Here is a 71,558-nt window from a genome sequence, read left to right on the forward strand (position 1 = left end):
ACAGAAGTTTCAGAAATCAGCCAAATAGTTGTCAATATTCCAGTTTTATAAATCACACTTGGGCCTGGAGAGTCTAAGCGAGTTAGCCAAATTCACATACTGAAATACTAGCAGCGCTGGAATTTGAGCCCCGACTTCCTCATCTCTCATTCGTTATGCTGCCTGTTAACTGCCAACGGCTACTGAAATTTCTCTGGGACTCTGTGATGAAGATTATTGAGTCCAGGGTTCTGCTCTCGTGATCGGGCCATTTAAGATTTACAGAGGCATTTCCCATGGGGTAAGGTCAGAATCTCATCTGGGGAGGACGATACACGTGTGGCTTCAGAAGGCTGGTTTAATGACATAGCAGACTTCTATTTCGAGGGATGTGCGTTCTGGAAATGTAGTTTTGCACAGTTGAACAAAAGTGTCCTTGTTACAATAAAGTTAACGAAAGTCTCCTCATCAGGAAAATACGTTGAAGAGATACTCTTGGGGAAAACACCAGAAAATCCAGCTCGATAGATGGGGTGCGAAGATTGTGAAGCTTTAGCCAAAAGAGTACTGTCCTTTGAGAGACTTATCTACCTGGAACGGTCTCGTGTTTATACTGCACCAAACATCCCCAGGCCATTACTCCAAGTATCTCAATAGATTTCAAACTGACACTGGTGAGCACTGGAAAATAATTGAAAAGAACCCCCGTCACCTTGAGATGACTTCAAAATTACTCTCCCTGGCAGAAAAGGTAGCCAGTGCTTCAGCTTTGCGAAGCTCCAACAGTCTGTTAAAGCCAGCGTTCATCCTCTCCGCGAACATTGGGTGACAGCCAGCCACTTTCCAGACCCCGCGTAACACGGAACCTCCTCCAGATGCCCGTGATGCGTAGATGTCAGTCCCTTGAAGGGTATGAAGGATTCAGACATTCGATGAGATGGTGGCTGGACTCCAGTCTTTGCCACTGTGTATATACCACCCCAGCTGCCAGCTGCGTTCGAAATGCTGGAATCTACAAATAATGGTCTGTAATGGTTCTCCCTGCAACTGTCCTTCCTCCCTGCTTGGTACCCCCATCTCAGCCGTGAGATTCCCATCATGCTCCTGTGCTCTGAATTACTGTGTGAGACACGGTTCTCTGCCTTGACCCTGAGGATGTCTCTGATCTTTGGTCACTCAACACTCACTTGATGGGTCCTGGCTCTGTGCTAAGGCCCGTGGGGGCCACTGGGGATAGAGGCGGGTCAGGCTGAACCCTGCGGTACTGGAGACCACAGTTCAGAGGTAGAGTGTGACCCTCAGGCAGGGTAGCAGCTCACGCATGGCTTTCTGGAAGAGGTGACTGCAGAGAAGGTTGATGTGAGAATGGCGACCACGTTTCTTTCCTTCCCTGACTTTCATTGTCCTCAACCATGCAAAAGGGAGACCAGACTCGACGATTCTTAAGTTTCTTTGCCATCCAAGCAGCAAAAATTTAAAGATAGCAATCATACGATGTAAGACATACAGAAGATTTAAGATTCACGTTCGTTTTCATCACTAACACAAATCTTTCGATTTTAAAATTCCTATTCATGCCCTAAATCTGGTTCAGTTAGATGCTTATTTTTTTTTTTAATGTTTATTTTTGAGAGAGAGAGAGAGAGAGAGAGAGAGAGAGCCGGGGAGGGACAGAGAGAGAGGGAGACACAGAACTCAAGCAGGCTCCAGGCTCGGAGCTGTCAGCACAGAGCCCGACGCGGGGCTCGAACTCACCAACCTCGAGATCCTGACCTGAGCCGAAGTTGGACACTTAACCGACTGAGCCACTCAGGCACCCGTAGGTGCTTATTATATTACAAGTGAAAACACCTGGCCACCCTCCCTGGCTCTGTGTCCTTCTGGGAAAGGACGCTAATCGGCGTCCAGAGCTGGTCTCACAGGATAAATCTCTATCTCCTAGCTCCACTTCCCAGGGCCCTGTGGGGACAGGTGTTGCTAGTAGAGGGTGACAATCGGCAATACTCGTGTTCTCGTCCTCCTCGGAAACTTCTTCCGGGCACGTCACCAGGAAGTCCATCCTGACCACCATTCCAGATTCTGGGGCTCCAGGCCACCCCAGCCAGGGGGAGGGAGGCCCTGGACCTTCAGATTCCTGCCAGGCCCCAGAGATCTCACTTTCTTCCCAGAAGAGTAAAAGTTGGCCCAAGGACGTGACACATTGTTTCTCCTTGTTGCGGGCTGAGTCGTTCCAAGGGAGAATGTGTACTTCCCTTTGAAGTTGGAATTTATTACTTTTTAATGAGGAACGATCGGAGAACTGGGAATCCATAGGCTCTGAAAATGTAACGCCTTAACCCTGGGTCTCTCCAACAAGCTTATGAGCTCCTGGCAGTAAGAAGACCATGCTCCGTGCCGGTCTCGGAGAAGATGTGATCGGAGCATGTTTAAATTGAGCAACCCAATCTCTGGAGTGGAATTTACATTTCCTTGAAAGTTGTCTACTCGATCTACCCCACAGATGGCGTAGACCAAGGTGGGGAGGGGGGATGGCGGGAAGGCGCCAGCTGGGATCCCCCTCGAGGAAAGGATTCCTCGGGTGCGACTGTTAGCAGCCGGCAGCTTGTAACAACCCCAGGTCCTTCTCAGGGTGGCCCAGCTGAGGACCGAGCAAGATGGCGGTGTACAGGGCCTGGCCTCTGATGGCAACCATCGCCAAGGATGGACTGCCCGACCCTGCTCCCCCCCATTTCCTTCCACAGGTATTTCACCCCAGTAGGTTCATACTTAGCTTCTGCTTTGGGCAGCCCCAACTGGCGCGGCGATACCACACGTAAGGGGTCCAAGAAAACAGGTGTCAAGATGGGGTTTGGAGATCGGATTAGGTACCACCCAGCTGCATTGACGACTCCATACCAGTTGGTAGGTGGAACACAGATAGCTTCTAGTACAAAGTGGTGGCTGGCAGCTAAAAGTTTCGCCGGCGGGAGCTCTCCGAGAGTGTGTGTGGTCAAGGACTATGGCCTGGCCGGAGCGCCGATCCAGGCGTTTGGAAAGCGGGGGTGATCAGTGAACCGGAGGAGGAGATTGCACTCGAATGCAGAGGACAGTGAGAAGGTGAGGACAGTTGCCGGGCAATTAGAAACAGTGCGAAGACCAGAGGGCCTCTGGGGGAGCCTGCGTCTGGGTTAGTGAAAGAACACGAGCTGCCGAAGCTTTAGACTCAGGATTTCATACAAAGTAGAGGGCTGCAAAGACGATTCGATGTGCAGCTGAGGCAGGTTTATGGTACTGAAGTCAAGGCACTGGCTGGGAAAACCTGGGCCACTGATACATCTGGGTGGGTCCCCCCCAGCCAAGATTTTGGCTCCCCAGAATCCTGATGCCTCAAAGTCTGAAGAAGTGTCCTTCCCCTCCCTGGGGGCGCCTGGGTGGCTCAGTCGGCTCAGGTCATGACCGCACCGTTCATGAGTTCGAGCCCCACATTCAATTCTGTACTGACAGCTCAGAGCCTGGAGCCTGCTTCAGATTCTGTCTGTCTGTCTGTCTGTCTCTCTCTCTGCCCCTCCCTCACTTGCACTCTGTCTCTCTCTCTCAAAAATAAATTTAAAAAAAAAAGCAAGACAGGGGCGCCTGGGTGGCTCCGCCGGTTAAGCATTGTGCTTTTGATTTTGGCTCAGGTCATGATCTCATGGTTTGTGGGTTTGAGCCCCACGTGGGGCTCTGCCCTGACAGCATAGAGCCTGCTTGGGATCCTCTACACCCCCCTTCTCTGGCCCTCCCCTGCTCACACTCTCACTATCGCTCTCAAGATAAACAAATAAACATTAAAAGTAAACAAATAGGAGAGCCTGACTTCGGCTCACGTCATGATCTCCTGGTTTATGAGTTCGAGCCCCGTGTCAGGCTCTGTGCTGACAGCTTGGAGCTCAGGGCCCGGAGCCTGGAGCCTGGCTCGGGGTCTGTGTCTCCTTCTTTCTCCGCGCCACCCCGTCAGCGTTCTGTCTCTGTCTCTCAAAAATGAATAAATATTTAAATAAATAAATAAATAAAAAGAAGTAGCCCTTCTCCTTTGGGGGGAGACACCTGGAGACAACACAGCCTCCTTCAGACACTTTTCTTTTGGAATTACCAAGTCAGTAAGTTATCCGTAGCGACTGCTTGACCCAGCTACAAGCACGTACTTTAATGATTTCCTAGACATTTCAAGGACCTCTGGTCACATAGTAGGATTGACAAGGATAGCCAGAAACCCAAAATGTCATTGTGGTTCCATGTGGGACCTGATAAGGGAACACTGGGACTGTAGCCCAAAATAGCTATACTAACGGGCCAGCATGTATTAGGGAACCAGTCAGCACTTAAGGTCCCAAAGTTTAAAGATTCTTTTTAAAAAAAAAATATATTTTTTTTAATGTTTATATATTTTTGAGAGGCAGAGAGAGACAGAATGTGAGTGGAGGAGGGGCAGAAAGAGAGGGAGACACAGAATCCGAAGCAGGCTCCAGGCTCCGAGCTGTCAGCATAGAGCCCGACACAGGGCTCGAACTCACAAACCGCGAGATCATGACCTGAGCCAACGTCGGACACTTAAAGGACTGAGCCACCCAGGCGCCCCTAAAGATTCTTAATCAAGGGGACTAGACCATAAAACTAGATAAGGGAGAGTCTATTGACTTGGGGAATATTCTCCTTGGGTATAAGCCTTACTACCTGCGGTAGGCAGAATAGTCACCTTCCCCCGAAGATATCCAAGTCCTAATCCCTAGAACCTCTGAATACATCAGTTTACCTGAAACTAAGGTTGCTGATGGAATTAATATTTAATTAGATAGTTCCTTAAATGAATAAAAGGAAGGCGAAAGAAGCTCAGAGGAAGAGACGAGACAATGAAAGCAGAGCCGGGGGAAGGATGTGCTACCAGAGGAGGAAGGAGGCTACAAGCTAAGGAATGCAGGAGGCCTCTGAAAGCTGGAAATGGCAAGAATGGATTCTCCCCCAGAGCTTCCAGAAAAGAAAGCTGCCCTGTTGATGCCTTCATTTTGGCTGAGTTCTATGTGTTTGATTAACCTATAGAACTATAGCATAATGGGGCACCTGGCTGGCTCAGTTGGAAGAACCTGAGACTCTTGATCTCAGGGTCGAGAGTTTGAGCCCCATGTTGGGTGTAGAGATTTCTGGAAAAAAAAAAAAAAAGCAGTTTGTGCTGATTCACCAGCTTGTCCAGAGTTACGTTAATGGTACTGCTTTCTCTTTTTTTGGAAAGTTGTTTATTTTTTAAAATTAATTATTTAATTTTTAATAGTTTTAAATTGTTTCTTGAGCCAATTGTCACAGTTCATACTTTTTTCCAAAAGGCCTTCCATTTAATTTAGGTTCTGAAATTCATTGGTATAAAGCTCAAAATTATTTTTATTGCTTTTAAATCCCTGGTCCCTCGGTGGTTATATCCCATTGTCATTCCTAATATTGTACATTCATTTTCTTCTTCCTTTGTTCTTGCTGGATAATTTGTGAATTTTATATCTTTTAAATGAATCAATATTAATTGACCTTTATTCGGTTCCCCCTTCTTATTGTATCTTTTTGTATGGATTTTTTTTTCTCATTACTTGTTTAATTATTGATTTCTAATGTTGAGCTCAGAGAATGGGGACTCTGTGATATTTATTGCTTGAAGTTTTTTTTTAATGTTTATTATTTTTTTTTTTTGTTATTTTTTTAACTATTTTTTATTTTTTAAAATTTACATCTAAATTAGCATATAGTGTAACAAAGATTTCAGGAGTAGATTCCTTAAGTCCCTTACCCATTTAGCCCATCCCCCCTCCCACAACCCCTCCAGTAACTCCCAGTTTGTTCTCCATATTTAACAGTCTCTTCTGTTTTGTCCCCCTCCCTGTTTTTATATTATTTTTGTTTCCCTTCCCTTATGCTCATCTGTTTTGTCTCTTAAAGTCCCCATATGAGTGAAGTTATATGATTATTGTCTTTCTCTGACTAATTTCACTTAGCATAATACCCTCCAGTTCCATCCACATAGTTGCAAATGGCAAGATTTCATTCTTTTTGATTGCCGAGTAATACTCCACTGCATATATAGACCACATCCTCTTTATCCATTCGTCCATCAATGGACATTTGGGCTCTTTCCATACTTTGGCTATTGTGGATCGTGCTGCTATAAACACGGGGGTGCATGTGTCCCTTCGAAACAGCACACCTGTATTCCGTGGATAAATGCCCAGTAGTGCAATTGCTGGGTCGTAGGGTAGTTCTACTTATAGTTTTTTGAGGAACCTCCAAACTGTTTTCCAGAGTGACTGCACCAGCTTGCATTCCCAATGGAACTGCTTTCTTTTATAACGTGTCTCTCTCCAGAGAGCTGGGCCATCTGGACACCCACAAAGCATCGCCTTTATCCTTTATGTTGATAACATGCAATCAGGAACGGTGAGCTAGCAGAGGCTCGTCTTGGTAAGATGCCTGTAATTAAAGGGTGGGAGATAAACCTTATGAAGATTCAACAGCCCACCCCTTCGCCAAAGTTTTTTAAAGATCCGACGGTCAGGGACACCATCGTCAAAGTAAACTACACATGGCCTGATCATACGTCTGTTACTTAGGAGAAAGCACAATGTCTCTCAGGCCTCCAGGTAGAGGTAAGGTGTTGGCAGCTCATCACAGATGAATGAAGAAGGGCTGGGAGGTTCTCGCAGGCACGGTCTGGGCTAAGGATCTGTGAGGTTAAGGTCAGAAATAATATTGCTGGGGAGCCTCAGGCTGATGGCCCAAGCTCCTTTCTTTGGTGGCACTCCCTGTATCTCCACCTATTTCTCCGCCTGGGCTGAGGTCTCGGAGCCTGGGATCCTAGACCAGGAACCCTGAAGGGATGTCAGAGGAGCAGCCTCACCGCTGTAGCAGCTGCATCTTGGGAAGGGGAGCCCAGGGGGCCATTCTCCCGAGCTGCTTCCTCACCTGCTGGAGTCCTAGTTGGCTCCCACGCTTGCATCCGTCTTAGAATCTTAATTTTAGCACCTAAAAGATGCAACATTGCTCAGGCCATCTGTCCTTGGAAAAAGCACGTGTGGACTACTTTACAGTTTACATAGCGTGTAAAATAACAGGAAATTCGTTACCATCCCAATAACCCTTTGTCCCCATTTCACACACAGAGGCAGCAGAGGCGCAACAAGCGAAGGGACTTGCCACGCAAGAAACGGGCGTGTGAACCGAGACCTTCTCGTTCCAAACCCCGCTGACTTTTCAGTACATCTACATGCCCACGCTCTAAAAGCTTCAACAACAGCCTGGATGAAGGTTCTCTTTGGGGAAGGAAGGAAATTCAGGTGTGCTGAAGTTGCTGTCCAAACCCGGTTGAACCGTGATTCAGTTCAGGGAAAGCCTCAAGATGGTACACTCAGCTCGTCTCCAGTCCCAGGCCTCTGGGAGCCGCAGAAAACATTCTTTGCAGTGTTTCGGGGATGGGGGAGGGCGAGTCCCAGCCCTCCCCCCGCCCGATTCAGTATTTAGGTCTCTGTGCCGAGATGCATCGGCATTTCCCTGTGGCAGCGTGGGATTCCTGGATGGCATCCTTCAATTACTTTAATCTCTTGGAGGCTCGCTGCTCATTTGTAAGACTTGCTACCTTCCTTGCAAGCTTTATCAGTGGGTTAAATAGGAAATGTTGATCCTTATTTTCTCCTTCCCTTCATTTTTTTCTGGCCAAGCCTTTATTTGCAAGTCTGGTCTCCTGCAGTGACAACATATAGAGAGAGACTCAACATGCACAGAAATCATATAGACCCAATGGGGGTTATCTCTGGGCTCAGCAAGGGACTCTATCTCCAGAGCTGAGTTACCTGGCCCTTGTGTGCTGTTGCGACACTGGGCGATTGTCTGACTTGGATGAATGGGAACACCTAAAAGGCACAGATGATGAATAAGAACATTTTGGTTTAGACATTTGATGTATTGGCATATCGTGCATAATTACTGCCAATTACCATCTGACACCCATCACAGATCAGTTACTGAGCTAGTCAGTGAAGAGAACAGGCTGGGTCAAGGATGAAGGCCACCGCGGACAGGATCTAAGATCACAGTGAGAAAAGTCAAGTGAATAACAAAACCCCTGAAGTTCATACAGGGCCACCCACCTACAAAGCTCTTGCACACCTCGGTCCTCCAGTTCAAAGCCTATTACCTACTCTCTCGGTGACTCTAGCAATGCCTTTGATTTCTCCGGACCTTGGATGCCTTATCAAAGCTGCTTTGTTGGAGACCCTGAGTGGCTCAGTCGGGTAAGCGACCGACTTCGGCTCAGGTCATGATCTCCCGGCTCACGGGTTCGAGCCCTGCATCGGGCTGTGTGCAGAGCCTGGAGCCTGCTTCGGATTCTGTGTCTCCCTCTCTCTGCCCCTCCCCCACTCACGCTGTCTCCGTGTGTCGCAAAAATGAATAAATGTTAAAAAAAATTTTTTTGTTAAGTTGCTTTTTCAAGGCTTTATCAATAGTTGGACTTGTTCAGTAGTCTTCAAACATGTCTAGCAACAGAAACTTCATCTTCCTGCCCTGAAGTCTACATCAGAACTACACAGCGGAGACGCCAGCTTTGGTCACGGTAGGGGAGGCGTCTCCGTGGGTCCCCGTCACCTCTTCTTGATAGCTTTGAGAAGGCTTGATAATCCTCAAACCCAGCAGCAACTCCTCAGTCAAAAGAACCCCACCCTGGTACGCCCTTGGTTGATGACGGAAATAGTCATCATCCCGGCCAAGCACAAGACGTTCCCTTGACATGCCTCAGTCAGTTTAATCTTTACAACATCCTCGGTCCTTATAAAAAAAGTTAAGTGATTTTCCCGGTCGCGGCTATTAGAGGGTAAATGTTCAGGGCCCTGGACGTTACTTCCCAACCCCTGCCCTCACTCCCAGTGGCCCAGGCCTCCTTGCCCTGCCCCGGGTTCAGATTAAGTAGCAGAGGGATGAAGCAGCAATGCCCAAGGAGACTAAGAAATAAAAGATTTCTGCTGGCAAAGCCTTGAGACATGAAGGGGGGTGGGAGCTTGCTGATCCTGGGTTCCCACCGAGGGAGAGGTTCCTAGAGAGGCTGGGAGTGTGCGTGCCAACACCCCCCGCCCCCCGGCAGCCACACATGCGAAGGTTTGACAGGATACAATTCAAACAGGCATCCATTAGGCAGCGGGCCCATTTCTGCTCAATCACAGGCAGTGAAAGAACAAAGAAATGGGATCAGACTATCAGTGCCCTAGCAAAAGCCACCGGTGGGCTTCCAAACTTGCAAAGTCTAGGGGGCGCCTGGGTGACTCCGTCGGTTAAGCGTCCGACTTCGGCTCAGGTCATGAGCTCACTGTTCGTGAGTTCGAGCCCCCGCGTCGGACTCTGTGCTGACAGCTCAGAGCCTGGAGCCTGCTTCCGATCCTGTGTCTCCCTCCCTCTCTGCCCCTCCCCCACTCACGCTCTGTCTCTCAATACTGAATAAAAGTTGAAAAAAAATTTAAAAACAAAAACTTGCGAAGGCTGTTTTCTAAGGGGCACCTGCTAGAAACCTGAGGTCGGAGGGCAACTGAGCAGCGTGCAGTGTCCCCGCGCAAGTTCAACATCGATTCACAGTCGTTCACTGAGCACCTCCCGCGTGCCAGGCGCAGGGCCGGGGGCGGCTGGGGATGCGGAAGTGACGTTGCAGGACGATAAACACCTTGGGAATTTAGAAGGTTGGTCCCATCGGCTAGAAAGCGTCCGCTTCAGCCACCTCACCCCCACCCCCCCATGCCACCCACCCCAGTCTTCGCCAGGACCTTGAGGAGTTCTATCCACAGCTTGGCCTCAGGGGCGCTCACTTGGGCAGGTATCTAGAAAGTTCTCACACACAGTTCCCTCTGCTTAGTGCTACCGGTTTGTCTTCCGTCATTACCCGAAGCCACTTCTTTCTGGATTCTGATTCGGCTGCTTCCAGGACCCCTCCCGACAGACTTGGGCAAACCTGGGTTTCCACGAATCCGTGTTTACCCCGCTACTCCATTCTGCCCACTGCCTTCGTCTGTTTGCCTTTCTCTCCTGTTTCCCTAACCTGCACCGACGTGACAGAGAAAGCAGTCACTTGACGTTTTGGGGTCGAATGGACCCCCTGGACTGGAGGAACTTCTAGCAAATGGGGTGCGGCATAGATGGGATTCCCTGTAGGGCCCACCTACTTTGACACCTTGTGGATCCGCCTTGGGGAAGGGCTGCTGGGTAGACATTAGTTTCTGGCAGTCGGGTGGGTGGTCTCCTTGAAGGTTTCCAATGGGGTTTGCAGCAGATAGGCCTTTTCCTAGGGAACTGTCTGGAAGCCTGGGTGATCTGAGTGCGGGAAAGCTTGGCTCCTTCAAAACTACCATACACTTGGCCTGGAAGCCGCTGGGATCTAACATCCTAGAGAGCATGACGAGCTTCAGGACGGAACAGACAGAGTCAGCACCTGACTCGATCCCTTACAGGTGGTTTAACCCCAGGCAAGTTATGCACCTTTCTGGGCTTATTTCCTAATCTGTGATGGGAACATAATTCACACCTCCGAAGGCGGCAGTGACGATGAATTCAGTGAGATATCCCCTCTAAATTGGCCAGCATAGGCCCAAACACGACGGAAGCTGGCTCTCGCTTTGTACCAACAGTCGCAGTGGCTCGCCCTACAAGAGCGAACCCCCAAGAGGACGCCAGGGGTTCCGGGCCGGTGCGCAGTGCCCACAAAACCACAGATGGCAGAGAATCATCATTTGCAGGACCCCGGAATTTTAGTTAAATACGCACAATTTTATTGATTGAAGAGATTAGGACAAAAACATTAAACCAAATACAGGACAAAGCACCAGAGGCCATAGATTCCCAGCATGCATGCCACCAACCTTTCCTCCTACAGGGGACTTAAAAAATAGGGGACGGGGAAGAAAAACAGGTCCTTCTTGACACAGCACCATCTTCAGAATGTGAAAAACAAAAACAAAAACAAAAAAAAAAACGAAAAAAAAAAACAACCCAAACAAACAAAAACGTCTCTCCTTTGTTATCTTCCGTTATCAAAATAGAATCATGGCCGCCTTGTCTCCTGACTATGAACGGTTAAGCCGCCCTCCTGGGAACGTGAAGGCTGAGCCCCTGCTGAACAGGCATAAAGCATCCAAGGTCTGCACATACATGCTACATACTATAATGAAGCACAGATTCAAGTAACATTTACATACTACAGTCCACGTGTTACCTACCCAAAAACATGACCATTTCACAAAAACGTATACAGGCGGTAAAATCCAAACAACTGAGGTACTGGAAACACAAATATTTATGCCAAAAGTGTTCTGTATCATACAGCAATAGAAAAGCCGTAATAAAAAACAGTTGCCACTCGAAATCAAACAAAGCTATCTAGAAAAGCCAAACAAAAGGTTATTTCAGGGACAGAGATACTCAAACGAGAAAAAAAAATATATATATAAATGTTAACTACAGCATGTAACGTCATCCCAAGTCAACCCGTAATTGAAGTACTCGCTTAATACATCACAATGTGACATTTTCCTTAATAAATAGAAGAGTTCTTGAAAACACAAAGGTGCGTATTGGGACAGAGAGCTGTTTGTATTTATAACATCCTAGCTTTCAGCTGATGTTTCTTCCCGCTTGTCTCTACCGAGGGTTTTTGTCCAAACCAGAGGGCCTTCCGAGCCAAAAGGATCGTTCTTCCTAAAGGAAACAAAATAGCTGCCCTGGATTTCATCACGTGCGACAACCTGCTCTGCGTCACTGGTCATCCAATAAAACAGAGACAAGAGGTTTCGTTGAGACCAGAGTGTTGCGAAAAGCTTCGGACTCTCAATATGCCCCTCCCGCTAACCTGGCCCCGGTGCCATCGTCCCAGCAGAGAGGACCATCTATAAGGCAGCCCTCCTTGTTCAAAGGAAAGAAATTCGGGAGTGGATTTCTCTTTCTTCCTTCCCTTCCCTTCCTTTCCTTTCTTTAAACTCTAATAGCGGTAATGCCTCTGGAAGTTTGACTTCTAATAGCTTCCTGCCACAAACCCGTGGACACAAAACAGAATCACTTTGTTAAAGGACAGACTTTTTTTTTTTTTTTCTTCCCCCTTCAGGGAGCAGAGCATCAACGTGTCATTTCCTGACCAGGATGGCAAATCGTTTATTTAGAAGAAATGAGTTGAAAAGAGCGATTAAGAGACACAAACTGGACTTTTATTTTCTTTTAGCTTTAGCACCCAGGTTTCATGTCAGTCTGTGTGCACCGAATTGTTTTTTAAATGAACCCCATTAATAATTATCAGGTAGGTGGCTGGCTTGTTTCAAAAAAAGAAAAAAAGAAAGAAAGAAAGAAAGAAAAAGAAAGAAAGAAAGAATCCTTGGCCAATTGTACCTTCCCTGAATCGTGACAAGAAGTTAAAAGCTAACAGTGCGATGCCAAGATGTGTGGTTGAGGCAGAGAGTTTGGGCTCCGTCAGGATCTGCAACTATTTTGGAACAAATGAAAAGTGGGGTAGGCAGAAACAGCCCCGCTGGCAGGGGTGGGCTCCAGGGGCCGCGTCAGGGAAGGGGGAAGCGCCAGGGGCTCCCACCCCTCCGACCTGACCCCAGACTCCCACCCCACATCTCTCGCCCCCATGCTACATGTTCGGTCAGCTCCTTGAAGGTTCTCCTTCTCTGAACCGAGAAAACGTTGAGTGTCAGTGTCTGTCTTAACACCAAGCCAGGCGACGTGCGTGCCCCGGAAGGACCTTCCTCTGCCCTCTCTCGCTCCCGGTACCTGCTTAAGTCTCTGTGGGGCGTGAGCTCAGTTAAAGAAAGGGTCCAAGTTCTCTTCCATGTTGACATCCGGCACCAGCTGATCAGACGCCTCCTTAGCACCATATCCTGAATTCGAGACGCTAAAATCTGTAGAAAACCAAGGATGGTCCAGAATTTCCTGCGAGGTCAGCCGCTCTGAGGGCTCCCGCCGCAGGATGCTTCGGATGAGGCACTTGGCCTTGGGCGACAGAGTCTCTGGAATGTTGAACTGGCCCCGCCGGATCTTGCTGAAGAGGGAACTGGGCTCAATGTCATGGAAAGGGTACCGCCCCACCAACATGGTGTAGAGCATCACTCCCAGGCTCCACACGTCGGCTGCTTTGCCCGAGTAGCTGCCGCTGGTGTTCAAGATCTCTGGGCTTACGTAAGCCGGGCAGCCGTGCTTGTCTGACAGGGAGTCATCGTCCCCCCGCAGGATGTAGGCATCTTCCAGGCTTTCCAGCTTGACCCGGGTCCTGCAAGAGAGAGGAAAGCGTGAGCTCCTACGGGCGCTCTGACGCACACGAATCTCATCACTGTCACATCACACAGCTCCTGCTTGAATGTTTCCAAGACCCTTCATTCATTCATTCATTCAACCAGCCAAACGTGACTTCTAGGTGCCTTCTAGGTGCCAGACACTGTTCCAGGGCAGGGAGCCCCAGGAGTGAACAAGAGTGACAGGGAATTTGCAAGAGGCTTAAGATCTACTGGGGGTGGGAGGGTCCCACACCTCCAGCAAGTAAACAGACTCTAAATGACTTGACTATCTCCCCATCTCAGTGATGAGGGAGTAAGAGATCCAGTGCTATTCTCAAAGACGCCCTTAGGTAGTGATGGGGAGTCACAGGATTTGAACTCAGATCCAGCCAACTGGGAAGCTCCCAGAAGCTCTGTCCACACGTTCCGGCAAGCTTCCGGCTGATGTGATAGAACACGGTATGGAAGGACCTTTTACTCAACGGTATCTTGGCTTTATTAACAGTCCTTTTGTTAGACATGGAAGATTTTACGATCCCATTTTACAGATAAGAACATCCAGGCTCAGAGAGCTTGAGGAGGAATAATTTGTTCACCGCCTTTTAACTGGGAAATAGAGAAGACCTGCCCCACGCTTTCCTTCATCAACCTGTCCCTCCTTCCCCAATACCAAGCTGCCTCTCCAGGACACGGGCAGGGCTGGGGAATGTATTCGAGCAGGCATCCGTTACCAGCAGCTAAGCCCTCCCAGGGCTGACCTCCCCTTGCCAAGATTTGCTGTGGAAGTTGCCTCCCATCCTGCCAATCACATTCCCAGGGGCTGGTCCTTGACTTACATAATACTAATGTGACCTGGTTGCCTGTATCTTCTACCTGTGACAACTCACACACGATGCTGATTTCTCACGAGTGCAGGGGTATGTCTGTCGATCTGCCCTCGCCGTTTACTTATTTATTTATTTTTTGTTTATTTTTGAGAGAGAGACAGCACGAGTGGGGCAGGGACAGAGAGAGAGGGAGAAGGAGACACAGAATCGGAAGCAGGCTCCAAGCTCTGAGCTGTCAGCATAGAGACCAACGTGGGGCTTGAACTCGTGAACCGCGAGATCATGACCTGAGCCAAAGTGGGTCTCTGTACCAGCTGAGCCGCACAGGTGCCCCTGCCCTTGCCATTTAAGGACGAATGAGCTGGCTGACGGGTTCCAGGACCCTCCTGTTTGCACTCCTGAACAGAGATGGAGAAATCCCACGTTGAACTCAGAGCTCCCGGGGCCTAGCACCCGTCTCTGCACAGCAGGGCTTGACGTGACCACTGGGCATAAAATAAGGCTCAGTAAATACTTTTGGAAGTTAAATTCCTAAAAATAATATGTACTTGCAGTGAACAAGGCTGAGGACCGAGACGTGAAAGGACTTGTTCAAGGCTGACAGATGCCCCCGACCCAGCACCATAAGCCCCTAAGACCGGCATCTCTCCTTGATTCAGGGGCCTTCCGAGAATTCCTGCTTCCCTGCCCTGCCATTCCTTGAGTGGAAAGCTAGGTACCGCTACCTTCCAGAGCTTAGGATGGAAATCCTCCTCCTGTTCTCCCGTCCAGAACCCTCCACGGCTCATGTCCAGGAGCTGTCAGACCGCAGACTCGGGCCCATTCCATCACACAGACGAATGCCTGCCACGAAGGTGACAGGGGACAGGGCGGAGGGGCCGGAGTGATGGGGTAGGGCCTCACGGACAGTGCCTACGAGGTCCCGCGAGGTCGGTGTCATCGCAACAGCTGCCTCCTTCATCTCAGAAGTGCGCACCGGAGCAGGCGCCCCGTCGTCCAGAGGCGCCACGGGGCTCAAATGGCCGGGGAGGAGGAAAAACTGCAACGGGGCTCTCCTCCCAGATCCGAGCTTGTGACTCGGGTCCATGAACTACTGATCCTCCTTCTCCCTTGGGCTACAGGGCTCACCCCTTCAGGGCGGTCACCAAGGCTACTCAGGGAGCCACGGAAGCAAGGCAGGGTTCAGGGTCATCAAGTTAGCTCTCTATAAGCAAAACATGTGATGAAACCCTGGGTTGATTCTAAGATCTCATACTTGGATTACAGAAGTCTCAAAGACTAAGGAGTGACCGCATTCCCCTGCACTCATTTCTGTCCATGAGCCATAAATGGCCGTGTCACTGGTAAAGGGACCGGGCTCGGAGCCCGGGATGGGGGGGGGCGGGGAAGACGGTGGGGGGGTGCAGATTCCAGGCCACACTACATCTCTTACCTGTGGTGTGGCTCTGGGAAGTCAATCTCTTTCTTTTTTTTTTTTTTTTAATTTTTTAATGTTTATTTATTTCTGCGACAGAGAGAGACAGAGCATAAGTGGGGGAGGAGCAGAGAGAGGGAGACACAAAATCCAAAGCAGACTCCAGGCTCTGAGCTGTCAAGCACAGAGCCCGACGCGGGGCTCGAACTCACAAACTGTGAGATCATGACCTGAGCCGAAGTCGGACGCTCAACTGACTGAGACACCCAGGAGCCCCTCTTTGTTTCTTTAAAAATTTTTTTTTTTATGTTTATTTTTGACAGAGAGAGAGAGACAGAGCGTGAGCAGGCAAGGGGCAGAGAGAGAGGGAGACACAGAATCGGAAGCAGGCTCCAGGCTCCGAGCTGGCAGCACAGAGCCTGACGTGGGGCTCGAACCCACGAACTGTGACATCATGACCTGAGCCGAAGTCGGACGCCCAACCGACTGAGCCACTCAGGCGCCCCTCAATCTCTTTGTTTCTTAAACTTGAAGAGGGGTGCTGGACAAGGTAGTGTCCTTTTTAATTTTAATTTCTTTTTATTTATTTATTTTTGAGAGACACAGAGAGACAAAATGTGAGTGGGGGAGGGGCAGAGAGACAGGAAGACACAGAATGCGAAGTGGGCTCCAGGCTCCCAGCTGTCAGCACAGAGCCCGATGCGGGGCTCGGACCCACGAACCATGACATCAAGACCTGAGCCAAAGTCGGACGCTTAACCGACTGAGCCACCTGGACGCCCCTAATTTTCTTATTATGGTACAGTATACATAAAATGTATCATTTTAACCATTTTTCACTGGACAGTTCAGCAGCATTGAGCGCGTTCGCACATCCGTCTGGACCAGACAGCCTGAAAGTCTCTGCCCGTTTTAACATCCTGGGATTCGCATCTATAGCAACGCGCCCTCGTTCCTTGCTCGCCCATGTTCCACTACAACTTGGAGCACACACGCTCTGTTCCTCTCCTCCCTCCTCAGTGAATGATCTCAAGACACAGGAAGGGCCTAGATGTGCTGATCTGGAATTGGGCTGCTGGAAAGCAAATCTCCTTCTTCCTGCTGCTCTTTCTAACCTAAGGCGGCAGGTGGGGCAGACCCACACCAGCCTCATGCGATGTTCCGGGATAGGAGTTGAGTCACGGAAACCCAGAGTGGGGAGGGGACGGGGCTCAAATCACGAGCCCAAGGAGGTTCCCTCAACAGCCTCCTTCGCCCGACCCTCACCAGCAGCAGCCCCGCCTGTCTCAGGAGCTGGCCAGACTCCTGGCCTCCAAGGTCACTGTGGTGACAGCAGAATGCCTACAGGAATAGCTCGAGCTGCTGCGGCAACGGTAATTAGCTGTGCGGCAAGGGACGGTCAGGTGTCCAGTGGGTCTGGGGGACGTTTTCCCCAAGGCTGCGAGGTGAGCCCCAGGCCTCTTGACCCCCCGCCCCGTTCCAGCCTCTTCACGGTCCCTCAAACACACCGACCACCCACCACAGTGCTCCCTGGGGTCTCTGTGCACGCCTTCCCCCAGCCCCTGCCCGGAATGTTCTTCTATCAGATCCAGGGGCGTCTCACTCCTGCTCACCTTCTTCCTTCTTTCAGGTCTCTGCTCAAAGGAGCTTCATTAAAGAGCTCCTGGCTGACCATCCTACATCCTGTAGCACCCGCCCCCAGGACTCGCAGGCCCCACAACGGCGCCGGGAATCGTCGTTCAGTCCTGCATTGGTTCCCGCGGTCTCTGCAAGGGCGATCACCTCGTTGCCACCTCCAGGAGCTCGGGAGCAGGTGGCTGAGGTCATTTTGTATGTGGAGAACATCACCTCTCTTTATGGCTGTATCTCCTGCACCCAGACCGGGGCTTGCCACATAGCAGACCCTCTGAGAGTGAAAGGGACGGTCACACCACGTCAATCGGAGTGAAAGGGACAGTCACACCAGGAACCCCTCAGAGCTCCAGTGTGCTCACCTCTGAAGGAACAAGAGCCCTGCTCTGCCCGCCTGGCCGGGATTAAGAGGATGTCAGGTCAAGCATCCACGGGAACAGGCTTTGTAAATTCCAACACCTCAGTCCCTGGCGGGGTGAGGACAGGTACAGATGTGCCTTCAGACCCATGAACTGCTCCTGGCGGAGCCCTTGCAGGGGACAGACGTCACCACCTCAAGCTCCTTATGCTAAACCACATCTGCAGCCCTTTTCCAGACTTATCCCCTTCCGGGACACAACCCTTGACGGCGACGGTCACCTTCCCCCTGTGACCCACCCGCTCCCCCAGGCAGCAGAGACCCTATTTCCACCCCGACGCCTCTCCTGGAACCCTTCGCCAGATCAGAGGAAAAAAGCCTTCACCCATGGCCAAGGGTTCAATCTTGTTGAGGAACCCACTCACCGGCACTCGCCTCTCTCCCCCTCCACCTCCAGGACTTCGTGGCTGTGCAAGTACCCAGTGAACCCGAGAGCGTAACAGAAAGGGCACCCACGTGCTGCTGATGTTCGACTGCCCCCCCCCCCCGCCCCAGCTGACCCCACCCCCCCCGGCCACTTCCCCCGCCTCCCTTCAGAAGCAGGGCTTCGGATCCACCTGTCACGTTCGGCTCACCGTGTGCGATGTGCCAGAGTGTGCCCTTAAACACCCGCCAGGTATCTACATATACTTCCTCTTTAAAGTTTCTAACATCAGCTTCCAAGGCAGCAACTGTCATCCCTTTATGTGGACGCTGAGCCCAATGCTCAGAAGGGGTGAGCCAGCGAGGCCAGCGAGGCCAGCGAGGCCAGTCGGGGGCGGGGCGCTCACCTTTCCCCTGGCTCCAGGCAGCCAGCACCCCCTGCCCTCGGCCTGCCCCACCCACCCGAGCACCCGGCCCAGGGAACAGCAGCCAGGGCGTCCCCGTCCACGAGACCCCCTCCCCGGGGCAGCACACACGCGCCCAGGGCCAGGGGCACCGACATCCCAGGCAGGCGAGGCGAGAAGAGGAAGAGAAGCTTAGGAAAAAAGATGGGGAGGAAGGGCGGGGTTCGCCAAGCATTCTTCTGACCTTGTCTCCTTCTCGGGACACCCCGAACTTGTTTACATCACTCCTGGGTGAGAGTCAAGGCAAGCAGTCTGGAGTGCGTCTTTTAAACCAGAACGTTCCGGGCGCACACGTCGGGACCCTGGGGCTGGGCTGTAGTCCCAGCGCCGGACCTGCCGCCCAACTGCAGGGACCCTCAGAAGGTCTCTGGGGCTTGGCTTCCCCCTCTGGGGAGCAGGGCTGCCCCTCTCTCCTCTTCAGAGCGTGGGGGGAGGGGTGCCTGGCAGAGCACCTGCTCCTGGCCGCTAGGGACGATGCAAATGAACCCTCTATCAACTTCTGCTGTCCCCTGATCATAAATTCCCAGGCAAAGGAATCGATTTCCAGAACAATCAACAAGGGCACGGTGGTCCTAGGAATTCCAATGTTCCACTAACGAATGGGCAGGGCATTTAAAGTAGGCACTGGGGTCAGGGACATGACGTGTGACAGCCATCTTCTCCGTTTTTACGGGGATTAAACGAAACAACACAAGTACCTTCCGAAAAGCCGAGCACAGGAAATCTGCAAAGAAACGGTGGCGACTCTAACCCGTCTTATTAGTAAGATGAGCCCCACCCCGCCTTCAACCCCAGAGCCTACGAGACAAGACAGAGGAACAAGCCTCAGGCAGATCCAAGTGGATGTGAGTTCTCTGCCCGTGTTCCTTCCTGGGCCCTTTGCACTGGTTTCTCCCTTGGCCTGGAATGTTCTACCCCCAAATATGTGCCCTGCTCATTCTTCTCACTTCCTTAACTCCTAGGGAAACCAGAGTGGGCTACCGGGAGGCGGTGGGAATAGAATGGCACATGAAGAATAGAGGGAGGGAGGGTGGACAACTGCTGTGACCAAAAAAGCTACGAATGACAGTGGCGACCTCCAGGCAGCTTCTTGGAGGAAAGAGCCATTAGCCTGGGGCGGAATCCACTTGGCTGAGAATCTGGACCCCTGCGTGCATTTTGCAACTCGTCCCTGGCACAGGCAGGAACCAGCCTGCTTTGCTTTAATTTCTGAATGGAAAAGGCTCGCGCGGCGGCAGCCTGTGCACTTGGCCACCGGCCTTGTGCCATCAGATCCCCAGCCAGGTGAGGAAGCCAGACCAGCAGGATACGGCTCTACTCCCGCCTCCAAGGAGCAGTGTCCCACCCACTCGCAGCCGAGGCCTGCATGGCTCCCCGTGGCCCCAGGCCCAAGACCAGTGTGACCACAGCCAGACCTTTCAGCCTCAGTTTCCCTTCTGTACAATGTAAACATACCTGCAGGGCCCGAAAAGGGCTCTTCTAACTTCAAAATTCTCAATCATAAATTGTCTTTAATCGAAACTACAGGAACTGCACTGTCTCCTCCGTGACAGCTTCATAATAACAATGACAATTATGGTGACAACAACAGTGACCGTGAGTAAGACATCTACTAGGTGCTGCGAGTTTTTCAGTGCGCATCTCTGTTTCTCATAACAAAACTGAAAGGCAAGTATTATGATACACGCAAACCTCTTTAGAAATAAGGAAACTGAGGCACAGGGGATTAAATGTCCTAGCCCGCAGACGGGATAACGGAGGAAACAGAGTTCTGAGTCCACATCTGGAGGCTTTTCGTGCTGGTGCCCGCCCCAAAACACATCCTGTCACCAGCAACACAGATTTCCTGAGTGACAAAGACAGAAAACCTGTGAAAGGAAGGCCCCAGGTTTACCGAGCACTAGATCACAGACAAAAACCCGCACTCACGTGACCTAACTGTGGAAGCTCACGAGGCAGAGAGAGGTGGCTGGACCCTCTCATTTCCCAGACGAAAACACTGAGACACAGAGAGCAGATGTGACTTGCCCAAGGCCACCTAGCAAGCGATGGCAGAGCTGGGACTCAAAACCAGGTTTTCAGCTTCCAAATCAGTGCTCTGTCCAAAAAAGTCAACAGTGGCCTGGCCAAGCAAATCATGCTTTGTCTTTAAACCTTTAAACACCACCTTGGGCTCTCGGCAGGAAGGGATCAGGACAGGGTGGGCCGGGGTGGGGCTGGGCTGGGAGTTCAGCCAGACCGAGTGGGCCTGGCCGGGACGGGAAGTCCGGTGTCCTGAGGTCAGTGGAATTCAGAGAAGTCACTGAAGGCTATTCTTTGGGGGGGGGGGGGGTTGTCCAAGCAGGCAAAAGGTCAAGTGAGACAGGTCAACTGCGGCCAGGTCTGGCTTCACTCTGCCCAGTACTGAAAAGCTGCCCTTGGCTGCCAGCTGGCTTGTGCAAGCAAGGGTCCCACCAGGGGCTACCGCTGGGTGTGCCCAGCCACGGACTGTCCCACACCGTAGGCTGCCATCAAGCCGACGTGACAGCCACAGGCTGCTAAACTCTGCCAGATAAATCGTCATTCGAGTTCTGTGTTTCCTGAGTGCGCAGATTTTCTCCAACAGTTACCCCTGAGAGCCACTGACGTACCAGATCCTGTAGATTCAGTGACCAGACCGACACCAAGGTCAGGCTGCTTCCAGATCAGCAAGAGGGCAGCAGGTAACCAACAGGGAGGCATGTCGGGTCCGGGTGAGGGAAGTCTACAGGGAGGGGCTGCTTGGTTCTCCCAGGTGGTATATCCTCTCACTACCTGACCACAGTCAGGGAGGTGGGGGGGGGGGGTTCCTGCACCCGTGTGATGCACCAGAAAAATCACAGCTTACCAAGATGAAGGAAATTGCTAGGGAACAGTACGGTCGTGATGAGAAGCCCGATCCGACTCAAGCACCCAGATGTTTCCACAGCACCGCTGGCCGGCCACAACAGAAAGGCCTGTGCTGTCTGCGTGCTGGTGCACGTCTGAGCCCTGACACACTATGACCGCAGGACAGCGGGGAAGCCACCGCATCCCACCCCCGAGGCCGTCCCACTGCAGGAAGACACCATCCGAGGGCAGCCTGTGTCTCCACAGGAACAGACGGGGAACCCGGAGACAGGCAGCGCCACTCAGAGCTCCTCCTTAGACCTCCGTTCAGGACTCCTGGTCCTCTGCAGGGAGACGCGATCCCAAAGGATCCCCTGATCCCGAGTCAATCGATCCAGCCTTTCAGAAAAGGCTCCGCAGGCAATCTCCTGCCAGGGCAGGACAGCACTGCTCCGAGGGCCCACCCAACCTGGATTCTCCCGGGGAGAGGGAGCCAGGCGCCCCTCAAGCTCCTGCTCCGGCCCTGCTGCGTGGTCAGGCTGACTCAGGGTCCAGAACATTCCTACCCAGGACGACTGGCAGGGCAGGAGCAGGGCTCAGGCCAGTCCCTCTGACCCCACCGACCCAGGGGGCACTGGGAGCAGCGGTCCGGCGCTGGGCCAGGCAGGGATTTCCACTTGGCAGAGTCCTAACCTGGGCCTCACCCAGATGGCCCAGGCACATACTAGACCAATTCTGGGAGCCAGAAAACCTGAGCCCTGCTCTGGGTCACACCGCCAACACGTTGTAGAACTTTGGAGAAGGACAGTCCCTCCTCATTTCATTTGTAAAAATCCAAGAGTTGGGGTTAATTCTACCTCTTACCCACTCCTCCTTGATCCCACCGCTTGGGGCCTGGTTCAGCCTCAGTCAATACCCATCCTGGGTCCATTCTGCCCATACGCTTCCAGAATCACAACCTGACCCCATCCTGTCCTGTCTAGAAAAACCCTTCAGTAGCATTTCCTGGATTTCAGGTCAAGTTTAAGGACGAGGGCATGCACCCAGGCCCTAGACCTGTGCTTCCCTCTTTAGTCTTATCTCTGACCCCCACATAGCACCCTCCACCAGTACATCATCCCCCCCTGCACAGGCTCACTCATGTCTCTTGGCCTTTACTCATCCTTCCCAACACCCTCCTCTTCTCTCTACTTCACTCAGACTAACCCAAGAAGGAACCGATCTCCTCACTGACGCGCTCATTCTCTACACCCTACTACACCACTGGAACATTCTCTTCCTGCTCCCACAGACCTCTCTAATGCCCACCCGCAACGCGTAACATGGTACGAAAAGTAACTATTACACTCTGTCTTCCATCAGGCAACAACTCCCCTTAGCGATTCTTGTACCCCTAACACCTAGCGCTGTATGTGGTACAAAATAGATGCTTAGGGGCGCCTGGGTGGCGCAGTCGGTTAAGCGTCCGACTTCAGCCAGGTCACGATCTCGCGGTCCGTGAGTTCGAGCCCCGCGTCAGGCTTTGGGCTGATGGCTCAGAGCCTGGAGCCTGTTTCCGGTTCTGTGTCTCCCTCTCTCTCTGCCCCTCCCCCGTTCATGCTCTGTCTCTCTCTGTCCCAAAAATAAATAAACGTTGAAAAAAAAATTTTTTTTAAATAAAAAAAAAAAACAAAATAGATGCTTAATCAATATTTGCAAAGTAGCACGACTCGCACGTCTCAGATGCCTCCAGCTCTAACATGCTGTCTGGAGTTCAGGGTATCCGGGCATGATTCTGCTTAAGAACTGTACTCTCTACAGTCCAAAGAAATTTCAAATAGGCTGGACTCTATTTCATGCTTTAGAGAAACTCCCAAGAGTACTGGATAAAGGACATTTAAAATGTGTTTCCATCTACTGCCTCCTGCCATCAATATCTCTAGGGGATTTTTCTTATAATATTTATGCCTCCTGGGTGTAGGGGGCTATTCACACACCCACTTAGACAACTGTCAGACATTCACCAAGTATTTACAATGCCAGTCCTGGGCTAGATAGGGAAGACAGAAAGATAAACAGACCCCATTTCACAGTTCTGTACAGAAAACAAAACCACTCCGTGAAACAGAACGGGACATCACAGGACTGTCCGGGGGGTTAATGAACTAGTGGCCCATGACTGCTCAGAGAAGGTCAAGCACTGAGCTTCACTTAGACTCCGGCCGGTCAGGTCCTGTTGGTGTTTACTTGTCGCCTATTTGCATGAGAAAATTCTTTCTGGGGATCGGACACAAGGGGCGGAATTTTAGCTGGTGTCTATTTCCAACAGCCAGTGTGGTCTTTCCAGAGCTTAAGCTCGGGAGTCCCGTATCCTGGGTACAAATCCCCAGGCCTGCCGCTGATTAGCTGTGGGACCCTGAGCCTCAGTTCCCTCATCCATAAAATGGTGATAATAGCACTAACTTACTGTTTTTTTTCTTTTTTTTTTAATTTGAGAGACAGTGAGAGCCTGCGAGCTAGCAGGGGAGAGGGGCAGAGGGGGAGGAGGAGGAGGAGGAGGAGGAGGAGGAGGGAGAATCTCAAGCAGGCTCCGTGCTCAGTGCAGAGCCCAATGCGGGGCTCGATCCCACGACCCTGGAATCACGACCTGAGTCAAAATCAAGAGTCAGAGGCCCAACCGACTGAGCCACCCAGCCACCCCTCCTCACTGGTTTTAAGCTGGTCAATATACATACAGTAGTTAATTCGGATTAAATCAGTTCACTTAACTGCCCTTGTATTTAGAAGAGGGCCTGGCACATGGTGTATCTAGGTATTATTTCACTAAACTGTAAGTCCCACGAGGGAAAGCCTTCGGTCTCGTTTGCCACGGCAGTTTCCACAGCACCTAGAACAGTGCCTGGCCTGTGACAGGTTGCTGAGTAAACAAAGGGACCTCTGGGTGGTTGGGTGGTGAGGCCCAAAGCCAGCAGCTGATGACCAAGACCAGTCATGACCGCTATCCTCTTAAGGCTCTGCAGTGCGCCCGGCACCGTGCTGGGCACTGCAAGTTCACCATCTCCAACCCACGTCAGAGGAGGTAGGCCAAGGTCAAACGGCTCAGTGAGGCAGTAAAAACTCCTACGGCTGTGCCCTTGGCCTCACCTTCCCAGGGTCTCAGTCCAGCCCGTCAACTAACTGATTAAGCCCAAGCAGTAAGCAGCTCAGTCAGAAATCCTACTGAAGGATGCCGACTTTTAGCCCACTTCTAAGCGAGGAACCCTGAGGATGCTCTCCCCTCTCACTGTGATTAGAGAAGCTTTTCATAAACGCGACACCTGACCACAGACACTGACCGCACTGTCTCAAATGTCATTCTGCACAAATCATTAAATCCAAATGGCAACGATGGGTTAATTTCTCATTTGAGGCAGAAGGCTGAAAGGAGCTTTCTTTGCAAAGATGTCTCCGTGGGAGACCGATAAGACGGAGCCTTTCAGGGGCTCCCAATCTGGGGAATGATCTAGAGGCCAACGATCTGTACTCACCCCCACTTCTCTCTTCTCTCATTCCATCATGAGAATCCAATCTGAGACGCACGCGCTCAATAAAGGAGATCTTCGTTCATGCAGTGCCCACCGTGTTCCGGCAGCAGGGAAAAAGAGGCAGCCTCAGTCCCCAAGAAGCTCCCAGCCCAGGAGGAGACGGGGACAGTCTAGGGACGCACGTGTACAATGTGAGCAGAGGGGAGACTGCAGGGGTGCTGTGGTCGGGGGGGGGATCGCTTACCCATCCAGGGAGAAGTGGGGGAGTGAGCCTTCCCCAAGGGTTGGCATGCCTGAAGTACATAAGAGTGGTCCACATAAATGAGTGAATTCCAGGAGTGCTGTCTCCTGGGAAGCAAAAAGGTAAGATATTTTCCTGAAATACGGTGAACTTACCACTTAATGTAAATTGTTACTAATGAAAGAAAGCAGGACAGGATCTCTATACTTTGCTAGATACTGAAAGAGAGAGAGACTGGCAGGTCAGGGCAACACAAGGCCTGGGCCCCACGGGACACACGGGTAGGGTGCCCAGGTAGATGGTTACACGAGGGCCCCTAGGGCTGCTGCGGGGTTTCTAAAAAGGGTCCGGCCTCCCTCCCGCAGAAGCAGGCACTGATTAGCTTCCACGAAGCAGAGGAAATCAAACCTGTGACGTCAAGAGATAAAAATCTTCTAACCAAAGAAGAAACATGTACAGAGGCATGTTTCCCCATTCACATGGGGTATTTCTGTGCGGTGAAATGTCAACACTGAACTGCGACTGGGGGAGCAGGGCGCTGGGGGAGGGGGGTGGCAAGGAGCCTTGTCCCAAGGGAGAAGAGAAATCAAGCTGGCCAAAACGGGCACCACGGTGGGAGCCCCAGGCTGCAGCAGCTTAAAGGGCTCCCCACATCTGAGTCGGCGAGCTGGCCCTGTGTCACCCAGTGTCATCCTGTCACCCAGTGCACAGGATGTGAGGACGGCAGGAGCTACCGCTTGCTGATGGCTGATCAGGTTCCAAGCACCGGGTTCACCAGCATTAATTCATTTAATTTCACAAAGAAAGTCTCCTTGTTACTTCCACTCTGCAGATGAGGCAATCTGGACAGAAGAGCTTATGTAACTTCTCAAGATTAAGTTCAGTAAGGAGGGCAGGAGCAGGGTCTAGAATCCAGTGCCTCGGCCTCCCCGTGGGAGTAAGGGGTCTTCTCCCAGCCTCAGGCCTTCCCCTGGAGGCTCAAATTCAAACAAGAGGCCTCCCAGAACGGGCTGCCCGGGCAGAGCGGCACGGTCACTGCCCTCTATCTAATTCAGGGCTCCCACCCACAGGGAGCCCCTCTGACCCCATCAGCCCATCTCCGATTTTACTGCCGAAACTGTGGATGCAAAGGGTGTGTCCAGAGTGAGCCCAATCAGGGTAAGGGTTTAACTTCCTCAAAACAAAAACAAAACTGCAGGTCCATCCTGCAGAAACGTCCCAGGGACGGAGGAGACAGCAGCAAAAGGCTGGGAACACAGGGGCCGCCTGGGGCCGAGGGAGCGCATGCGCCTCGAACGCGCCTTCCCCTGCGGACATCTCGTCTACCTCCTGGCCTTGCTGAGCCATCCACCCCGCCCTTTGCGCTTTTGCCCTGCTGGTCACCGGTCCCACCCCCTCCCCGCAACACTGATGCAATGCCTGTCATTAACCGAGAGGGCAATGTGGCTTAAATCTGAACCCTTAGACCCCCAAGGGTTCACTCCTTGTGAAATGGCGGCCCAAGGGGCGGAGCCCATTCTCCATGCACTTCCGGCGCCTTGGGAACGGCTCTTCCATAGTGGCACCACGTTATCCATGACTTTAGGAGCTGCTGGCCACCCTGTGCGCCTCTGGATCACGACACTCAGCTCTCACAACCACCAACAGGGATGCAGACCTTACTTCTGTTCTGAGGAATCCGCAGCTCAGAAGCATTAAAGGACTCCTCCCAGACCGGGTAGCTAATGAGAGGTAGAGACAATCTGCATCTAGAACCCAAACCAAAATAAAACGGAAGCCAAAGAATCTGAGGTGCTGCGGCTTCAACACAGCGAGACAAGGCACACTGCCATCAGGCCCTAACAGAACATGGGTTGGCATCTTCAGAGCTGTTTCTGGGAACCTGGACTGATGGCCCTCACAGAGCCACCAAGAATATTCTCACGGGTTGGTCATGGATTCAGTTACAGTCCAGGATCGGAAATTCATGCACAGGAAGTCAGCTCACAGGCGGGTCTCCTTGGGAACCCGGGGGGGGGGGGGGGGGGGGGAGGGGCGAGGGCTTTCACCTTCAACCCCTTGCAAGAGAATCAACCAGGAAGAAGCACATCCTTGAGAGATCAAAGGCCATGCGCAAGGGAGGGGTCTGGTGATGGGAAGCTTAATAACACAGGACTTCCAAAAGCCTCCTCTGTGTTTTTCCCCCATAGGACCAATGCATAAAGGGTCCGAACACAGACACAGACTCCATCGTTCAACGTTTCAAAAGCCTTTCCAATTCAACCCACTGTTTTCTTACAGGTGCCATGATGTCAGGAGAGGCAGAGGCTCTAGTGCTATCGAAATACCTATTGAGGAGGTTCTGCTGATTAGCATGGATGGCGAGAGCTGTCAGCAGCAAGGTCCCAGTGAGGTCCCAGACCGCTGCCCCCCTCAAAACACAGGCGGGCTACTCCATGCGGGCCACTGTGCAGACCAACAAAGAGAAACTCTGCTGCGAAACCCAATGGCTGTTGGACACATGGAGGAAGAAACACGTTGAGTGACAAAACCAGAGACTCACGCTCTGAGAACGAGATGTTAAAAACCAAAACAACAAGGAGAAAGGCTACAAGGCATTATTCCTCTTTCACAAAAAGTTTGACGGCTGGCTGGAAACAAAGTTCCTATCGGCTACCAATGAGAACATTTAGAGTGTCCTTGAGAATGAGAGCGACCTTCTCAGAGCTGCCCAGACTGAGACACCGGTCATGCTAAGAAGGACAAGTCCACCAAGCCTTCAGCAAGGTGAGGGATAGGGAAAGAGCTCTGGAGTCAAATGGTAGGATTTCCAGGCCAGCTCCATGGGCATGCCGGCAGTGACCTTGAGAAAGGTCACTTAGCTCCTGTGCAACCCAGTCACCTCGCCAATCAGATGAGGAGTCATCCTTCCCCCTGACAGTCCCGCAGCGATGCGAGGCTGCACGGGGCTCAGGTGCTCTCCGACACGCCAGGGACAGATGATGACCAGCTTCCTCCCCGTCACCTACGTTTCCTTTTCTCAGAAGGAAATTGCTCTCTAAAGTTAAAAAGGATTTAGCTTTGCCATGCGTGCTCCGGTGAAGTATTCTGGTTTCACATTCACATGGGATGCTTCTTTCTAGATCTTTCTAGAAAGGGTCATGCTCTTTTACAAATGTCCAACACAAACTCCCAAATCAACACCAGAAATGCACAGTCCTTGTGTCAGAAGCTTCTGACCTCTTGGCATTTCTATTTTTTTTAAGTTTGTTTATTTATTTTGAGAGAGAGGGTGTGTGCATGAGGGGAAGTGAGGGAGACAGAGAATCCCAAGCAGGCTCCACACTGTCAGCATGGAGGCCGATATGGGGCTCCAACTCAGGAACCATGAGATCATGACCTGAGCCAAAAATCAAGAGTTGGATGTTTAACCAACTAAGCCACCCAAGCACCCCGACATCTTGGTATTTCTTCTCTAGGCACTGGGACATCAAGGATTTTCGCTTTGCCACCATAAAGGAAAAGACAGGTCTGACTCGGCCCCTTATTTGCTTCCAGCGAGCCGTGGGCACTGGGGCCAGCACCCTCACCCCTGGGGCTCTGATTCCAGGCAGCAACAAACATGACAGGACTGAAGGATGGCACCCTGTAGGCCCCAGAGTTTACACGTGCCCCCTTGTTCTGACCTGGGGGTGTTCACCCTACTGTGACCCACTTCCTAAGTATGTATTTACCATACATGTGCTATCGCTGGACGCACCACCCCCTACACTCGCTGCTGTGTGAAATTCCTCTCTAAAGAGACACGATCAAAGGTGATGCTTAAAAACCTGGATCCCCGTCAAAGAGGGCATCGTTGCCCTTACTGCCCAGGGCAGGCAGATGAATTTCTTGAGAGCTGACTGAACAGAGCACATGTCCTTACTTCTACTCTTTCCTGTCTGTCACGGAGAGATTTCCCACATTCTGAGTCTTCCTCTATGAAATGAACACAAGGATACCCACCCCCAACCTGCAGAGAGAATTAAGCTCAACAATAACCTGTTAACCTCCCATTTTAGAAGTTAGAGTTACTCCGTGTCCAAGAAAGGTAGCACACAGAAGGATAAAGTATCTCTGTCGGGATTCTGCTGGGAGTCACAGCCGAACTTACTTCCCAATGAGAATATTCAAAGAAGCACACACATCTATTATAACGCAGAAAAACCTCAGAACCAATAAAACAGAGCCAGGACGATAAAAGGATGAGAAACTTGAGCCCAGAAGGCGGGGACCAATCTAAATGGTCAGAGAGTATTAAAGATGAAACCAGGGTACAAACCCGAGTCTCCAGGCTCCGAGGGCAGACACATCTGAGCTGAAGACGAGAAATGGTTAAGGGTGGCCCCAGATTCTAGATCTCTGAATGGCTCCCTCTTCTTCAGTTTATTAATAAGGGTCAAATCCGTGCACTAAAAAAGCCCAGGATATTGGCTGCCGCAAATGCCTAAGATATCTGTTTATGGGTGAAAATGTGGAACAATAACCAATCTCCGTGGCCACGGGCCCTCTGAACCTTGAATACTCAGCTGGATTGCAAATGCTCATGAAATTGTCCCATTTGGGTTAAGTAACCACAGGCCCTTTACCTTTGCTAACCCCACAATGCTTCCCAGACATTTCCCAATTAGCTCAACCCATAAAGATGAAAAAAACAAAACCAAAAACGAAGTGCACACCACCCGATGTTGAGAAGCAGTAGCCTACAATATCACAGGCCAAACTGACTGGAAGGTAGGAAGGTTTGACAGGAAGATCTGCACCAGACGCACAGATCTGCCCAGCGAGTGAATGAATGGCACGTATCGGCTTTGCACTCAGATGGCTCTTAACAGCTCTGACAACAGACCTTCACTTCACCAACCACTTTCCTAGTAGGAGGTGAGGATGCCCAAGGCAGTCGTGGTAACTCCACGACCCACGTGTGTAGAAACTCTAGAACAATTTTTGGAAGAGTCGGCAACGGATATGAATCCGTGGCCTCCACCCCTCTGAGAACGCACATTCTTCAAAAGAGAAAAATAAGTGGCTTGGAAGAGTTTTAACAATGGAAGTCAGCTGGAAGACAAAGCAGGCCCCAGTGGGTTTGCTAAACAGAACGCAACGAGTTAATGGAAGAAGCATGAATGGAACCCAGATGCCCAGCAGCCTGTCCAGCTGTCGCCTCCAATAACCCAGACCTTCACCCGGCTGTGCATCTGCACTGGAAGGTTCCTCACCGGCAACAAGGGTCCTTCCCACATTGGCCATAACATGTTCATCATCTTTCAAGTCTGGTCCGACATCGCGTCTCCTATAAGATATCTTTCTTGCCTTCCAAGTCCTAGTTAAAACTCACATCCCAGCCCCCAGTTCCCATCCGACCCGGGAGATCATCTTCTTTTAGGGCTTGGAACATTCCTTTATAGGTGAGTCAACTAGCTCATGCACACGGATCTTCAGAGTACTGAGAATTGTGATTTATACACGCACACTGTACTGATACCCACATGCGCCCTGAGGTATTCCTGAATGAGGGAACGGACGAATGGGCTCTAAATGACTGATGCCAGGCCCCGAGCGTTCTGAAGGCACGACTGTCGCCATCGTGCCTCATGCACCTTGAAAACGCCACACAGGCTTGCAGCCACCCTTCGGAGCTGACGACACCGCAGCAAAAATAACGACCGGGTCACAGAGTGTCCTGGCACCTGCCCTCTGAGCATCCTGTAACGCCTTTAGAGGAGCAGCGACTTGTTTTCTGAGGGCGCTTAGAACGTTGCAATATTCATTCACTCCCCACCCCCCACCCCTGTCCTCCCACCCTCTCTTCTCACCTGGACAGCAGGCAGCAAAAAAAAAAACAAATAGTCCATTCCAACCTCTCACGCAAGCCACTCCTGGACGGCCTGTTAGAGTGTCAGGTCTGGACAGGAAGGGTACTCACCTCTCTTCGTCCTTAAAGATGAATTTCCGCAGCTTTAGGTCCCGCAGCACCAGCCCCCCGTCGTGGCAGTGGGCCACGGCCGAGGCGATTTGGTAGAAAAGTCTGGCTGCCTCCTCCTCCCTCAGCTTCTTGCAGGTGCGGACAAAGGAATGCATGTCCCCATAGCTTCGCTCAAAGAACACATAGGCTTTGGTCTCCCCCAGGAGAATTTCGGTGATTTGGTTGATGTTGCTGTGGGCAGTCAGGCAAAAGCACGGGGCCAGGGATTCCTGGTAGCAGCTGATATCAAACACCTAGGGCAGGGGTCACAACAAGACGGAGAGTCAGCGATCCCTCTTGTATGACCAAGAAAATCACAGGGTGCGGACACCTCCCACCGTACAGGCTTCTGAGGGGACGAGAAAGCACACCGAACGCGGACCCAGACCTGCCGGCCGCTCCCAAAGCTGGGTCGCCTTGAATAAGCTGCCGGATCTCTCTGGGCTTCCGAACGGTCACGTGCAAAATGGGCAAACGGCGCTTGACCCACAGCGTGGGGAGGGTTATAGGAGAAAATAAAGGTCAAAGCGGTTTGCACCAGGTCATACAGCACACAAACGGGAAGTCCCGATCACCTCCGCTGAGACAGGAACAAAAGCAAAATCGGAACATGGCCCACCCCGAGCTGCACAGACGACACCTTGTTCGCCTTCCAAACGCAAAACGGAGCAGAAATGTACATCTCTGTACCACTACAGCGATTGTGGACAACATATTTTATGCTCTGCGACTGCGTCGCACAGCACTGTAAGACAGGAGCAATTAACAGTGAAAAACGTAGACTCTGCCTTAGGGTTATCTAATTCAGTACCTTCGTTTTACGGATGTGCAAATCGAGGCTCAGGGAGCAAGTCAAATCAAGCCCCAGCGGCAGAATTAGGAATAGGACACAGGCTGTAATAGGAAAGCAGACACACTTCTCTATTTCCTGCACGGCTATCTAGCTCAATGAATCAGTTATGCAATGATTTTCTGTGAATCAAAATTAGCCTGTGAAATGCCACCTCATTGTGGGGTTGTTTAAAAAGAAAATCCATCCCCGATACCTTTCTGAAAGCAACCTAAGAGGAATTAACACTACCGAGAATTTTTGAGGTCATAAGAAAAAGCTTTCATTCATTTTAAGACCTCCACTAAATCAGGACTACAAATCCCTGGGTTTGGAATGTGGTTTTCCTATCTGCCTGGGAATGTGGGCACATGACTCTGTTCTGTGCCTGCAGGAGTGAGGGGCAGGCATGAGGGGCTTTGCTGGAAAGCACTGGAGGCCAGGAACGCTCCAACAACACTCAGTGCTACGGGCACACCACCATTTAGCTTCTTAAATCTTTTTCATTAGTTAGAACATCCTCTCCTTGATCCCCATTTTGCAGCGTGGCCTAGAAATCACCACACCGAGGCTCTAATCCTGGCTTGGCCCCCAATAATCTGGATAAGATAGCTAAAGCACTCAGGGTCACTGGGCCTCCCTCCCCTTCAGAGACGGAAGATGTTGACTTAGAACACCGCTGACCTTTTTTGGGTCCCACAGGAGAAGCTGGTAAGAGCTCTGTCCCCTCTTCGCTGACAATGCCCAGTCTCCGATGCACGCACAATAGGAGATTCATTTTAAGGGGACTCACAGACCTTCCCAAACCCATCCAGGCACACAGGCTCTTAGGATCAAAAACCGAAAGAAATCGGTGAGTCCAACAAGGACAGCGAGAACCTCAGAGGGCTGGTGCTAACCCGGGGCGAGGAAGCAAAGTAACAGTAACGTTGTGAATGAACCATAATGAGGCATCTCAGGAAGACGGCACGGCTGCTACCACTATAACCTAAAATTTAAGAATGAATACTTCATTATCTCCAGAGACCACAAATCACACCCTGATATGGTCAAATGATGACCTACGAGCAGTGACCTCAGAGGTCCATTCAATTAGGAATCCGAAATGCCCTGAGTCAACTTTAACACCCAGGCTGTGGGCAGCAGAAACCAAGTAAAGCCTCAAAAATTTCACAGAGAGTAATAGACATGTTGCAGTGGCTAACATAAACACTCTGTGTTATGTAACGGGCAGGCTGTGTTCCGAAGCATCAGGCTGTGGGCTCCGGTCGCCAGTGCTCATGAGTTAAGATTATTTACAATCTCCTTCTTCCTTCAAGTTGCATTTTTTGAAAAATAAAAGGGGATTTTTTGGCTCAACACCCTCAATCTGTTATCCTGCTCCACTGATGAGAAACTGAATGGACACAGAAATTTCTTTTAAAAAAAAAAAAAAAAAGAAAGAAACATTCACGGCAGCTTCAAGAAATAGCCAGTACCCTTTGTAGAAGAGATCAAATTCCAAGATGGTGGACAGAGCATGAAAAACAAAACAAATACTTAGGTTCTCCCAAATGGGTAGGAACCAAACTTTTATTAGCAGCTATAACAGGCCTTTATGGGGTTGGACTGGTATTTAAACCATAACCTTCAAATGCAAAATCAAGCCATAAGCCTGGTTGCCGGCTTCTTTTAAATGTTTAATTTGGAACCTTAGTTACATAATGTGACAGCTGAGATAAGGCAGTAAGATTAGGCCATCATTAATAGCATTTACCAAAAAAAAAAAAAAAAAAAAAAAAAAAAAGTGCCCATTATGCCAAGGCACTAATTATGTCAATCTGCACTGTACTACCATCATTTCCATGAAAATGATAAGGTAAAGACCCCCTGAAGCTCCCTTCTTCCATTTGCCTAGCTTAAAGTAGGTTCCTGGAGACAATAAACAGGCTTGCTTATGTTGGTTAAATGACCCCAAATAGCATCCTGTAGAATTCTCTCAAGGGTCCTTTATAGTAATGGCATCTTTACATTTGATCAGTTTTTGCAAAGACTTTTTCCTTGGGTCAACATAGAACTAGGAGACATGAACTCTATATTCTGAGACATCAAAAGGAACTTGATGCACTGTGTAGATTTCACAGTGCCCCACAGTAAGCTGAGTTCACACCATATTTCTGAGGGTGGCTCATGGAAGCAGCCTTATAAAAACCACTTGGAGCTTCCTAGGATATGGACAAGGATGGCTGCATAAAAAGTCGTCACCCATGTCACCTCTGGTAGAAAGGCAGGAAAACGGAGGCTGCCGTGTCTTAAAGGGATGACCTCTGTCCAGCGGAACAATGATACTGCACTTAAATACGCTCGCAGCCACACAGTAATTGGTGAGGGGCTGATTCAATCTTTGCAATAACTAAACCAGCAGATTAAGTACAGTTTCAGGCCAAAGAGCAAGTCCACGAATGACACTGTAAGGTCAGCCCCAAGTGAAATATGCCTTGAAGAATCTGGAGGGAGAAAGAAACAGCAGGGGCGAATCACCTCTGCCTTTAAACAAAGAAATAACAGCAAGATGCTCCTGCAGAATTTGGAGGCAGAATCCCTTTCCGTGCAAGCGTCTCCAGCCTTTGAAAAATACTGAAATGTTGTACTGAAGTTGAGCAAAAGGAGTGAACACACTCACTGCGGGGCGATTGTGCATATTTCATAGGACAGTGGCAGCTCGGTGGAATTCATTCATTTCAAAGGATGACGCCCCTATTGTGCAACGTTGTAGGTCTTCTGAGAATTCAATCCAGCTCTGAATAGCCTACTGAATTTTGGTTAACCGGGCACAGTTGCTCTGAGTCTCAATAACTTGGGAGAAGATGCAAAATACCAGATGCTCAGTACAAGGAGAGAGCTATATTTAAAGAGTCCCTGACTTTCCCGAGATCTGAACTGAGCAATTGCAAAACTGACTGAAGCCCCCCACAAAACCCTCATTTACACTGCAAGAGTCCAGTCCCCTATGAAATAAAGCAGTCTGTGGTTGATGGTAAAAGTGTGATGCATTTTTTTGTAGCACAGCTGTGCAGAGTGCCCATTTCAAAGACAGCAAAGGTCCTCATTGCTCACCACCCCCCTAACCTCCCCCCCCAGACCCCCAGGAAAACCAAGAGTGAGCAAATGTAAAATTAAGTGACAATGAATTCTTGATCTATGTCCAATGCCTGGGTAGCGGTAGGCTCTACTCTATTCTCTCTCTCTCCCAATCTCTCTCTCTCTCTCTTTTTTTTGCAACTATCCCCCCTCTCATCCCCCCTCCTCTGGAGTGCACACACACAAAGACACACACACCAGTCACTGTTGGGGGTCAGAGACAAAAAGGAAACTGAAGTGCCCGGCTCTGAATTAGCACTGCGAATGTCTGGGGCTCCAAACGCCAGCCTGTAAACCATACAGGCAGAGGTGTGGGCTGGGGGTGGGGGGCGCGAGGGGGGGTGTTCAGGCACGGAAGTCCGGAGATGAGAAAAAACGAGAGGAGAGAAGGACCCAAAGGGCTCACTATTTCCTACACCCTAAGGTGCGCTGGCGGCTTTGATTTCCAACCCCAACCCTCCTTTCAAGGCTGCAGGCAGTAGAGAGCTCTTTGTAAACTCCTTCCCCGCGCTGGGCCCCTGGCTCCGCCAGAGGGGACACCTTTGTGTGTGTCTTTTAAAGGGCACCTTCCGAACAAAGGTTCAACACCTGCACGCTTCTAAGAACAATGGCTGCGAAGGGAACCCAGTCATCAGTGCCTTAAAATTAGCGGGGGATTCCCTACTCCACGGTGGAAGGGGAGGGGGCTAGACACAGGGAGAAATCCCTTGGGCGGCGGGACCCGGCCTTGAGCCCAGGCGCTCCACGAGCCTTCGGGAGCACGCGTGTCCGCCGTGGCCCCCGCGCCGTCCCCGCCGCCCTCCCCGCCCCAGGCTCTCCCCAAAACGCCCCCGCCGCAGCCCGCCCCATTGTCTGCAACGCTCTAAAAACTTCGCAACTAGCCGAACGTGAACAAATAAATAAACCCATTTAAACGAGGCCACGGGTAATTATCCCGCGAGTCTCCCTCCCCCAAGGCTCCGGAGCTCGGCGACCTCCCGCCCCCTCCAAACAGCCGGGGAATCTTTTTAAAAGACAAAAAGCAAAAACAAACCCCGGGCTCTTTACCTTGCACACCAGCTCCTCCCCGCTGTGCAGATGCACGGCACGAAAAACGTGGTCTCCCTCCAGAGGTTCCAACAATAAGTATTTCCCGATGCAAGAAACGCAATGCGACAAGTTCGGAGTCTCGGGCGGGCTCGGGGAGCCGAGGTTCGGGCTGAAACTCTGGCTGGGCTCGGCGGACCTTATAGACGACAACTCTTCGAAATCCTGGGTTTTGTTCCGCGATCTCCCATATCTTGCTATTGTGATGGGGGTAGACCTGTGTATGTTCATGAGTGTGGGGATCGCACTCGGCAAACAAAAAACCCGCTGGAGAGATGAGTCGCTGGCGAGTGCGGCTGCAGGCGCCTCGGTGCCACGGATTTTAAAAGGGAACGAGAGGGGAGGGGACGGGAGAGGGGCGACGTGGAGAAAGAGTTAGAAGCCCCCAAATGGGCGCCGCCGGGCACCTTGTCTGCTCCGAGCCCGGCTCCTGGGGGTGCTCAGTCGGCAGCAACTCGGGTCCCTTTGTTACCCCAAAGCAGCCAGCGATCTGCAGAATCCCCGCACTTTTAGTTTCTCTCTCTCTCCCGCTCGCTTTCCAACGCGGATCTAGCTAGGCGAGTAACCGGATTGCTAAGGTGGGGAGCTGCAGCGCCCGGTCTCCCGAAGCGATCCCCACGCAGGCTTCCGAAACGCAGACGGGGCGGAGGAGCCCGGCCGTAGTTCGTGCAATCTTCCAGGGGCGCACGGCGGCGGCTCAGTCTCAACGCGTTAGAAAACCAAACAAAAAGAAAAAGGAAATAAGCACGGGTCTACCGGCTCGCGCCGCACGGCAGACAGAATCCGCGCTGCACCCCCTTTTTTGGTGGAAAGGGTGGGGGGCGTGGAAGAGGGGGCGCCGGAGAGGGTAGTTACCTACGTTTTAACTGTAGATGGCGTCTGAGGCTTTTCCAAGATCGCAAGAGCTCTCCAAAATTTAAACAAACACACAAAAAAAAGAACAGAAAAAAAAGAATAGCGAGGGAGCATTTAACTTGGAGCGGTCAGCGCTACCAACAAAAGATTGCAAAAGCCGGGCACGGAGTTGCGGCGCGGGCCGGGCGCAGGTACCGCGACAAAGCCCGGGTTGGCCCGCCGGGCGGAGGTCAGCACAGGCTCATGCTGTCGCTGCTCGCTCGTGCTCCAGATCGTCCTCCGAAAAAAGAAAAAAAAAAAAGGGAGAAGTGCGGGCAGGGACGAGGGTGGCTCGGCGGTCTCCGATTCCCCCGGCACGAGCTTCCGGGGGATCCTCCGGGCGCTGGAAGGGGATGCGCCCCCAGCCAAGCCAACCTGCGGCGTTCCTTTCCCGCTGGATACCTGGATCTTGCCTTGGAATAATTTACGACAACTCCGTCTCCCCCTACCCGAAAAGCCCAAATTGCCCGGTGGGGTCTGTTTTGGAGAAAATTGATGGCTTTTCTTCTTCGTCTTTTATTATTATTTTTTCTTTCTTTCTTTCTCCCCCCGAGGTAAGCGGAATGTGTATTTAAAATTGAAGGGGATGGCCGATCGTGCCCGAGGCCAATCCCCGAGCTCAGCACGCCCGCAACTCCCGGCGAGGCGGTATTAATAGTTACTTACGTGGCCGGGGATCTCGGAGCGAGCGGGGCCCTGTGTGCGCGGGTGTGCGCGCGCGCGCCTCGCTCGCGCTCCGTCTCCCCATTCAATGTCACCGACACATTTCCACGGAGCCTCCGCCCCCCCGCCCCTCCCCGCGGCACCCGCGACTGGCTCAGCCCAGGGCCGGCCCCGCCCCGCCCCCGCCCGGGCCCCCCTCATTGAGCCGGGCGCCCATCAATCAGCGGGCGGCTCCCCGCGCCCGCCAGCCGCTGCCACTGCCATTGCAGCTCCCGGCCTGGGCGCGGGCGCCGGCCTCGCGGCTCTCCGGCCCCGGCGAGGTGGAAGCGCGATATCCTTCCGCGGCCCCGGGCTCGGGAGAGAGTGCACCCGCCGCGGGGAGAGGGGGGGGGGGGTCGCGGCGCCACGGCGGGCGGCGGTGCTGGAGTCCCCCGGCCGCAGCTACCCACGCGTCTCCCCCACGCAGCGCCGTCAGTGCTCAGCGTACTTGTGCTCGCCTAGTTCATCTTCCAGGCGCTTCCCCGCCCCCCCCCCCCCCCCCCGGGAAGCCAGGCACCCTGTGAGCCTCAGGCCACCGCGGCTCACACGCCGCGCCGCTCGGAGCCAGGAGCTCTTTCCCGTTGGCGATCCCTTGAACCAGTGGTGCCGCGCGGGGTTTCAAAAACCGGTTTCATTATCTTTCCCCAACACCTTACTCCGCATCTAAAAACAGTCACCCTTTGGGTTGGTGTCGCCCTCCTCCCTACCCCTCCACCCACTCCGCACTCCAGGCGCTTTGAGCCTTTTCAGCTGAAGACACCTTTGGACTTAGACCAAATTCAAGCCCTAATTCTTCCTCTGCACTCGGGACAGTGCCCCGAGGTCCTTGGTGGCCCAGTGAAAAAGACACCTGCGGGCAAGTGCTGGGCTGCAAGGGATCTCTTCTCTTAGCCACCCTTCTCCCCCAGAACACACAAGTAGGGCAAATGCACTCAATTTGGGTGCAGTTTTGCCACTGGCCCTCCCCCGCCCATTATTCTCGATTTCCTGGGGAGACAGACTCAGGTTCTCTGTCTGGGGCAGAAACACACCAGGCAAAGGGGCTTGAACTCCTGCAGAGGCTAGGAACTCCAGGTCCTCATCTAGTGCCTCTTGGTAAACCAGAAGCAATCTGGTTGGGGGATGAACATAAAAAATTAAAAAAAAAAAAAAAAAAAAGCAAGAGACTGGGAAAGGAGAATTTAAAAGACTCTTGGAGCCCTCTGAGCTTCTACATGCTCCTACGCATATTTTCCAGTGCGGGAGGGAAAAGGGATCCGTGTAATTTATTGTCCACAGTAGGTCGCTTTTGAGTAGAAAGGGGGCCTATTTATAGTTATGGACACTCGGGTTACTCTGATAAGAAGTGATAAGAAGTTCCTGGGAAGTTGGCCAGAGAGGACACTGGGTGTGTGGCAAGCCACCACCACAGGACCAGAGTTTGAAAAGAAGGTCAAAAAATGGCCCCGTGCCTCCTGGCACTTGTCAGCATCTTAGTGCTGACAAACCTGCCTAGGATTCAGTGCCTGGCCTCAGGGGAGTTCACGAGCTCCCCCAGCCTATCGCCATGACTGCTAAGCAGATTCCTTTCATCCAGTTCTGCCCCCTGAAGACACTCACATGCTTATGCCCATCTCGGAAGCAGACCTGAGGCAGCCTCTGCAGATGAGTCAGGAAGACCCTGGTCTCCTCTGTTCAGTGGCCACCAACAGCGCTTTATAACTAGGAGTTGGGAGGCCTGGTCCCAAGCCCTGTCTGGGCCTCTGATTTCAAATGAAAATTGAGTCAAGACTTTTCTCCTCTCTGGGTCCCTGTTTCTTCAACTGTGAAATGAGAAGCATAACACCCGCCCTGCTCAGCTCACGTGATTGCTTTAGAATTACATTTTCAATTCCAGGAAATCTAGGAAGGCTTACTATAAGCCAGGCCCTGTGCCGGTTGTTAAGGACCCAAGTATGAGTAAGATTTGGTCTCTGCCACCCAGGAGCTCAGAGTCTAGCCCCAGAGAAAGGCATGGAAATACATAATTTCATTGCATAACAATGTGGCAATTAGAATATCAAAGCCTCATGGGAGCACACAGGAAGAAGCAACTTTTCCTGGACTTCTGGGAGTTTTCCCAGAAAATGTGTTTGTTTGTTTTTTTTTTTTACCTTGAATTAATCCAGAGCAAATATTTATTGAAACCTACTATGTGACAGACACTGAGTACGGAGATACAATGATTTTAAAATGTGTATATTTCCTATCTTCATGGACCTTGAAAAAGCTCTGTGAGTCATAAAATAACATGAATAAGAGATTGTAGTTGGCATTTCAGGCAGAAAGAAAGAATGTGCAAAAGCGAGATTTCTAGTAACTCGCCACGGCTCCAGGATTGACATTTTGGGAGCAGTGGCCAGGCCTGGGGCTGGCCAAATGGGTTGGAATTCGAATGGGAAGGGATTAAAAGACCAGCTGGAGACCATGCTCCCCTTGGTAGATGGGACATAGAGTCAAGGCTGATGTGTAACTTGCAAGTGGAGGGGGCAGATGGGGGTTTTAGAAAGATCAAGCTGGAGGTCATATGGAGGAAAGACCAGCGAGCTTCCGAGGAAAGAGACAGCTCAGCAGCAGGAGAGAGCAAGGAATTTATAAACTGATAGTAGTGTGTAACATGCTGTACCTGGCTGATGGTATATTTACGACTTCTGACGAAAATATACATTGGCTACTTCCCGCCCATTCTCAAATGCCAGATTCATGTTCTTTGGGAGTTACTGCGGTGCAGGATAAATTAGATAATTATACCAAGTGCCTTCAATATTTTTATTTTTATGCATACTAACGATAACTGTGTGCTCAGATTGTAAAAAAGCAAATGGCAGGACGATGTGGGTGGGCTCTTCATTCATTTGCTTTTCAGCCATGTGACCTCGGATGAATTTAGAATATCTTTATTATAAAGTGAAATTATAATCTGAATTTTACCTAAGACATGAGAATGATGGATGGTGCATATAAAGTACTAGCTCAAGGTCTTGTACGTGATGGGATTAATTGTTATTACTGTGACTATTATTACTATTATGGTTATCAGAATATAGACCCACAGAGAGCAATCTAACATGCGATAATTAATAATAATAATAATAGATAGATAGATGAAATAGTTAAAATCCTTATAGTACCAGTAAGGAGTGGTTAAACATGCAGTTACAGGGATGGCCAAATACAATAGCGGGTATGATAAAACATGTGGCAATTAGAGAAGGGAGACACATTTTAACCAGTCCACTCTGTAGGACATTCAAAGCCATTGGCCTTAGGTTACTAGCCTGATGTGAATGCTCTCCAGAACATTCTGTATGTTGAAAGGACTTCAAGGGCTCATTTGTTTCTTCTTGCCAGTGCTCTTTTGTTTATTCATTTAGCAACCATGTAGTAGGCCTGCTAAGTGTGAAATCCTAAGCTAAGGGTGGTGTTTGATCAAATGAGTGGGTGCTTTTTTTTTTTTTTTATTTTTTTCATGTTTATTTTTGAGAGAGAGAGACAGAGCACAGGTAGGGAAGGGGCAGAGAGAGAGGAAGACACACAATCCGAAGCAGGCTCCCGGCTCTGAGCTGTCAGCCCAGAGCCCGACGCGGGGCTCGAACTCACAAACTGCGAGATCATGACCTGAGCTGAAGTCGGACGCTTAACTGACTCAGCCACCCAGGCGTCCCCCAAATAGGCGGTTTTTGAGAAAGAATTCCTGTGACTACTGTATCACTTACAGGCTAACATCTACCAAAGGTGATAACATTCATCTTCCTTAAGCAGCTCTTACGGCAGGCCATACCTGGGCTCAAAACTCTGTGACAAAGTTCCAGAACAAATGGCAAGAAGTGCCACCTTCTGCTGATGTGCTCACTGCAGACTCCACCACTCCAGGACATTCCATTCCCATTAAGGTCTCTGTGAATGGCATCCCTGGAGGCGTACAGAACCGTTTCTTTGGCTGTATGTGGAACCTGGAGTTTAGACCCATTGGGCTGGAATTCAGAAACTTCTTAACAGCTTCATCTTCCAATCTTACTGTCACATACCCACCAGCTGCTCACCACTCCGTGAACTGGGGGTTTCCACCTCTGTGTCTATGAGTTGAGTTATACCTTCCTCCATGTTTGGTGCCTCCGTGGTTCCCAGGATACTCCCTTCCAAGGTGTTCCCTTCACCTTGCTCACCTCTTTCAGCTAAAGTTCATGTTCCCAGTTCTATCTGGCTTTGTGGATTCCTCAGGCTTTGAACGGCGTGTTCAAATCCAAGGAGGCATGGGAGTGTTTGGCCAATAATGAGATTTGTGGTGTTAACGTATGAGTTGCAATCTAGATACGCCTGATAGGATCTACAGATCGCTTGGCATGAGGGTCAGGAAAAGTAACCAAGATAAATCCCCCTAATTACTCCTCTGTGCAAGATTTAACTAACCAACGTGCGCAAAACAAAATCAGGGTGCCGCGGGGACACCCTGATCTACAGTGCATCTGGGAGACCCCCTGCCTAAACTGAGTTCTTCACTCTCTCCCCAGGTCCCTTATCAGCATTTCATTATTCTGCGTTCAATTTCATATTCCTTGTTGCCTTCCTTGAACATTCTTGCCAAGTCTAGAAAGGGTTTCTGTCATTCCTCTGTGTACGGAGGAAAGAAAAGATCCAGGAAGAAGGTGCATACGCCTTCACTGCTGTAGCCACTGGAGATGCATTTGGCCAGGGTCACCATGATCCTGGGGGTTAAGCATCGTCATGACAGGGAGATGCATTTCCAGTGGCGACGAGGCCTGTGGTTTGCTTCCAGGCCTCATGTCATAAATTGCCACATTACTTTGGAATCTTCTCTATTACTAACTTTAATATTGGTTATATTTAATTATGCCTTCTGAGTACCACTTTCTTTCTCCCTGGTTCTTATACAACCCTTCAAAATAAGTGTTATTACCCCCGCTTTGTACATGAAGGAACCAGGACCCAGATAGACTAATTAATTTTTTCCATGGCACCCCATTGCTCAATGCTGTACAGGGGGGGGTGTGTGCGTGTGTGCGTGCGTGCGTGTATGTGTGTGCGTGTTCATGTGTGTTGGGGAGGAAGGGAGATAGGGCAATGAATTTCTTCTGAAACTCTATGATGTTTCACATTACCTGTCAGCAGCCTTTCTAGAGAGTTCTAAATCTTTGAGCCGAACGGCTGACTCAAAACCCTCCCGTAACAGTGAGTTCTTTTCTCAAAGTTTTAAAAGGGGCTTATGCTCAGAAAGTGGTTGTTGATTTCCAAGGTGATTCCTAATAGTACTTATTAAAAGGTGACTTCTTGTTTGTGTTTTCCCGGCTAGGTAGGGGATGTGTTTTTCTTTCTGGATGACTGGTCCACTGGGCAAAGGCCAATGTATAAATACAAAAGAAATTGCCAGGTAAGAACCATTTTCTCCCAAGCCCCGGTTTTGTCGCTTTCCTTCCCCCCCAAGAAAATAGTTGCTGTGTACTCCCCAGTGAAAGGAATAGAGGATTTTTTTGTTGCTCTCCAAATAAGAAGAGGGTAGAAACCCCAGCATCGGGGAATTCTCTGGGTCTTGCAGACAGACTCCGGTTACCTATTTCTGAGCAGCTAACAGAGAAGTGAAAGCAGGGAAAATGAACCAGCTTGTTCCAGGCTATTAATGCTAGATTTCTGTCAAAAGGGACTCAGTCTGCAGGTGTGCTGGTAAATCTGCTGTGTGTTTCCGTACCTGGCCCCCAGATCCACCCAGAAGGAGAAGTCCCACAAGTTTTAGGGCCCTGAAGGCCACTCTCCTGGCCTTGGTAGAGTGGAGTTAATACTTTCCTTACAGGGGGACTAGGCTAAATCAAATGATCGCTCAAGCAAGTTAAATTGCTAGCTCGTGAGCGCAAAACCAGCCCATCTGATAACACACCCAGTGTGCACTTTATAATAAGCCCTGATTCCTACCCACTGCTTCCTTCTTGTCCTCGCTCCTTTTTTCCCCTTTCCGCCTCTATTTCTCTCCTCTCTCTGTTTCCATCTGTGTCCAAATATCATTTTACATTTACAACAGTGTGGGGATCATATGTTGGGGTCCTTACGCACAAGTTCATTTGTTTGCCCCTGGAAAAGGTCCGAACGGGGAAGGTATATCTAAGCAGAAAGGTGAGCCCTGGAGCCCCAGGCGGGCTGACAGCAGACCAGGTCACAGCATGGCAACTCAGCTCCTCGTGGGGCAGTCCGCTCAGCCGACCACGGGCAGAGCGCATGGCCCGTCCCCCCCATCTGTGTGATTTGCTTTCAAATACGCACATGTGCTTTTGTGATTAATACAGTACAAAATGTAAACAGGTAACTTGTTTCATGATATGTTTTTCCCAATGGGGCCATTAAAAATGTAGCAAAGTTCAATTGCCACCACTGGAGACAACATGGCATTTTATATCCTTCAAACTGGGTCCCAGAAGTCCGAAAGCTTGAGACTTGTTCTCCATTGGATGGATGGTTCTTCCAGCCATGAACCCAACACCCGAGGAAATGAGTCCTTCTGTATGTGTGAGTCTGGGGGCTTGGCGCACCGTGCCCAGTGTGTAAACTAGACAGGTTGACGAAAAAAGTCCCTTGTTGTAAATATGAGTTTGCACCTGGCCCGTGGTTCATTCTCTTCATTTGAGTAACAAAAGAGCCTACTAAAAACTATGCCCTTGGGGGGATTTTTGTCCCTGGAAGTACCATGCTTTCTATAGGGCACAGCTGTTCAGTGACCACAGGGCTGGATCCCTAACAGACTTGAGGAGACAGCATCTGGGAAAGAGCTCAGGGCAAAAGTCAAACAACCATCACTCAACAGGTCAAGAAGATGTTTGGTGAGCGCTGACTCTGAACTTCAGTAGCTCTGTGACCTTAGGTCCATTACGGATAGCCCTCGTCCTCAGTTTCTCCTTTAAAATGTCACGATAGCAGGGCAGACCTCACAGTTGTCTTGAGGGTTAAGTGACACAAGTGGACCGCTTGGGTTCACCTTTACAACCACAGGGGCACCACCATCACCACGACTCAGCACTGCCAGGACACGTGGCTCCTCCTCGCTGGCCTGCCCCTCCTCCTAGTCCCCCTGCTTCTCTCCCTGCCTCGCCCCAGACCCTGCACCGGACAATAAAGCTGAAGAGACAAGAAGGTCCCCTGCCTCCCCTCTGGTGAGGAGAGACAGCCCCTGGGGCACAGCGTTCAAGTCCAAAAGCCCTGCTGGGAATCCCAGCCAGAATTCAGGCTCCATCAGGAGCTTTGCAAAGCCTTGCCAGCTGGGATCCATTCCTGTTCTCAAAGTCCACGAAAATTCCTCAGGGAAACACGGGTAAAACTGACAAAAGATCACATTTTGAAAATCCTTTATTTAGCTCATCATCTCCTCTCCTTCCAAGGCCCCTCCCTATGTCATCTCAGGCGGGAAGAAAGAAGAAAAAAGAAAAAGCCGTGATGCATATAAGGAGGCCTCATCCCCAAGCGACAAGAGAGAGTCAGCCCTTATCACAGACCACGGAGTTGTATATACTGCCTGCCAGGTCTGGGGTGCAGGGCCAGACTTTGATGCACAGGTAGGGACAATCAAAAAGAACCAATTTATTTATTTTGAGAGAAGAGACAGAGACAGAGAGGGAGGGAGAGAGAGGGAGGGGCAGAGAGAGAGGGAGACGGAGAATCCCAAGCAGGCTACACACTGTCAGGCCAGGTCCCCACCCGGGGCTCGAACTCACGAACCGGGAGATCATGACCTGAGCCGAAACCACGAGCTTAACCCACTGAGCCATCCACGTATCCCAGTCAAAAAGAATCGTAACCCACTTGCTACTCAGGCCAAAGGAGTCTTTCTTTATGAATTCTGTAGCCAGGGCCCAAACTAACTAAGGAGAGTAAAGCACCTGCCTCAGGGACAAAATTTAAAGGGACCCCAAAAACCTCAATAATCAAGAGAAATCATATTTTCACGCAATATCTAAAAGAATAATAAAAATCAAAGAAAAAAAATTATCCGTGATGAAAAACATAGCCAGATTTTAAATAAAGACTAGATCAGCATTTGTGATGTTTCCTTTTGCCTCAGGCTCCAAAAGACGGCTCTGGCCACGTTTCTGATCCTGTCTTTCCCCAGGAGAAGGAAGAAAAGGAAGAAGGAAACAAGTAAATTTTTTTCTGCACTTACTTCTTGAAGAGCACTTTGCAAACACTCCCTCCCTATCTTCCTCATGATCCTCGTGTCCACTGGGCATGACGAACCCCATTTCCAGGAAGGGAAAGCCTAGATACAGCAAGGGTGAGGTGCTCTCATTGGTTGGTATGGGGTGGAGAGAGAATTGGAATTCACATGAGTCTGAACCCGCTGCTTTGGACTCTGTCACACCGCTATGGATCTACCCATAGTCCATCCTCAGGTGTCGTTAGAGCCGTGGCACCTGTCCGGGTTCTTGTCCAAAGACAGTGTATTAATCTGCTCAGGTTACACAATTCCACTGACTGGGTGGCTTCCGCAAGAGAATTTTGTTTTCTCATAGTTTTAGAGGCTGGAAGTCCAAGATCAAGGTGTCGGCAGAGTTGGTTTCTCCTGGGATCTTTCTCCTTATCTTACAGATGGTCACCTTCTCCGTGTCCTTTCGTGGCTTGTTCTCAGCGTGTGCACACTCCTGGTGTCTCTCTCTTCTTTAAGGGTGCCAGTCTTATTGGGCTAGCACCTCACCCTGATGATCTCATTTGGCCTTGATTTCCTCTTCACTGGCCCCGTCTCCAAATACCGTCACACTGTGCATCTGTGCGGGTCTGCACTTCAACGTATGCATGGGAGCAGGGACACGATTTAGTGATTGGCGGTTTCTGTGCTCTGGGATTTTGTTACTATGAACATCACAGAGATTACTGAGACCGTATCTTTGTCTTCGGAATGAATCATTGAGTTGAGGCATGCAACAGTGACATAAATTCTAAAAAGCAGTCATAAAAAACTACAATAGTAAAACTAGAGAAATTATAAACTAGAGAATTATAAACTAGAGAAAACAGGGGATTTGGTGTGCTTCTTGGTCCTTCAGAGTCCTCCTTGGCACAGAGTAGGGGACATATACGTCTATAAAATTCCGGAGAAGAAAAATAATCTTTCTAACCAGGTCATGAAGCAAGGAAAGCATTTGAGCCGACCTTGAAGTCAGAGCAGAACATGAGCAGGTCAAGAACATCAGCAGGTGTCTTCTAGGAGAAGATATAGCCAGGGGGATGTATCTGTCAGACCACGGGGAGTATGAAAGTTGAGCTAAAATGCTTGGCCTTCGTTCCACCGGCCAGATGTTCCCTGGCCTCTGAATGAAAGATGCTTATTCGCCAGAAATCACATGATGTAGTAGAAAGTACACTAGACTCAGAGCTGACCTCACTGAATTTTCTTCTTTTATGTTGTATTATCGATTGCTGCATTACAAATTGCTCTCCAAAGCTTCTGCCTCCAACTCCATAGACTTCCTGGCAGAATTCAAGTCCTTGCATGTGGCTGGCCTGAAGGTCTCATTTCTTCCATGGATGTTGACCAGAAACCACTCTTGGTTCCGGGCCACTGGGTCTCTCCATAGGGCGGCTCATAGCATGGCAGTTTGCTTCATTAGAGCAACCATTGGAGAAGGGCTAGAGAGAGGGGACAAGCTGGACGGATGTCACCATCCGTTTTTAGCCTAACCTTGGAAGTGACATCCCATATCACTTCGCCACATTCTACTCATTCAAAGCAAGCAGCCAGGACCACCACGAACACCACAGGAGATGATTACACAAGGATGTGCATACCAGGGGACGGGGATGATTGGGAGCCATTTTAGAAGCTGCCTGCCTTGGCATTGCCTAGGCTGACATATCAGAAGCTGGGATGGAGATTATTAGGTTTAACTGGAAGGGGTAGAAGCTAAAAGTTATTGGCCCATACTGACAGAGTTGCCACCTGTGATATCGTTGAAGGATTTTTTCCCTCTGACATGGTGGTTCCGTGGCTAGGCAATGGGGTATCTCAGTTTCTCTGCCCCTCCACCATCTTGATCCACCTCAAGACAAACAACCATTTCCCTGGATTCTAAGAATGGGTAGAAAACGCCCCAATCTGGAGACATGGAGGCCCTGGAGACTTAGGGCCATATTTGATTTCCCTCTATACTCATAGTACTAGGACAGTTATGGGCACATGTTGGTTGCTCTCATTGTATTCTGGATAAGTCGATCCATGAATGGCATTCTCTTAGAAGCCTAGGGTTGTGAAAAGAGGCTGGACCTTGGAGTGGGGCAGAGGGACCTGGGATTGACCCAAATCCGTCTGTGCCTCTGTACTTCTCTGTCCACCCAGGGCCCTCTTCCTGTGCTTGAGTGAAAGGGGCTGCATGTTGTCATCCGGTCTTCAAATATTTTCTGGACGTTTCTAAATGATTACTTTTTAAGTCCACATTTCACAACTAAAATGATTCCATTGTGTTCTGAAAATCTCCTTAATTGAATGTTCTCTTTGTCAACCCAATAAACTGCTAGTTTTGCAATAAGATTCCCCTGGCACCTTTCCTGGGAGGTTCAGTGTGAGAAATTCACTCACATAACAAGAAGTGTAGTAACAAATGTCTGTCCATTAGCTCAGTTCTGTTGATGGATCACCTTCTATGCATCGAGCACCACAGAAGAACTTACAATGTAATGACAAAGGCTTCTCATACACTGCTCTGTTTTCGCATTTTCTGAGAGTTTTCATGTTTTTTTGTCACATTTTTCCTTGGGCTGTAAATTACCAAGATTTTCTTATACACACGAGGTAACCACAGTAGAAAGATAAATGTGCCAGTTAAAGACAACCATACATTTTTGACATTCCTCCCATTCAGAGGTGGGGTTCATTCGTCTCCCTTGATATAATGACTGGTCTGAGACTACTTGGACCAGTAGAGAATGGTGGATATTATGCACGGCCAGGCTAAGGTCTTGCCTTTGAGAAGACTGGAGGCTTCCTCGTTAGTCTCTCAGAACCCTAAGCTACCGTGCATTAAGTCCGATCGGCTATCCTGCTGACAAAACCACACAGAAAGGTCCAAAAGGCTACTTGGAGAGGGAGGGGGCCAAAGGGAACCAAGCCTTCCAGACAAATGTTGATAAGGCTCCAAGCATCAGAATAAACCTTACTTGATTCCTCCGCACCAGAGCAGTAACCAAGAGAATACCACAGAGGTGCCCCAGTTATGCCATTTTCCCGAATCCCTGCCCCACAAAATCATGATATCATAAAGTTGTGGCTGTTCTACACACACCATTAAGTATCAGCTTAGCTTTTTACTCAGTGATAGAAACCTGGGATAATGTAGTATAGTCATCTTACTCAGTCTGCTAGGCAATTCTTCCAGAAGTCATACCCAGAGGGGTAAAAAAAATACCTATAATGAGAACATATCTCATAAATAGAGGCTGAATCAATCTCAAGCCCTCCTTCTTCTGACAAACGCGTTAAGGAAATGTCTTCTTTCCTGAAGAGCACAGCATCATTTGACAATGACTTTATGATGAATGCTGATTAATCTGTCACGATTGTGTGAGGTGAACATTACTTTCCCAGGGGATCAGGAGTGAGGACTAGTCTTCTCTTGTCTCCTCTGTTCTGCATTTGTCACAGTGTTGGGTACCTATGTACCCAGTGTTGCCCAGAGAATGCAAATCCATCAAGAAAACAATGATTGCTTTGGTCTAGAGGTTTTTAGAAGTCATCCCATCCTTAGGAAAGCCTTGACATCATCCAGGGGACCTCATATCTGCTCTTGCTCTGCCACTGGGCCTATGATCCAGTTAATTTTTCACTCCAGAACTCAGTTGCCTCGTCTGTAACTTGAGGACATTAGATTAAATGATACTCAAGTCTCCTCCATCTCTAACAGTCAGTATTCCAACGAGGAGTTTTTTTTAGCATTCATTTTTCAAACATTGGTAGCCCAGCTGCCATAGGAAACTTTACTAGATTATGGAAAGCAACACATGTTTCTCTGAAGAGGAAGATAGTGGGTTCCCTTCTTTAGGGATTTGCATACTAAGGAGCATCTAGATAATTTACGATGATTCCCATCTCCTAGTTCTAATAAGTTCAACATTTTACAGCAAACAATTTCCCATGGAGACGGGCACAGTAGCTGCCACGAGGGTCTGGGGAGGTGAGTTGCATCTGCCATAATATGAGGACTCCCCCCAACACCCCTTTCTGGATTTTCAGATAATACTGATGTTTGCACTAATAACTAATATTTTTAACAGCTACACATATGGCTTGTTTTTTGTTTTTTTTTTTAATCATTCTGTGCAATGCAATATATGCTCCAGTAACTGATGCTCAATGGTCTTGACGGTGTGGAATATTCTACTCACCTCCATAAATCTGGCCAAGATTCACCTTGAGCACTGTCTCTCGGGAATTCTCGGGTTGAGCTAAGAGTCTCTCCACTGCGCATAGCTCTATCTCAGCCAAGCCATTTTTCGTTGAGATGATCTCTGCCCATTCCCATTTTCAAGTTGTTAGTTCGCTGAAAGCATGGATCATTTCTCACTCACCGTTGCATCTGTAAGGCTTAAACAGCACCTGCACATTACAACTGACTGACCCAGCCCCTGTGTCCTATTACAGTTTATAATGGGTGTTCTTTATTATCCCTGTTAGACAATTGAACTGTGGCTCAAAGAGGAAAGTGACTTTCTTAAGATCACCTAGCCACACACAGAGCCCACCCCCCCCCCCAGAGGTTTGCTAATATTCTTCCCCACATCCTGAGAATTTGGGACTTCTCCCTGGTGGGAGGGAGAGAGCTAGAGCCCTGTGCTCCCCATGGATACATCGTCTTTGTTTTCAGTGTCTGGGAAATGCCCCAGGATTCCCTGCTGCGTTACCCCGGGAGACTATTGCTCAATCCCAGCAGCTGTTCTAGAGGAAAAGAAAAAGCAGACATTCTGAATGTATCATACATACAATGCAATATTGAATTGACGATCGCTAATGAGCGAGAATTCTTATTGTGCAGTCTACTTTCGGTGAGGTCTAGCTCTTAATTTTCAGTGGGCGTAGCAGGAAGCACTAGTGGAAAAAAAATAAAACATATATATTACTAATACTGTTGCTATATAAAACAATATTTGGCCAAGATGGTTAAGATATGATTCAGTCCTTGTTCATCAAGTTGCTAAATATTATTCAGTGAGTGGAGTCACCATATGGCATAACTGAGTTTCCTCGGGAGGCTGGGTAAAATATTGTGTTGGATATAGAATTTGGAATTGGGCATGTCTCCGGTGGAGAGAGTCTGGATCAAGCTGCAGACTGCTAATTCCATTAAGACTAGAGACTAGAGACAGGCAGAGACTAAAATACACATGCAAATGGGAGAGGCACAGCCCTGCACGTCTCCCTCTATGAGGTCGTTTCTCTCAGAAACTGATGAAGGGTGGGCAGAGCCCCACATCTAGACACAGATGCAATCTTTAAAGAAAAATGTGTGTGGGCAAGTACAGTACCAGCTGGGAAAGTCTAAATGACTGAAACCTATGACTCAGAAATCTTAAATTGCCTTAAAATTAATGAAGCTCTACACGGATGACTCAGTTCATTCATGTCCTTAGCTTGCAAGCTTAAAAGCTTGCAGGAGGGGCCGTTGTCCAAAGCTTGGAAGGTCAGGCCCCGCAGGGGAAACTAGCCTCACCCCGGGCGGGGGGGAAGTGGGGTGGGGGTGGTCTGGGATGCACATCCAGGAACATTGGCTGGAGAGGCGGGCCCTCTCTGGATCTGATTTCTGTCGCTGCAAAATGGAAAGGAGAGATCAGATGGTTTCTCAATTTTCATCAGCTTTGATATTCTGATTAGCTACGGTCCCAGGAAGGAACAGAATTTGCCCCAGATGGTTCACACGAAGAGATTTCAGCACGGGCTCCCCCTTGCAGATGTGTGTGCGGGTTAAGAGAACAAATAAGGAAGAATTAGTTAGGCACCCAGACACTAGTTGGGGAGCACTGGAGAATAGGCACGAAGCAGTTACCACTCCCACGGCCAAAGGACAAAGGAAAACAGGGTTACTGGAGCCCATTGAGAATTGGCACGCTGGAGGAGACCCACCCAGAACTTGGCAAGAGGCCACCCGGTGGGAGACCCCGTCCAGAGGGTCCCACAGCCCGTCCCAGGCACGCAATATGGATGCAAAGACGGAGCACAGAAGAAATAACCTTAGTTGTATCTTCTCCCCTCTCCCCCTCCAGTTTCTCACTGGTGCCTCTGGTTGGTCAAACCCAATGCCATCGGGCAAGGGAGCGCAGAGTAAGCAGGCCGCAGGAATTGGTCTCAGTGTGGCACCGAGAAGTGAAAAGACGAGTAGAGAATACATCTGGAGGGGCTGAAAATAGAAATACCAGCACCTGTCCTATGACTTCATACACGTTACTACGCTCCTACATCAGAGAAAAGGGCCGAACCATATCTTCTTCCGGGAGAGACTGAAACATGTTTCTCAAACAACAGAGCTCTAGAATGCAGGGACCCGGCTTTCCTTACCTTTTTAAGCCATCAGAATCTATCACATCATTTGGTGCTTGGTAGACAATCAGGAACTGTTTCTTGAGTTAGGGACTGATCACAAGTCAGCATTTATAAACAGCTACCAGTGCACAGGACATGATGCATGGCGGACCCTCTGTTAATATCTGTTGAATGAATAATGAATGTGTAGGTTCAAAACAAATTACGTAATCCTTCGGATGAGAGGTTCTGCAAACCTCAGGCAAACCCTTGGTATTTTTGTTCTCATAGTTGTTTCGACGATGATTTATGGTTGTCATTGCACAATCTGTGTAAATTTCCTGGACTGTGAAAATGGGCGCCACAGTGTGAGGCCCAGTGATGTAATAAATTAATAAGCAACAGTGGGCTTCAAGGAGACATCTTCTGCATCCTGTCAGTGCTGAGTTTTTCCAGCAGGAGTGCTTACGAGGGTAGAATGTTTGGCACATTCAAGCACTCGTGAAATCACCTCCGGACATGTCGATGCTCTAATAGCAAGATGCTCTTCAGAGGCAGATAAGCCAAAGACGGACACCAAGCTGGACCAAGCTCTCAGCTCTCTGACTTCGGACGAATACTTGACCCACTGGGCCACACTTTCCATCAGATGTCTGTCTGCCCCACGGGGTTAATGGAACAACTTCAGGACGTGACATGTGACCGGCATCTAGTAAAGATCCCCACAAGGGGGGCATCTGGGTGGCTCAATCGGTTAAGCGTCTGACTTCAGCTAAGGTCATTGCTCACGGTTCATGGGTTCGAGTTCTGTGTCCGGCTCTGTGCTGACAGCTCAGAGCCTGGAGCCTGCTTCAGATTCCGTGTCTCCCTCTCTCTCTGTTCCTCCCCCACCTGTGTTCTCTCTGTCTCTCAAAAATAAATAAAGATTAAAAAAAAATCCCCACATGGAATAGACGTTCATTTCTTTTTCAGCTCCAACTTTCTAGTGGAGTCATTCATTACCTTGGTGTTGCTGTAATGTATAAGACCAAGGAAGAGAAAAAGATGTTTTCTGCATTGCTTGGAATATGATATTTAAAAGAAAGGTGCTTCTTTTATTATGGGGACAGCCCTGTGCATAAAAGAAGCATGAAGAAAGAGTAAAAGTTACAGAACTATTATTACTTCTTCTTCATACCTAGGAACTGATGTTCCCATGTATCACCTTAGCGTATAGAGCATCATCACAGGTTTTCATATTTGCTTAGCTGATGTGCAGTCACGATTGTCTGCATAGTCAGTAGCCATTCTCCCACCTTTCTACGGGTGCCTGTATGGAACGTGAAATGCCAGACGCTTTGTTCCTGGCCTTCCTTGCAACGGAGCAAGGAGCAAGGCCTAACGTTGTCATCTTGACCAAGGGAACTAAGGATAGTTAAGAAAACTTTGGAAAGGGGTTTCCCTTTCCCTCTGGTGAAAAAAAAAAAAAAAGTATTTCCCAGGGAGAAGCCCTTCTCTTGCCTTTGAAATTACAATGTGAGGATGTGATGTTTGAGGCTTTAACAGCATCTTGCGACCTTAAAGGGAAAGCCGAGATGGGATATTGTGACTTATAATAAATACGTATTTGGTCTTCCTCCCTGTTCCTGGCACACAGCTCCTAAAAAAAATCCTTGTAATTTCCTACCTGAGAGCCATGGGGTCATCTTTTGTTATTTTGTTTTGCCCTCAGTTGCCGAAATAGCTCCAGGGACGGTAAAGGTGAGTTGGGTGACTTCTCTCATTCATGACACGCCCCTTTCAGTTACACCTGAGTTTCTGTTAATGGGCTGACTTTTGGAAAGCCCCCTGGGAAGGGGGCCGATTGCCAGGGGAACCAGCCTTGATAACGGGGTGGGAAATGTCAGCCCTACCTCCAACCTCCAGGCAGTGGAGAGGGGCTGGAGACTGAGCTCAGCACCAACAGCCACTGATTTACTCAGTCATGCCTGTGCCATAGAGCCTCCATAAAAACCCAGGAAAGTAGATTCGGAGGACCCTAGGTTGGTGAACCATCTGCGTACCAGGGGGTAACGCACCCCAAACTCCACGAGGACGGAAACTCTTGTGCTCAGGACCCTTCCAGACCCCACCCTAGGTATCTTTTCATCTGGCCAGTCTTTGGTGTCTTTCAATATCCTTTGTAATAAACTGGTACTCTGCTAAGCAAACTGGTTTCCTGGGTTCCGTGAGCTGCTCGGGCAAATGCAATGGAAGCCTGGAAGGGGGTTGTAGGAACTTCTGATTTATAACCTATCTGATGGAAGCACTGGTGAGAACTGGACTTGTGATTGGCACCTGAAGCTTGTGTGTGCGCACGCGCGCGCGCGCGCGCGCGCGTGTGTGTGTGTGTGTTGGGCAGTGAAAGGGCAATCTTAATGAGACCGAGTCCTGAACGTGTGGAAACTGACACTATCTCCAGGTCAGAAGTGAGTTAAATAGTAGGACCTCCACTTAGTGTCACAGAATTGCCCGATGTGAGGAAAATCTACGCCCCTAGTGTCCAAAGTGAAGTGGTGTTGTGGTAGGGTAGTATGAGCAAAGGAAACACACCCTAGGGGTGCTGTTTTCTCTTGTCCAGAAGAACTGGCCAACAGTTGTCCAGAGGCCTGGTAGAGTGGAGCTGTGAATAACCAAACTCCTATCTGGAGAGTTCGTGAGCCTGGAGGTTCGTTTTCAAACACTTAGGCCTTAGGCCTTGTTTCGGTCCTGTGTTCTGTTCCCCGCTGCCCAAAGCACTCTGGGAAGTTCTCTACAGATTTGTCCTGGTTGAATGATTGAGTTCCTGTGCTTCTGTTTCTTTTCCCCAGTGGGGGCATTAAAAGCCTAGGGGTCAGAAATCACGTTAGGTGTTTTTGATTCTTCCATCCACTTATATTGATCCATCCAATGAACCATTCATTGTCTATTCGATCCATTCAGCGCATACTTATTCAATACGTACCTATTCCTTATTCTGCTGGTTGGTTTCTGTTGATGTCTCTCCTCCGGCATCGCCACCTTGAGGAAGTCTTCCTGGGATGTCCACACTCAGCTAAATGCCCTTCCTGTGTGCATTCTGAGCAGTCTGCCGTTACATCCTTTTTGGCATTTGTCATATGATATCGAAATAATTTGTTTGTGTATCTTCTCAGCTGGAATATACTTTTCCTAATTGCAGGGACGAATCATATCCCCCTCCCTCCCTTTCTCCTTTCTTTCCTCCTCCTCCTTCTTTTCCTCCTCTTCGTCTTCCTTTTCTTTTTCTTCTACTATGTGCTCAAAGGGTTGAAAAGTGGTTGGCCATCAATGAGTGTTCAAAACTCTTTGTAGACCGGAATTCAACTGGGTTTAATGAGAAACACCGAAGGATAACACAGTTGGCAATTAAGAGCGAAGACTGTGCTTTTTAACTTTGCTGTCCTATCCCTGACCCAGAAAGAGTGCTTAGTACGTGTTTGCTGAGTGAAAAATTGGACTCAAGGAGAACTGACATGGCGTAACTGATATATAAGAATCATTTTGCATATGAGTTAATGCTGGCTTGTGTACCATGAAGTAATACTGATGTTTCGTAAATATGTATTAAGTAAATAATTTCTGCCTTTAATGCATCCAGAATTTAAAATGAAAAATTTTGTATGTTGTGAAGTATCACTCTGTCCTGAGACCTAATATCTTTGCCCCATTTTGTGGAGAGTTTATTCTTCCTCCGGTGATTGAGTTATTAGCTTCATCGTATGTAAAATGGACCATTTTCTGAAATCCTTATTTTATTACCTTGAACCTTACCACACCACACTGCTTTTTTTTAATATTAAAAAAATTTTTTAATGTTTATTTATTTTTGAGAGAGAGAGAGGGAAGGAGGGAGAGAGAGAGACTGAGCAACAGTGAGCAGGGGAGAGGTAGACAGAGAGGGAGACCGAGGATCTGAAGTAGGCTCTGTGCTGAAAGCGGAAAGCCTGATGCGGGGCTGGAACTCACAAACCATGCGATCATGACACCCGACCGACTGAGCCACCCAGGCGCCCCTGCCACACTGTTTTAGTCAGTGTGTGTCTATGAATGTGTGTATCCCACATTGGTCTTCCTTTATTTTTCGGTAATTCTGAGACATTTAAAGATCCAGATAAACTTTGGGATCAAAGCTTAAGCTCCATCAACATCTCAAAATGATTTCTTAAAGTTGAGATAGTACTAAATTTAGCGGTATGGCACAGCTTTGGATTCAAATACCCAGTCCAAAAAGAATGGCTCTACAACTTTCTAATTGTGGTATTTGACAAGTCAGTGAATGTGTCCTCATCTGGAAAATAAAAATAATGATACTACCTGTACATACTGTTGTTAACTAGATAAAATGGGAAAATTCATATAAAATATTTATCCCAGTGTCTGGAACATAGAGAATGTTATTGGAAATTAATTAGATGCAACAGTCTCCAGAAACTTCTCACATCCCCATCCATGGCTGATTGGGTGAAGGTAACACTTTAACCCAAGGGAACAAGTTCACAGGAAGGGGTGAGTAGTGCAGATTTTTTATGCTTTTAGGAGACTCCAAAAATACTCAAATGATGGTGTTGGATTGGAGGGGACTATGTAGTCAGACAGGGAGCTGGGGGCTGCCGGCCATGGTGGGTCCTGAGGAAATCAATCGAGCCAAATAGATGAAGAAAAGCAGAAATCAAAAATTCAGGGTGACCCGTGGTGGAGAGAGAGGGCCTTCGTCTTCTCTATCTCAGTTCCAATGGAGTCTGCCTGGTAGGAAGTTGTTAACTTGTCACGTGAGTTGGAAAGGTAATCCTCTCAATAAATTTCCCTTTCAACCGGTCGAGTTTGCGAGATGTTACTTTCAACTCCAACAGCCTTGGGCACAGAGGGGGTCTAATTTTATGCCGACTTTCCCATCAGATTGTTTTCGGGATCAAATGAAGTAATGTAAAAAAAAAAAAAAACTTGAAAAAGGGAAACCTGGCTCTTTTTAAATTTTTCTATAAAAATATAAGAGACTTGTAACATCGTTCCATCCTCCTCAAAGTTGACTGCATAAATCCAATGAAATGACATATGTAGAAGTGTCACCTAAAATGAAAAGGGTCACAGCCACGTGAGAACGGTCATTACAACGCTCGCATGGACCAAAGCTGTATCTAGAATGTTCTGGGGATTGCATGAATGATCACTGTTGGATTGCTTCACCTTGCCTTCATTTCAGGTGCAAAGTTCTCGCAAATATCTATGAGCTTTGGAACACGTGTGTTTTATAACCAGGATCCCGAGGTCCAAAGACACATGCCTGACAACTTCTACATCGTCACATTAAAATGGCCTCAGCATTCTTGTCTGAGCTATTTTTAAAAGGCATTAGCCCTGAGGCATTAATGGTTAAGCCTCCAATAAAGATAGAAATGACTAATAGAGGCGCAGGGTAGGGAAGTACACTCTTGTATACATGATTCATGGTGTACAGAAAGCTCTTCTATCATGCTTGTTTGCTTGGACAATTCAGTGTCACGTTGAGCAATAAGGAAACACTGAAATCTCCTGGTCTTTGTGTCAGAAGCTCACCGTAATATTCTCTGAAACCCTTTGTGACCATTTTATTCTGACATTCTACGGCCACATGCCGTAGCAAAGACTCTGAAACATGTCGCTTTTCCTCTAGACCAGTGCAATATAAGAACGGACAGGACGCAGAGTTGTCCCTTGAGATACTATTTTATAGCTAGCATATTGGTAATGACATGGCTTTAAAATGAGGGCTTTAAAACTTTTTTGGCTTGTGACAACAAAAGAGGACCCCATTTTTGACCACATCTTGGAATTTCTCACTGCTTCTTAGAGAGGTTCTCCTAAGGAAACATGAATGGTGATTTTTAAGGACATTTAAAAGAATGCAAGTGGTACCTGAAAAGAATACCAGAGCCTTGCACTATCACAAATTGCCCTGAAACATATTTACGCAGAACTGTCTTGACCCAAATCCTGGATTAAAAAAAAATTTTAACGTTCATTAATTTTTGAGAGACAGAGTGTGAGGGAGGGAGAGGCAGAGAGAGAGACAGAGGGAGACACAGAATCTGAAGCAGGCTCCAGGCTCTGAGCTGTCAGAACAGACCCCAAAGTGGGGCTTGAACCCACAAACCTGGAGATGATGACCTGAGCCGAATTTGGATGCTTATCTGACTGAACCACCGAGGTGCCCCCAAATCCTGGATTTTTAAGAGGCACAGATTAAGGGAAAATTTCGGGGTGGGAGGAAGGGACAGAGAGTGGGAGACAAAAAGATCACAGATATAGAAGAAAAATTAGAAAAATGAGAAGCTGTCAGGAGTAGACCTCTTTTTCTTTATCTAGAAGCATCTGTCATTTGTTACTGGGCCCAGTGTGGCTGGCTGGATACTGAAACCTTGTTCTGGAATCTTACGTCTACACAATTTAAAAGGCAATTTTGAAGCACTCATTGATTGCTTTACTTAGAACAAAAAGTATTACTCTGAAAGGGACCTGGAAATACAGTGACTTTCCAATTTATTTTTGAAGCCAGGATATATTTTGAGACTGAAAGAGTTGAAATTAAATATGTTTTAAAACTTTTTTGTTGTTGTTGTTTACTTATTTATCCCCACGTGAGTGGGGGAAGGTCAGAAAAAAAGAGAGAGATGGGGCGCCTGTGTGGCTCAGTCGGTTGAGCGTCCGACTTCGGCTCAGGTCACGGTCTCACGGTCCATGAGTTCGAGCCCCGTGTCGGGCTCTGGGCTGATGGCTCGGAGCCTGGAGCCTGCTTCCGATTCTGTGTCTCCCTCTCTCTCTGCCCCTCCCCTGCTCATGCTCTGTCTCTGTCTCAAAAATAAATAAAACATTTAAAAAATTTAAAAAAAAAGAAAAAGAGAGAGAGACGGAGGGAGGGAGGGAGGGAGAGAATCCCAAGCAGGTTCCACCTGGTCAGGGAACAGAACCAGACATGGGGCTCGAACTCATGAACCAGTGAGATCATGACCTGAACCTAAATTAAGAGTCAGACACTTAACCGACTGAGCCACCCAGGCACCCCTGAAATTAAATGTTTTTAAAAATGTATTTATTGGCTAGCAAGTTAATTGTATAATATTGATGATCTATAACCTAGTTCTATTCAAATCTATTTCTAAAAATAATTTTGAATAAAAAAAACATATCTGCAAAAAACAATATATATCCATGTAGGTTAAAGCCAATGTCAAACTTCATGCTGATTGTCTTGACCGAAAAATAATCTAAGTTGAATGAATAATCTTAGAGTATATCTATACAAACAGTTTTATATAACTGTGTATATACTATATATATAACTGTATATAACTTATATAACTGCATATAACTGTATATGTAACTGTATATAATAACTGTATATAACTTATATAACTGCATATAACTGTACATATAACTGTATATAATAATTTTAGAGTATATCTATACAAATAGTTTTATATAACTGTATATATACTATATATATAACTGTATATAACTTATATAACTGTATATAACTATATGTTTAACTGTATGTAATAACTGTATATAACTGTACATATAACTGTATATAATAATCTTAGAGTATATCTATACAAACAGTATATATCTATACTAAACAGTTTTAAGACTATTTATGTCTCGACAATTTTGTCAATATTTTCCTGAAAATTTTTTTCAATAGTCTTATTATCTTTCATTTTAATAAAATTGTCTCCAGTCTGCAGAGTTTGAAAAATGGACATTTGATACTTACAACAACTGATTCACTTTTCTAGAATGCACTTTAAATTGTGAAAACATTCTCGCCAAGTGCTGATGTATTTGGTAGAGCCAGAACAAATTCTGCTTAAGAAGGATATTCTTTAAAAATGTTTCCTTCAGGGGTGCTTGAGTAGCTCAGTCGGTTAAGTGGCCCACTTCGGCTCCGGTCATGATCTCACAGTTCCTGAGTTCAAGCCCTGTGTCAGGCTCTGTGCTGACAGCTCAGAGCCTGGAGCCTCTTTCGGATTCTGTGTCTCCCTCTTTCTTTGCACCTCCCTGGCTCACATTCTACCTCTCTCAAAAAATAAATAAACATTAAGGGGCGCCTGGGTGGCGCAGTCGGTTAAGCGTCCGACTTCAGCCAGGTCACGATCTCGCGGTCCGTGAGTTCGAGCCCCGCGTCGGGCTCTGGGCTGATGGCTCGGAGCCTGGAGCCTGTTTCCGATTCTGTGTCTCCCTCTCTCTCTGCCCCTCCCCCGTTCATGCTCTGTCTCTCTCTGTCCCCAAAATAAATAAAAAACGTTGAAAAAAAATTTTAAAAAAAAATAATAAATAAATAAATAAACATTAAAAAAAATTTTTAAATGTTTCCTTCATACAGAAAAGTCTAAGTATTTCACTCCAAATTTTGCCCTGATCCTAATTTTGCCTCATTAGGAGTGCCTTTCTTCTTTGAATGCAGTAATAGACAAGAATCTTCAAATATGTTATTTCTGTTCATAATTCTTTAGAATATGTTGTAAAACATATGAAAAATTTTCAGAATGTGAACTGGTAAATTATATTTTCAACATTGTTAATGTTTTCCCTTGCTTTTGTAGGGATATTTCCATATCTTTTTATTTGCAAGCTTTGTTTTAATAACTGCAACTTGTTAAGGCTTCCAAAGCTGCAGGAGGTATTTTGATGTTTATTTGGGGGGTGGGATGTATATTCCATGTGCTGAATACTGTGATTAAAGATTTCCATCTAGTTTGGAACAGAATAGAACCAAAATTTAGGCGTCTTTTTGCAAAAAGCTTAGTGGCATTGTAGGGCACTTGGATTGATTTTCAGAGTAGTTCTGCAAAAATCAAACATTTCTAAAATCTGATTAAAGGAAAGGAACAAAGACGTAGACATACATAGGTCGGTTTTTAAAAAATGTTCAGGGCACCTGGGTGGCTCAGTAAGTTGAGCATTGGACTCTTAATTTCGGCTCAGGCCATGATCTCGTGGGCATGGGGTGAGCCCCATATCAGGCCCTATGCCCAACATGCAGCCTGCTTGAGATTCTGTCCCTCCCTGTCCCTCTGCCCCTCCCCCACTTGTGTGCACATGTGAACATTCTCTCACTCTCTTTAGAAAAAGAAAAAAAGTCAATGCTAGTTCTGTCAACAATTTTGTAGTTTAGTTACTTTGGGATGTTTATTTGTCTGTGTGTACGTCTTATGCGTATGTATTTATTTTTACATTTTATTTTAATTGGTAGATTACTACAGGTTATCTGATTTTTTTTTTTTTTTTGAGGTCCAGTTGACATAAAACATTGTGCTACTTTCTGGAGTATATGAAAGGCACTTTGTTGTTGTTGTTGTCATTGTTTTTTTTTTTTTTTTAATGTTTATCTTTGAGAGAGAGTGCGAGTAGGGGAGGAGCAGAGAGAGAGGGAGACACAGAATCCAAAGCAGCTCCAGGCTCTGAGCTGTCAGCACAGAGCCCGACGTGGGGCTCCAGCCCATGAACCTTGAAATTGTGACCTGAGCCAAAGTCAGAAGCTTAACCAGGGGCCCCAAGAATAGCACTGCTAATTGTGTTCGCCTCAAAGCCAGTTCCAAGCCTGGTTCTGTCCTGCAGATTTCTTAATCTTACGTTTACATCACATTGTAAAGACAAACAATTTGATCTTTAGTGTTGAACTTCGAAGCTGAATTTACAACATTTAAATAGCTCTACCTTGATTTCAAGAATTAACAGAAAGATTCATTACTGAAATCATCTGGCTTTCCATTTGAAGCCTCTTTTTTTATAGAATCAAAACAGAATTATTCAACACTCTATGAACTTCTGCTGACATCATAGTTCCACGTTTGGTACGCACCCAGGAAAACGCCGAAGGAAATCTAAGCCAATTTAATTGGAAGAGTGATTCGATCTGAATTCAAAGTCAGGCTTCCTACAGTGACGGCAAACACACCTTCTGCCACTTGTGTGTCTAATCGTGGTTGCAGGCCCCGTCTTCTGGAAATAAGTTTGGAACGGATACTGATATTTCTTCAGTACAGTCGGTCTTTTAGTTTGCCCGTGGTTAGTGACATCACAACAGCCCTCCATGGGGAAAGGTAAATGTTTACAAGCATTTTGTGACTTACCGTAATTAACTGGCTTGAGAAACAGAGATGTACATTTTGTATTTCATTAATTATGCACTTGTCTTGGTTCTTTGTGCCAACAGAATTAATAGCAAATAAAAAAAAAACACTAAAAATGCTTGTAGATTTATATTAACTAATCAATGACATCCTCTTCTCCTTAAACATTCTAAAGCAGGTCTCAAACTATTTCTTGCACATACTTCATACGCGTTTAACCAGCATTTTACTGGTTCTGATTACCCCCTCTGACCAGTGGTCTAGGAGCTCTGTGAAGCTGGCAAGCTTCGCCGTGGCCCTTCCACCGCGGAATGGTATACCAGCTGCCCAGCAGCAGCAACTATTTTCCCCACTGCCACTCGAGGATGGAGAGCGCTAGCTCTCCTCAGCTGCTGGTGCCTGAGCACATTTTGTTTTATTTGCAAGTCCCCTGCATGTTGTCACTGAAAGAGAGGTGTTAGTTACATTCTGTCTGGGAAGGTCAGGAAAAGAGAGATGTGTTGTTTTAACCACCTCTCACATTTAATCATATGTTGACGTGGGTCTCTCGAGCACACTCACTTCATCTCCAGTGGATTGATCCTACTGAAGGATCAAGTGCACACTCAAGGTCTACCAAACCTATCTGAGCTGATTTCAGTGCGACAAATAATAATTCTTTACTTAAAGGAAAGAAAGAGTGAAGGAAAGAAAGAAAGAAAGACAGACTTAGGAAGATGTAAAACACATGAGGCACTAAAACAGATGTGAACTGGGGCGCCTGGGTGGCTCAGTCGGTGAAGCGTCCGACGTCAGCTCAGGTCATGATCTCACGGTCCATGAGTTCGAGCCCCGCATCGCGCTCTGGGCTGACAGCTCGGGGCCTGGAGCCTGCTTCGGATTCTGTGCCTCCCTCCCTCTCTGCCCCTTCCCTGCTCGGGCTCCGTCTTTCTCTCTCTCTCTCTCAAAAATTAAGACACGTTAAAACAATTTTAAAAATAAATAAATAAAACAGATGTAAACTAAGGCTGTTCTCTGTAAACAGATGTACGGTCACCCTGTGTAGAGAGGAGACAAGTTAGTTAATGTCCCAAAATTACTGTAAACAAACCACTCAAACTCAGTGGCCTCAAAAAGCAATCACTGATTGGTGATTGCGGAAGGTGGGCGGAAGGTATTTCAGCCAGGACTCCACACGTCTCAGAGTCAACCGAGATCAGCTCGCTGTGGCTGGACTCTCCTCCCTGCTTCTTTGTCCTCACCCTGGGAGAGGCGGCTCGTCCAGCATGAGTTCCGCTCAAGGCAGTAACATAACCAGAGGAAGATGAGAATAACCCTGCAACTCTCCCTCAAGCTTACGTCACCACCAGTTGACATCTCGTTGTCCAAAGTAAAGTCACGTGGCCAACTCCAGAGTCAAGGGGTGAAGAGGTGGTTTCCTCCTGGAAGTAGAGGGAAAATGTTAATGTTTTTGAAGAGTAACCTAATCTCCGACCTAGGGAATCTGCAGGGAGTCCCAGTTAAGAGTTTTTATCTTTTGGGGGTGCTTGGATGGCTCAGTTGGTTGAGTGTCTGATTCTTGATTTTGTATCAAGACCTGCTTGGGATTCTCTCTCTCCCTCCCTCTCTCCCTCTGCCCCTCCCCAGCTCGAATAGTCTCTCCCTCTCAAACAAATAAACTTAAAAAACCAAAGAGTTTTCGTCTTTTATGTTGTGAATATTTGTGAAGCACCGTCTTCTGCGATATGCTTTACAACGTATGTAACAACATATTCCTCATTCGACCATTGCAATTACATATACTGATATATTATCATTTCTGACTTCCAAATAAGACAGCGGGGGCTTCAAGGACTTCATTCTTGGCTGGTGGATGACAGAGGCAAAATTCCCCAGGTCTCAGTGACCTCGCGTCCTCTCTTCTTAATTTTTTTTTTTCCTTTTGCTAAAATGCTCTACTTAATTATTTGGCACAAAGAAATTGCTTTCTTGATGGTTGCTAGAGGTCCCGCTAGCAGCTTGGAACATACTCATTCTCATCTGAGCAGAACATAATTATTGATAGAATGGTGAGCTGCCGTAATTTCATTCTGCTAAAAAATCACAGCATGAATTTGAAATATTGGGAAGACTTTGGGGCTAAAGAAAACAAAGTGCCTGGAAAAAGGCCGCCATCTGTACAGGATTCAAGTGGCATCTGTGTGTGCTCATTACACCCCATCACTCTGTTTCTGTTCAATTTGTTCACCAGGTAACTCAAACCACTCATGGGGTTGGCACTATGATGTGCCAAAGGCCCTCTGTTTGCCTCCAGCTTATGCCTAACAAGGCGGTTTATTATTTTATTTTGTATCATGCAAAGGAGGCAATATTTCTTCTCTCAAACAACTGGGTACATAATTTCCAATAGATGTCTTTTGACTGAGAGTAGCACGTTTATTATAATACACATCAAATCTTTCTACCCCAAGCCTCTGAGATCAATGGTGCTAACTTAGAAGTGGGCTTCAGAAGTGAGTGGGCTCAAAGATGGAAAATTGGTCGGGATTGATAGTAACATTGATTGCAAGGGGCGGAGGGAGTTCTGACGGGATAGGAACTACTACGCTGTGAAGATATTTGTAGATGTGATTAACGGTTGACTTTAAGTACAGGAAATTACCCTCGATAATGCCGGGGGGGAGGGCTCAACCAATGAGTTGAAGACCTTAAGAATAAAAACTGAAGTTTCCTGGAAAATAGGAAATTCTGCCTCAAGACTGCAGCATACGAATCCGGCCTTGGTTCCAACCTGCCAACGTGTGCTGTGAATTTCAGACTTGTGCGAACCAATTCTTTAAAATAAATACCTACCTATGTATCTATGTAACTATGTATCATCTATCTATGTATTTACACTCTCTCTCTCTCTCTCTCTCTCTCTCTACTGGCCTACTGGTTCTTTTTTTCCTTTTTTCTGCTGTTGCCGCAACCTCTACCTGGACCCCACCATTGGTTTTTTCCCCCTAGGAAATCCTGATGGCTACAAATTTGGTATGAAGAGTGAGGTGCTCTGTAACAAACACCTACGAATGAGGAAGTGACTTTGGAATTGGGTAATGAGTGGAAGCTGGAAGAATTTTGAGGGACAGGCCAAAAAAAGCCTGGATTGCCTTGAAGAGACTCTTGGTAGAAATACGGTTGTTCAGGGCGATTCTGGTGAGGACTCAGGCCAAAGCACACACACACACACACACACACACACAGAATACTATGTGGTAACAGAGGCAGAGATGGGATTGATGCTGATGGAAGCCAAGGAGCTTCGGGGTCACCAAAAGCGAGAAGAGACAAGGGAAGAACCTTCTTGAAAAGCTCTGGGGAGAGCACAGCCTATACAGCACCTTGATCTTGGACTTCCAGCCTCCAGAACCATGAGAGACTAGACTTAGGTTGTCTAAAGCCACCCGGTTTGCTGTTACCGCAGCCTGGGATTCTGCTATGATCCTGACTCTAGAACTACAAGGAAGAGTGGTCCCAACTCTCAAAAAAACTTCTACGGATTATAGTGTTTATAAGCAGTATAGCCATGGGCTGGTCTAACTAACACGACCATGGAATAATGTGGAGCCGGGAGAGCACTCTATTAATCGGCTGCCATTCTTGGACATCAAGTATAGTACCTTTCTCTGATCTCCTAAATGGGTGCTTCTAACAACATGGACGTGAATTAGAAACGCCCGGTCTGTATGGACTGGAAAGGGTAAGGAAGTTTCCTGGAGGAATTATTGCCTTATTTCTGGCCTGGAGGGATAAATGGGACTTAGAGAGACAAAATAGAAATGAATACATTCCAGAAGAGTATACTGTACAGGCAAAGACTTAGAGGCTGGGATGAATCAGCCTACTGTGTACTGCTAACTGTAGATTCCGTCTCACTAAGCTCTCAAGAGTCTCAGCACCGTGGGTATTAGTTTTCCCACTTCCAGACTGTTGCTTTGTGGTCCATTTGCGCGATTTACCTCCTTGGTAGATTAAGTTAGCATAGTAGATTATCTAAAGATACAGCAAGAAAAAAAAATATGTAAATATGTATAAAATATATAAAATATGTATAAATATATGTAAATATGTATAAAATATATAAAAATATATAAAATATATAAAAATATATGTAAATATGTATAAAATATATAAAAATATATAAAATATATATAAATATATAAATATATAAACATGTATAAATATATATAAAAAATATATAAATATACATAAATATGCATAAATATATAAATATATAAAAATATATAAATATATAAAATATATAAAAAATATAAAAAATATATAAAATATATAAAATCTATAAAAATCTATAAATCTATAAATATGTGTAAATATATATAAAATATATATAAATATACAAATATATAAAATATATAAAAATATATAAAATCTATAAAAATCTATAAATCTATAAATATGTGTAAATATATATAAAATATATATAAATATACATAAATATATAAATATATAAATATATATATAATATGTATAAATATATATAAATATATATTAAAAAATATATATGTATCTCAACTTCTAGGCTTCCTGGTCAACATTATACTAGCAGAGCGACTATATCTGAAATATAGGTAGCTATAATTGGGACAAACAGCAGTATCTTAGCCAGCTATGTTGATCTATTGCCCTGGCATCGTGAGAGCCACCTGCCTAATTTCAAAGACATGGTTGCAGCTTCTGATGAAGGTGTGACTAGATCTAGGCACCAAGCCTGGGCTTGGTGCCACCTGGTGGGCCAGAAACACCTTCGGAGTCAGACTTCTCTCCCTGCTAGGCGGGGGCTGGGTGGGCTGGAAGGAGCTAGACGAGAGCCAGTGCTCAGGGGAGCTGGGGCGGTCTCTTGCTGTGGTTTCAGCACGGGAAGCCAGGAGCAGAGGCAGGCAGATCTGTCCTTGGATGTGCCGGAGACACAGTGGGGAGGCAGGGTCGGGGGTGGGGGGGGGCAGTGGCCCCGGAAGCTGAGACTGCTAACCCGGAATCAAGCGCTATCCACGGAGGTTGACTCAGAATTGGAGCCAAAGGGAGATGAAGCCAAGAGGGGGTGTGAAACCTGGAAGGAAAGAGAAATAGAAGCAAGAGAGAAGTGGACAGACTGGAGGTGGCTTGGCACAATTCCAAAGGCAGAATGTGGGTGACAGTGGTGACTTCTAATGCTGGTACCACGTGGGCCTGGGGGGGCCACGCTGGGTGTATTTAAGGAGCTGGAGCAGTTGGACAGCAGACCCGTCTGGGATTGTGCCCACTGCCTATCACTCTGTTAGCCTCTCTGGGGCCCTCAGCTGGGAGGTCCTGCCCAGGAGCTACTTTAAAGCCAGTCCTCCTTCTGTGTGACCTTAATCCCCTGTCCCTCACCATTCCCCAGTGGCTTCGCCAGAAGTCTTGGCAACGGGCTCAGTGCCCCAAATGGACAAGGAAGACTCCCTAGGAGCCTTGAGCTTGAGCAAACCACAAGGAAACAGCCTTTTGTTTCCAGGCCGTGGCCTCTGCTGACAGATGGAATCCCTACCACCTGTCTGTGCAGCCATCAGCACATGCGCTAATCGCGCTGACCTTTCCTTGTAAATGGCAGCATTCAGGGCTCTTGCCTGGAGTACGGGGTGGCCAGGGGTCACGGTGTCCATCAAAAGGCAGGAAGATGAAGCCAGGCCTGCTCTGCACCAGGATGTGAGAACTCGTTCCCCTTCGTCCAAGAACCAACATGTTCCCCTGGCTGCTGTGTCTCCACTGCAGGCCCCCGGAGAACAATAACTCATTGAAAATTGAGTCTGGGTTGGCAGGAGCCTCGGTGAAATGGCCACCAGAGCCGCGTGATCTTTCTTTCCTTTTTATTCCTACCCTTTGCCATTTGAAACACTTTGTAAACCGTAAAGCACTAGTAAATATCAATTAATATGATTTACTCATTCATTCTGCAAATATTTGCCGGGCATCTAATCTGTACCAGATGCTGGGCTAAGTGGTGGCCCCACAGACACGCACAGGACAGTTGATGTTCCCAGGACCGCACAGGGGCGGGGGACTGACTGCTAACATAGACGCATAATCACACTCACCCAACCAAGAGTGCAAGTGGGAGCTCCCGCGGTGGGGGGGGGGGGGGGGAGAGTCTGTATGGGGGCAGGATCAGGGAAGGAGATTCCCGAACTGAACCAAGTGCCAGAAAGTAGTCTGGTTGGCTTGGGAGGCAGGAGAAAGCCTGTTGTTGGAAACAAGCTTTGATTAGGGCAGCAAATCTCCGCGTGTGGCCGAGTAGCATAGAAGGAAAGGGGTGAAAATAGCAACAGGTATGGTGAGTCACAAAAGGAGTTTTTGAAATCCATGATGGAGAGGCACTCAATTGTTTTTAACCGGGGGGGGGGGGATTTTTTTTTTTTTGACTCTTGATTGCTTTATTATTACTGTTGTTGTTGTTGCCCCAGAAAGAACACTCTGGCCACACTACAGGGCTTGCATTCACTTTTGGATAGGTATGAGAATGAACTGTGGGCATTTTTTTTTTTTTATTTAAAAACTTAGAAAAAGAAATGGAGGTGTGGTGAGTCAGAACCCCGTGGTAGAGAGCTAAGTGAGTTCTGATACAAGGAGGCGGTGGCCCTGGACAGAGCGTGGGAGCAGCGGTGGGGGCAAGGGGGGGAAGAACAGGAGGGAGAGAGATGTTGGGCAGTCAGGCAACTCTCATGGTTAAGTTCACACGACCCACAGATGGGTCCAATATGGTCTGGAACATTGCAGCTGTGGATTGACCTGGGAACCAACTCCCTATCCTCCATTCATTGAAGCACCCACTGAATCGAGTATGGCGGACGTCAGGGAAAGCAGCCGTGACCTTCCGGAAGGGGTGTTTGGCCCCGTGCTGTATCTTCACTTTGCCCATGCAAAGCATCTGGAGAGCTTTTAAAAATGTAAGGACTGTGTCCCTCCTTGGACCAGTTAAATCAGAATCTCTTGTGGGAAGGATGTCATTTCCAACGGAAGTTCGAGGTAGGAGATGGGAATATGCCAAGGTTAGCTGGGGGAAACGAGAAGGGGCCTTGAGGATGGGGGCTGGAGGGGGCGGCAGGTGCTCCCCATGGATGTCGCGCTTGTGGCTCTCCCCTCGTGGCTCTGCTACCTCGGGCACTTGTCTGACATGTCTGTGCTCAGTTTCGCCAAAGGTAAGCTGCCGCAGACTGGGAGCGTCGATAACAGAAATGTATTCGCTCACAGTTCTGGAGGCCACGAGTCCAAGATGAAGATGTCGGCGGTGTTGCTACCTTCCAAGGCTGTGAGGGGGGATCTGTTCCAGCCTCTCCCCCCACCGCCCCCCCGCCGCTGGTGGTTTTCTGGCAATCCTTGGTGGTCCTGGGCTCGTGGAAGCATCACGGGGACCCCTGCCTTCATCTTCGCATGGAGCCCTCCCTGAGTACGTGTCTGTGTCCAAATCGCCCCATTTTATAAGGACACAGTCATCCTGGATTTGGTCCCATCTTAATGACTTCATTTTAATCTGATTACCGCTGAAAAGACCTTCTTTCCAAATAAGGTCACATGGTGAGGTACAGGGTGGGGGGGCGGTTAGGACTTGAACATGTGAATTTGGGGAGGATCAAATTTAACCCGAAATGACTTGGAATACAAATGCTATTATTATCATCCTCTTTGTTATTATTTCCACTCATTTTTGAACATTAGGTGCCAGACCCTACAGAAATGATCTATTAATCCTCCCTGGAACACTGTGCAATATATGATATTGACCGTATTTGATTAATTTTTTAAGAATTTTTAAAAATGTTTATTCATTTTTTTTTTTAAGAAATAAAGAAAGAGAAAGAATGAGAATGAGTCGGGGAGAGGCAGACAGAGAGAGAGAGAGAGAGAGGGAGACACAGAGTCCGAAGCAGGTTCCAGGCTCCAAGCTGTCAGCACAGAACCCGACGCGGGGCTTGAACTCACGAACTGTGACATCATGACCTGGGCGGAGGTTGGGTAACTGACTAAACCACCCAGGCGCCCCAATACTGACCTTGTTTTAGAAGTGGAGAGGCCGACCTGCTAAGAGCCTAACCCATGGCTGACTGGGTGTATCCCACAGGGTCCCATAAAACACGGGGTGGGTCTGCGCCCTGAGGGCCCCTGCAGGACTCGACATCTGAATTTTCCTGGGGGGCGCCGGGGAAAGGCTGATTTGGCTTTGCCATTCTCAAGAACAGGGGGCTCGGCAGGACTCACGGGAAAGGTATGCCCGTATTGAATTAGTAACAGGATCCTGAAGTACCAGCTGTCTTTCTTTATTCATAGCTTTTCAGAGCCGGAGGTGCAGCGCAGTGCGGTGCAGGAGGAGGAGGAGGTAAGGGGAGGACAGGAGGTTGTGTAATTCTTACAGGAAGAAAGCCAAAAAGCAAAGGAAAAATGCACGCAGCAAACCCACACAAGCGACTTTGCAGAACAGAGATGAATGTTCAGCTGTGTCCCGAAATGGTCATGGAGCACCGGGGCGGGAGGAGCTGTTGCCTCCTGTGGGTTTGCCCCAGGCAAGATCTATTCTGCGCAAGCGATCAGCCGCTGGGCTCAGCTGGGTTCAGCTGTGCTCACGAAACGTTGTATCGAGAAGCTGTTTCCCCTGCTCGCTCGACTATGGAGACAGTCCCTGCTCTGCAGGAGCCGGGTCACGGGTGGGGGCTGCCTACTCAGGAGGAGATCACCTTGGAATCAACGGCAGGAGAAAGCAGAGTTGTGGAAAGGAAGCGGAGGGGAGGCTCCAGAACAAGGCTGGGGCCGGGGTGGAGTCAAGGGAGGCTTCCTGGAGGAGGCAATGATGGCCGACTCTTCAGAGAGGGGTATTGAGTTGCAAGGTCAAGTGAGGAAGGCAGCAGTGTGAGCAAAGGCACACCGTGGGGACCCCCGCGCATGTTGACCAGCGGGCGTGCTGACTAGTGCCCATAGTATTCTAATCGGGGCTAAATGGGCCCCTTCTGGTGACGTAAATAATCCCAGCCTTCTCTTCAGGGGTTAAGAGAGCACACCTTTCTAGCTTCTTCCACCAGAAACTCACAGGGACAGGGATAGATCACAATTTGGTTCGGGGCCCCTAGGCGTAGAGTTGCCAAATATATACTCCACTCAATATGAATCAGAAAAACCCGAGCACTTTAAGGAGAGGATTAATTATTAAGAGCATATCTATTAAAGCTTAGCACTTAGGCACTAGCTGCAGATTGGTTCCGAAGAGAGTGGGGAAGAGATTCTGGGCATGCTCATGAGGTTCTTGTTCCAGAACATCTTGTGAAGTGTTAGCTGACCCAGG

General features: G+C 48.4%; 1 protein-coding gene across 2 annotated transcripts; it reads right to left on the reverse strand.

The window, feature by feature from the left end:
* Positions 1-11,339: 11,339 nt before the first annotated feature.
* Positions 11,340-37,605, reverse strand: TRIB2 (tribbles pseudokinase 2). 2 transcript variants are annotated; one of them, XM_047069010.1, is made up of 4 exons: positions 36,851-37,605; positions 35,957-36,697; positions 30,922-31,214; positions 11,340-13,264 (listed from the first exon to the last, which is right to left on the reverse strand). In XM_047069010.1, exons 2-4 carry the CDS (start codon positions 36,224-36,226, stop codon positions 12,796-12,798), a joined length of 1,032 nt encoding a protein of 343 aa, XP_046924966.1. In that variant the 5' UTR covers positions 36,227-36,697; positions 36,851-37,605; the 3' UTR covers positions 11,340-12,795. The 2 variants fall into 2 exon arrangements, with proteins under 2 accessions (XP_046924966.1, XP_046924965.1); XM_047069009.1 differs by having other exon boundaries at positions 35,957-37,605.
* Positions 37,606-71,558: the final 33,953 nt, after the last annotated feature.

Source organism: Lynx rufus, unplaced genomic scaffold (assembly GCF_022079265.1).
Source record: "Lynx rufus isolate CCGP_SWC_20201006 ecotype Redwood Valley unplaced genomic scaffold, mLynRuf1.p SCAF_8, whole genome shotgun sequence".
NCBI classification, from domain to species: domain Eukaryota; kingdom Metazoa; phylum Chordata; class Mammalia; order Carnivora; family Felidae; genus Lynx; species Lynx rufus.

What these genes read in the sequence shown, in the direction of transcription:
- TRIB2 (XM_047069010.1), bottom strand. Translation starts at nt 36,226, where the DNA reads ATGAACATACACAGGTCTACCCCCATCACAATAGCAAGATATGGGAGA. An exon ending in GGGAGGAGCTGGTGTGCAAG is followed by an intron (nt 31,215 to 35,956) that starts GTAAAGAGCCCG and finishes CCCCTGCCCTAG; the next exon opens with GTGTTTGATATCAGCTGCTA. An exon ending in ATCTTTAAGGACGAAGAGAG is followed by an intron (nt 13,265 to 30,921) that starts GTGAGTACCCTT and finishes TCTCTCTTGCAG; the next exon opens with GACCCGGGTCAAGCTGGAAA.